Source organism: Cupressus sempervirens, chromosome 2, assembly GCF_028749045.1.
Source record: "Cupressus sempervirens isolate cs-2001-9-10 chromosome 2, ASM2874904v1, whole genome shotgun sequence".
Lineage (NCBI taxonomy): Eukaryota > Viridiplantae > Streptophyta > Pinopsida > Cupressales > Cupressaceae > Cupressus > Cupressus sempervirens.
Genome location: NC_143119.1, coordinates 51,669,045 through 51,741,133, shown reverse-complemented (window position 1 = coordinate 51,741,133; position 72,089 = coordinate 51,669,045). Strand labels below are relative to the sequence as shown.

At 34.7% G+C, this 72,089-nt stretch overlaps 1 protein-coding gene across 5 annotated transcripts; it reads left to right on the top strand.

The window, feature by feature from the left end:
* Positions 1–32,662: 32,662 nt before the first annotated feature.
* On the top strand, positions 32,663–66,737 carry LOC149571018 (RAN GTPase-activating protein 2-like). 5 transcript variants are annotated; one of them, XR_016359750.1, is made up of 4 exons: positions 32,663–32,846; positions 32,995–34,825; positions 61,934–62,066; positions 62,217–66,737. XR_016359750.1 is itself a non-coding variant. In XM_089812584.1 (2 exons), exon 2 carries the CDS (start codon positions 33,033–33,035, stop codon positions 34,737–34,739), a length of 1,707 nt encoding a protein of 568 aa, XP_089668710.1. In that variant the 5' UTR covers positions 32,663–32,846; positions 32,995–33,032; the 3' UTR covers positions 34,740–35,033. The 5 variants fall into 5 exon arrangements, 1 of the variants encoding a protein (XP_089668710.1); XR_016359751.1 differs by lacking the exon at positions 61,934–62,066 and having other exon boundaries at positions 66,123–66,737; XR_016359749.1 differs by having other exon boundaries at positions 61,934–66,737.
* Positions 66,738–72,089: the final 5,352 nt, after the last annotated feature.

Below are 72,089 nucleotides of genomic sequence, written 5' to 3'. Positions count from 1 at the left end.
GCAACGATGTTACAATTTCATCTCTATATCGTAGATGCATATTTTTCAAAGTTTCATATATTTCAAGTGGAGAAGATGCACATGGGGCCTACCTAGGCATTTCAACAAATCTGAAATTGACACTTGGCAAGGGTTGTGGATTGGGGAAATGGATATAATATAAAATCAAATTTCATAAAGTTTTCAACGCTCAGATTTTCAAATTGAAAGATTTGAATTATTTTTAAAAGTTTTATATAGTTTAACTATATAACTTTTTAAAATTTTCAATTTTATATGACTGTTCACAATTTGGGAGCCAAAATTTTGAAATGGTCTCAGGGGCATGGTTTTTATTCAAAATATATAGTGTAATATACCATCAGAACCGAAAAAGAGTGAATTTTCTATTTTTGCTATCAGATTTTGTGTAGGTGTTCACTAGAAGTGGCTACAAGAAGATTTGTAATTTTGGGGGCTTCTCAATGAAAAGTGCAAATTTTTGTTTCAAAAAAAAATTAGGATTAGAAATGGTTAGGTTTATATCTAATTTGACTTCTCTAGAAAATTAAAGAGTGATTTGATTGTTTTTAAAAGTAATTGGAGGCAATTGTGATTTTGGCAACAGTGCAATTGAATTGCCTGGCAAAAGAAAAAGTGACATGTTAACATCAGATTTCAAAGGCTTTAGTACAGTTTGTGATGATTTCTTGATATTTCTCCATGAGATATTTTGTAGATTATGTAGGGGATATATCAGATATTTTGGCATCATTGATGGTTTTAATTGTAGGGAGTTGAAGGAAGTACAGTTTCAGCAACTTTAGATTGAAGACATTTCAAGGGGACACATGTCAATTTCAGAGGTAAATTCCTAAAATATCTTCTATCCTATATATCTTCCTTTTTTGCCCTTTGAAGGGGTTCCAATTTTTGGATAGTTTTCATTATAGTGTAACTACTTTTTGGTTCCAATCTAGTTGAAATCCTTTCCTATTACTATGATACCATTTTTCCTAGTGTTCTTCTATTATGAATAGTAGTATTGTATTCCTTTGGAGGCATTTCATATTATACAATCATTCATTGTGTATTTTGATATGCAGAGGATGTATTGGTTTCAATGAGATTAATGCAAGAGTTTCATTTCTTTTAGTTTCATTCTGATTTTCATCTCCTGCTTCTGTCATTTGCAATCTTTTGTGTTTGAGAATGAAGAGCTTGAACTCAATTACAATCCCTTAAGGTTGTATGTCAGAATAAACTTGTTGTTCGAACAAAGAATCCAAGTAAATGCTTGTTTATATTGACAGGGTTGCAGGTTACACTAGAAGGATTTCACCATAAGTATGAGAGTTGTTATGAAGATTGATGTTTGTTTGCAAGTCAAATAGATAGATCAAATTTCTAGATATACAAGTATACTTTAGATTTCCATCTATATCTGAAGGTTCAATTGGTGCCCAATGGATAAGGGACTGGTCATCTTGAAGGATACAAGTTCTCTATTGTTGCATACTCGGATGATGTTGAGATATCAAAACTTTAATTGAATATATTTCCCTTTTTATGTATAGAAGAGATAAAAGTGTTGGTCATGGCTTGTTTGCTATTTCTTTCTTTGGTTGTAATTAGCTACTGCAATTAGTAAGTTTATTAGAACATCATAGAAGATATCGACCATTTCTACTATAGGGGATAGTCTTGCATAAAAGAATATCAAGTTATTGAGATAAACCCCATAGGTTTTCCCACCTTGGCTTAGCAGAGCCTAAAGTGTAGTGAGTCCTAATGACTCTATTAATTAGTCCCGAACTAAGATTTAGCCTTGCTAAACATAGGATTTAGCTCATCCTTAGGCTTGTCCTTGGTCTTTGTTTCTTGGTATCAGGTTTAAATCCTCCTAATATGTTCTTTACTAGAAAGAACTCTAACAAAATGTTGACTCTGGTAGGGATTGATGCAATGAAAATACTACAACAGTAAGGAATTGTAAGTTTTTTTAATCTTCCTACTGGATTTGTGTCTCTCAGTTGTGCCTTATTGTTGGCATCAGTATCTTTGAAGATGAGTAATAGATGAGTGAACACAAAGTCCTATTGTGCATTTAAGGGTCAAGAATAAGTTTTCTTTCACTTTTTTAAGGGTGTGAAATTCCAAGGTTGTGTGAGTTTTCAAATACCTATTATAAATTTAGGACTAGCTTGTTGTTTTGTGCAAGTTGGAAAAATCTTTTCTCATTTAGTGAGTGGTGACTTGAAGTTATATCTCTACACCAGTGCAATTGTGAAGTTGAGGGTATTGTGAAGGTTGCAACAGTTGGAATACAAATTTGAAGAAGTCATCTTAGGCCCTTGGCAATTGTTGTAAAGGAAACGGGTGATGTTATGCAAGAGTTACTAACTAGGACAAGATTTGAATCTACTGATTTCTCAAATCATTGAAGAGGTTTGCAAGCATCGCAGTTAAGGTATTTTCCTCATTCTTGAGATTTCTTTTCAAGAAAGTAAGTTTTAGAAAAAAAATTCTCCATCAAGTGATATTTTGGCACTAAGTACGAGAAATGTTTACTACATCTTGACATATTCTATGAAAGATTGTTTCAAAAAATGTATTTACATCTAGGAATATGTTAGAGATTTAAATTAATAGATGATTTTTCAGATCTACTGCAAGCTATAAATTTTGAAAGTTATTTTGGTGAGTTGTAATTTTGCAAGAGATGGCAGATTTCTTTTCACCTAGTATGCAGTCCATTGACCAAAATCATAGATCCTTTCTACCAAGAGATACATGTCATTACAATTTAATGGTATCTATGGTTTCCCAAATGTTATTCCTAATGATATTAAAAGAAAATTGCCTAATTTAGTGGCAACCATACTATTTCAGCTATTCAGCATGTTCAAGTTTTTAGTGATTTGAAGGGTGACTATGATATTGCTCCTGAAGATGTGCACATGAAATTATTTGTTCAAACTTTAGAAGGTGATGCTAAAGACTGGCTTTACTTCTTACCAACATGTTCTATTTCATCTTGGAGTGATTTGTACACAACCTTCATGGAGAAATATGGAGAAAGGGTAAGTATATCTTATTCATATGGTAAATTCTTAAGGATTCATATTGAGGATGGTGAACTTGTCCCTCAATTTAATATCAAATTTGTAAGGACCGTGAATGAGATCCCTGAGAAATATAGACCGAATGATCAAGTACATGTCTAATAGTTTACCTTGGTGCATTTGATAAGAAAATGAGTCATTGGTTAAGGGATAAAGAACCTCAGACATTATATCAAGCTTTTATGATTGCTATGGATATTGAGAATAACTTGAAGTATGGACTTACTAGGAGTCATTTCTCTAAGGCTGCTTGCTTGCATAATGAAGACAAAAATCAAGAACAATATCATGTTGAATATTCAAATATAGATTAGTGTATGCGTTCTCCTACTATTGTAGATAATCTTATAAAAAATTCAGAATAAAAACATGTGAAGTTGAAGTTGAAGTCTCTTTGTTTCAAGGGAGAGATGATCTTGTTCTTGACTAACAGGGTGCATATGTTTGTAGTACTTTAGCAATAGATGTTAAGGGTGATTCACTTGATAAATTATATGTAGAAGATTTAATTTTAGTTATTACTTCTTGAGTTAATGATTTTCTTTGTGTTGAGAATGTAACTAATCATGAATTTGCAAGGCATTCATCTTAGTTTTATGTGGGTGAAAAAGCTTAAAGTTGTATTTCAAGGGATCTAAACATTGTTTTTGATCTGGTATATGATGAAGAGGCATCATATGAAGAACATGATAAGAGTAGTTACTCTAATCAAGGTGAGGAAAATGATACTACATTTTCTTCTTCATACGAGTTTGATGTTGATTGGGAGGAAGAGAGCAATGAGGAATGTTAGTGTCCTTATCCAAGTGAAAGTGTAATTTCTTTTTCTAAATTTAAAAATGAAAGTGAAATTCCATCTTTGATTTGTATAAACCAGCATGTAGTTGAAAGTTTTGAAGATTAATTATTTACACAATGTGAAGACAAAGAGGTTATTTACAAAGATCAATTACCTAGTTGTGTAGATGAATGCCATGGGGTTATGTGCAATTGTAACCATCAACATATAATAATTCTATAGTTAGTGCAACAACACCTCATGATAAAATAAGAGATGATTGGTGGGTAAGTCATTTAAATCATCCTAGTGAAGATGATGTGAGTAATATTGATTTATATTCCACTTGCTTAGTTGATGAGGTGCATGTTATGTCTTCAAGTAATGATGATGATGATTCTAATTTTTCCTCTTCACATGTGAAAGTTCTCATGACAATGATGCCAAAAATGGTTTTAAGGTTTATACTAATTCTTTATATGATGGAGACTATGATGATGATCAGCTCATATTTTGTCAAAATGTTCAAAGAGGAACCTTGCATTGAGTGATCAATCCATTACTTGAAGAGGACATGGATGTTTCAGATTTAGTAGAGGATGAGCTTAATGGTGACACACTGTCATATTGCTATAACAAATCAGATTGTTCTTCTTCCATTTCTGAAAATGAATATCCTAGTGTTGCTACATTTTTTGAGCTCGAAGATGAGGTACTTGATGGGGTTATCTTTGAAAATAAGCTAGCACTTCATAGTAAGTTTTATGATTATTCATATGAGGTGAGAGCTAATCAGCATTTCAATTGTGATTATGCGAGGTGTTAGATGAAATGGTTATTGAAAATTTGCCTACACCTTACGGGGAGTTTTATGATGAATGCTTTAATGTGACTGATCCATTTGCTGATTGTGAAGAATTAGTGGAGATCCTTGGATTGGTTTCAGTCATTAACAAAGATAATATTGGTGAGTATAAACTTGTATACTCATTTGAATATCAATCGGCTATAATTGGAGATTCACATTTTCAAGGTGTGTCTAATATTTTTCCCAAATTTGAGAGCACGCATGATTCATCTATTAAAGAGAGTTATCAGTTTAATCCTGGTATATTTGAGCATGTTGACCCTTGTTTTCATAGTGAGCATTATATTAAAGAAGTCCCTAGTATGCACTATGAAAGTTTGAAAAGTTATTTTGTTTTACCAGCTAAGCTAATTGAGAATATTAATGTGTTTGGTAAAATTGATGGAAAATAATTTTCTAGCCTACCTCAGAGAGATATAAATGAAAATCAAGTGTTTGATAGAGGTAAGAATTTTGAAGGAGTTTCGGTGGCTTGGGGTTACCATCTTGTATAGTTAGAATAGTTCTCTTGTTTTCAAAATTTTGTTCAGAGAAAATTTTGAGTGGTCTTCTTCAACCAAAGATCTCAATTATTTCCATGCCCACAAGGGGCATGCATCCCCAGACAGAGCCACTAATGGCACTCAAAATTGCATTCCCATTTTGAGTGTCCATTCCAAATTTTGAGTTACTTTAAGCCCCTATAAATGTTTTTCATGCATATGTACTTGGCTGTCGTATTAAGGCCTAAGTGGTCTTTTATGTTTCTAAAACCCTTCATTAAGCTTGTCTGTGTATTCTATGAAGACCAACTAACATTCTGAGCCATTCTGTGAAGTATTCTGCATTTTCTGCCTAAGTGTCAAATAGCGACAGAAGGTCATGTTTGTATTTGAATATCTAGTACCCGATTAAGATTCATGACCCGGCACTTTGATGATGTTTATTATGCATATAAAAGAACCTATATTCCAATTATTAAGTCATTTTTAATATTTTTGGCTAGGTTTCAAACCCTCAAAGTCGGTGATTTATTGTTTTCATACATCTACATTTTGTTCATATTTCTAGGTAGCCCTATTTGATAAGTTATAACTTTTGATCAGCCAACTCAAATAAGAAATTTCATTTTGCATTATATTCTAGGGGTTAAACACTTGTTATTCTCTAGATTTGAGTTTATGAAAAATTCATTTGATCAGTTTTCAAACGTGATTTTGTTTGCAATTTTTAAAGTTTCACTGGTAATCAGAAGTGCGGATTGATCAGGAGCTCTGTTCACGATGTCATATCTATGAGTCCATGATTGCCTAGATCAAATGATTTGTTCCCTTGCATTCTACTCTAAAAACACTACAAGTGTGTCAGTTTTCATGTCTTGATGAATCTATCTGCATACTTTCCCAGGGCCTTTCTATTCGCAAAAAATACTGTTTTACTCGTGTTCACTATCCTGCAAATCTAGGTAGCCAACTTCAGATGCTCGTCAAACTCGCCCTATTATTTGTCATGAGCCCAAATCACATAATTACATTCTCCCAATGACAAGGAACTATTTCCCTAGTTTCTAGAACCTCAAGTGCCCATTTGTCCAATTTTCAAAGTCAAAACCAAACACATTTTCCAATTTTTTGACATGCTTATTTGCAAGTGAATTTAAGTAGGCATGTTCAGAGGTTGATATCTTTTGACCCCAATGTCATCATGTGATGATATTTTGTAGGCCTAGATTAAATGTGTTAGAGAGAATAGGTATCCAAAGTTTTGGAGCCCAACCAAGTGTTTATATAAGTTTTTAAAGCTAGGCAACATGCCTCCTGACACAAAGTTCACAGTGGTGCAAAAATTATTTAAAATGAGTTTTCAATGGTGGATTTGTAATAAAATTTGATTCTAGATAGTTTGAGGTGATTATTGGATCAGTTTTCATTATTAGTTGTTCATAAATGAAATTTTTTTAGTCGGACCCACTTTCGAGCCTGACTGTTTACATTAGATGGATTAAATTATGTGTGGATTGAAGTCACTCAGGTTGCAATTGCTAAACACAAGGGTTTCCTATTTTCATGATTATAAATATGGATGTTATTTTCATTTCTTCTCCATCATGCCAAATGTAGTGGTTTTTCCTTGAAAGAAAGGTCTTTCTTTCTTATTTCAAAACTGGCAATGTGTTGGGATTCCATTGGATAAAGGTGAACTTATCATAAGCATTTTAAATCAAGTAAAATGAAAAGTTTATTTTGGATTGTCATGAAATTATAAAAAGAAGACTTTCTTATTCACATACAAAGTAACTCACACCATGAGGAGAATGTAGCAGGGTTTCCATCTGCAGAGAAATGAAGGGGAGTAGCTTAAAGTGGAGAGATGCCATCTTTTGAGAGGAAATCCATGCTCAACAACCACAACAAATGAGGGAGCTATAGCTTGTAATGATACCAGCCCATGCAAGAAATGGACAGAGTCAACAACATTGGCAAAGGCATTTAAAACAAAAAGAGAGTAAAAAGGAAATGGAGCAACCGAGCCCAAGGTTTGGGAAAGCGGATGAATCCATAGGGGAGGCATCCCATGGTTAGAGTAAATAAGATGCATAATCTTAGTCCATGCTGAAGAAGGCTACCCACGGTTGGGAATACTCCATAAGCATACTGCCACTGCATAAAATACAGAGTTGCCCATGCAAAGAGGATGTTTTAGCAAGAAACAACTCGGCAAGAAGAAGAGGAGCCCCACATTTCCACATTGAAGCCACATCATAATAAGATGGAGGGTCGACATTTTAGGGAGGGGCTAGTGTGTTAACCAGTATGAAGCCCACGATTGGAGATACAAGGTCTCCATGACATTGCAAGTCACTACCCAATGGAGCTGCAGCATGTGTTGTGCAACCCATGTAAGAAGAGGACATAGCAAGTAAAGAAACATCCATGGCAGCATAGACAATAGACAAAGTAGACCTGTACGTAGGAGAAGAGACCATGTCATTGGAGACAGGCAGCCCATGGCTTCCAGAGCTCCAATATTCTTCAGGCAAAGCCACAACAATGGAGCTTAAGACAACAATTTTTGGTTTTTCCCAGATTCATGGGGTGCAGGGATTTTTTGGTGTATAAATCTATGATTGGATGAGATATAAGTGTCTTAAAGACATGTTGCATGTGGATGGGTACTACCCATGGCTAGTGTGGAGGAATGAGGGTCAAAATTTTGACCAAGCAAATGTAAAAGAATAAGTGCCATGCGGCACATCCAAGGGGCCTATCATGGGATCTCTAGGCATAATGAAGGAGGCCATGATCTTACAAAATTTTGTAAGATCATGGAAAGATAATGGATGACCTGTGATATTACGAGATGGAGCTTGTCACGAGATCGAGAAGTAAATCCTCAAGGCTTGAGATATTGCAATTGTGTGCCCATCAAAGGATAGGAGAGGGTTTATAATATAGTATTAATATGATATTGCCGTATGTGAGAAATAATTAATTAATTAAAGTGCTCATCAATGTTTCATCGCGTGATCAGGATTTCAAAGAATATGGGCAATGATGTTACAATTTCATCTCTATATCACGGACCCATATTTTTCAAAGTTTCATATATTTCAAGTGGGGAAGATGCATGTGGGGCTCGCCTAAGCATTTCAAAAAAATTTAAATTGACACTTGGTAGGGGTTGTGTCATGTTCCCTTTTCAAATAATTAAAAATAATAATCTTTCCTAAGGCAGGCAGGCCCAAAAAGGTGAGGTTTTAGAAAAAGGAGATAATCTTTCGAAGCTAATGGACTAATAAATGAAAATTATTATTAAAATATGTTTTATTAACCCCTCTTGGATGTGAGTTAGGTTTATGCCCTCTTTTAAGGAGTTTGGAGGCATTTTGGGCTGATTCCAGAACTTGATTTTGTTCATTTCTTTGTTGTTCTTCAGAGGCTGCCAAACCTGTGGAGAAGGAGAGAGTTGAATATATGTATTTGGTCATGATTATACTTCTGTGATAGATTATTAGTGTTTTTGTGGTGTTTCCGGGCTATTCTATGTTGTTTTCGGGAGCCCGATGAGCATTGTTTTTTTCCTCTGTTTGGGAGCTGTTGTGTAAATGTTATACAAATCTGAAAATATCATTTTGTAGGCTGTTATGCTGCTGAAATTTCTATAAAAATGTCCACTTTCAGATTTACTTATAATATGTGAAGCTGTGAAGTTTTTGACACTATTTTCGGCATACCCGATTTTGGGGTTTATTGAGAAATTGGTGGATCTTTGAAAGATTGGTTGTTTGATCTTAAAGATCTAATTAGAGGCTTGAATATCATATAAGATCAGAAAAGGGACATTTCAGTGGTATCAGAGCTATGATCTTGCCAGCCTGAGGGTTTGTAGAAGTTTGCATGTCGATTTTGACAACTACCCAAATCTTGTGCATGTCATAATTTATGGTTGCATGCTACTTCTAATCATTTGCATGTTAGTTCTTAGTGAATTTGGTGATTGCATGTTGTTTCTAATCAGTTGCATGTCAAAATCTATGGTTGCATGCTACTTCTAATCATTTGCATGTTAGTTCTTGGTGAATTTGGTGGTTGCATGATGCTTCTAATTAGCTGCATGTCAAAATCTATGGTTGCATGCTACTTCTAATCATTTGCATGTTAGTTCTTGGTGTTTGAAGAAGTTATAACCTATTGGGGTTACACTCTACTTTATCCAGAATGGACAAGTATAGTACAGAGTCTCAGAGGACATGATCTTGGACAATTGATATCTAGAGTTAGAATAGTAGAAAGGATGGTTATTTAGACATTCGAGATAAACTTAAGAAAATAAGCCATCACATGTCTGAATAGTTGGTTGAGCACCACCGTATGATGAATGACATGTTGTTTGACCCAGCTAAGGTGGATAAGTTGACTAGATTTTTATTTGGAAAATTTTCTCATAGGGTAGGTGACACGATTACCAAGAACTTGCATGAGGAGTTTGAGAAACTAGCTTATAGCCAGGCAGAGGTCTTAGATTCTACTCCGCCACAGGTGGTAGTGAGAAAGGATATTACGTAGATTGATAGTAATGGTCAACTTGATAGTCAAATTAAGACAATTGTATATAGGTCATTAAAGGGTGATATCACAAGTATTCAGGATGGTATAGTTACAACAGGTAGTGACTACAGCATAGTGGGTTCAGATGATGATTATGAGGATGTTGTTGTGCATGATGGTGAGATACCTGGTAGAGATGAGTAAACATTAAGCATTCATGACTTTGTTGAGAAAGAGTACCAGGCACAGTTAGATGCCTCGTCACATGAGGTTGAGGCTGGTAGTACTTCACACGATTTGTCCAGCCAGCTGAAAGTGAACAAAGATAGTATTGTGACTTCATTATCTCATCATGACAGGTATGTGGAGTTAGTTGGTATTGGTCATATTACTCAAGTGAGGATTTTTCTTGAGTTACCAGCTAATTCTAGTTTACAGATATGGACTCGAGATTGTTATATTGGCATTTGGGATTCAGTTGACTGGAGATCTTTAACACTTTTTGGTAGCAGTGTTTGTTTGGGTGCTATCATGGATTTGATTAGCAGATTGCACGGTGTTGTCTTTTCTTGTGCTAGCAGCTTGTCTGATGTTGGTATTAGTTTTTATACACCAGTGTTGGGCTTTGTTCATATATCTAGTCGACCATACTTGCTGGAATGTGTTGATGATTTTTCATATTTGGCAGTGTGTACAGATGAGTCCTAGGATCATATTGGCATTGATGACATCCAGGAGGATGCAGTGGGCAATTTTGAAGACTTAGTTTCCTTGGGTACAAAGGAGTTGGACAGTAATGCTATAGCTTTTGATACTCTGTATGTTGATATGAGCTTTAGAGTTGATTCACAGGATATGGATGGTAATACTCTAGAGACTAGTAACTTTGAGGATACTCCTTTAGACAGTGCATTAGAGGAGGTTTGTAGGAGACAGTCAAGCCAGTTCCATCATGTGTCTAGTCAGTTGAGAGTTAGTGAGCAAGACATTGCTATCGCTTGCCAACATTTCGATGTTGCTTGTCAATTGTTAGCAGTTTATGGATGGGGTTCTCCTACTAGTGATGAGTAGGGAGGCAGTTATCTTTCCTTGACAGAGTTCCACTCTTTATGGGAGGCTATCCAGATTCTGAGACAGGATTATATGCAGTTGGTAGCTGACAGAGATTATCTTATGGAGTGGGGCAGTACAGCATATGATGCATTTTTGGCCAAGGAAGATGAGGTGAGTGAGCTTACTGAGCAGCTTGAGGTGACTTCTGAGATTCTTGAGAGTACATAGTTGGATTTCAAGGAGTCACAGTTTCATTTGGCTAAGGTGACCATGGAGTTAGAACAACTACAGTCTTTACTAGATTCTGTATAGTCACAAGCTGTGGTGTCTGATGATCCGAGGATGTCCATGGTCGAGATTGTCAAAGATAGTGGAGATGGGGATGCATCCATCCTTGTTACTAACATTGGCATATCGAGTTCATCCCCACTAGAGTCAGGTTCAGTTGAGTTGGGTGCTGCAGCAGTTTGTTGTGGTATGCCTAACATGGTGGTGACCTCTAGCACTAACGGCACGAAGACTAGAGATGTTGTATCAAAGACCATGTGTGATGTTGGTGAGCCGATAGTTGGCATGGTTCCTGCTAGTAATACTACTCCCTTGGCGATGTCTTTAGAGGTAGTAGTCAGTTCTAACTTGGTTAGTGATCGATTGCAGTTAGTTACATCTAGATTGTAGTCTAAGCCACTGACTAAGATTGGCGCATTCTATCAGCATTACATTGTGAGGTATGCTCATCAATTTACCTTTGATGACCATGTTGATGAGATGATGATACAAAGATGTACTTTGGTTCCTAGTGCTTATCATCAGTTATGGGATAGTTTGATGCCTCGAGATGAGAGTTTTGATGGGCACGACATGGCGATAGGTTCTACAGTTGATAGCTTGATAATACGTGACTTAGAGCAGGAGTTTTAGAGTGATGCTTTAGCGGGTGTTGTTATTGATTCTACTCCTTTGGCTATGACATCTCCTAACTTAGCTGGTGATCAGTCACAGTGGGTTGTATCACTTGTTCATGGTGAGTTGTTGACTGAGGTTGGTTTTTGTTATCAACATTATATTGTAAGGTATGTACATTAGTTAGCATTTGATCCTTGTGTTGAGGAGTTGATGACAGGCAAATTTGGTTTGGGTTCGAATTCTTGCTATTTATCTTGTGATGGCTTTTCACCATCAGGGGTGCATCGGTGATCTACAGAGTTGTGTTGACTGCAGGAGTTGTACAGTGTGTGGATTCTCCATACTTGGTATAGTTTCATTCAGGAGCATTCACCATTGTTGCAGAGTTGGATTGTACATTCTGTATAGGCCAGTGGAATGCGTTGATGGTATTTACTGTGTTGGTAGTTTGATTTGTCCACTTTACTTGGGTTTTGATGTTCTAAGAGTTTGTTTTCTTATGGGTTTCTAACTGTGGAAGTTGTGACTTTGGAGTTTGGTTGAGCAGTAATTGTCAGTTTGATTATGGATTCCTCTTGGTTATATTGTAGAGGATATTGCAGGAGCCTATGTTAATTGACAATAGTATAGTTCATGACTACATTTGGGATCTAGGTGGATTGATTAGTTTATTGTTCATCCATTGCTTGAGGACAAGCAATATTTGGAAGGGGAGGACTTGTCATGTCCCCTTTTCAAATAATTAAAAATAATAATCTTTCCTAAGGCAGGCAGGCCCAAAAAGGTGAAGTTTTAGAAAAAGGGGATAATCTTTGGAAGCTAATGGACTAATAAATGAAATTTATTATTAAAATATGTTTTATTAAACCCTCTTGGATGTGAGTTATGGTTATGCCCTCTTTTAAGGAGTTTGGAGGCATTTTGGGCTGATTCCAAAAGTTGATTTTGCTCATTTATTTGTTGTTCTTCAGAGGCTGCCAAACCTGTGGAGAAGGAGACCCAAGAACAGGATTTTATAGGTTTCTAGGAAGGCTAAGGATGGGAGTTTGAAGCCATTCCATTTGCATGCTCATGCAAAGTTTTTCTTTGTGCTGAACAGTGCAGATTTGTGGTTTTTCGGGTGTGTTTTTTGTAAGAGTTTGGTGTTTCCGGTTGAGTATTTCATATCAGTTTGGGTTGCTACTGTATTTCAGACTTTTAGATGTTAAAATATAGTTGAATATATTTATTTGGTCATGATTATACTTCTGTGATAGATTATTAGTGTTTTTGTGGTGTTTCTGGGCTATTCTATGTTGTTTTCGGGAGCCCGATGAGCATTGTTTTTATCCTCCGTTTGGGAGCTATTGTGTAAATGTTATACAGATCTGAAAATATCATTTTTTAGGCTTTTATGGTGCTGAAATTTCTATAAAAATGTCTACTTTCAGATTTACTAATAATATGTGAAGCTGTGAAGTTTTTGACACTATTTCCGGCATACCCGATTTGGGGTTTATTGAGAAATTGGTGGATCTTTGAAAGATTGGTTGTTTGATCTTAAAGATCTGATTAGAGGCTTGAATATCATATAAAATCAGAAAAGGGACATTTCAGGTTGTGGATTGGGGAAATGGATATAATATAAAATCAAATTTCATAAAGTTTTCCATGCTTAGATTTTCAAATTGAAAAATTTGAATTATTTTAAAAAGTTTTATATATTTTAACTATATAACTTTTTAAATTTTTCAATTTTATATGACTATTCACAATCCGAAAGCCAAAATTTTGAAATGGTCTCAGGGGCATGGTTTTTATTCAAAATGTATAGTGTAATATACTGTCAAAACTGGCATAGAGAAAATTTTGCATTTTTTCTATTAGATTTTGTGCAGGTGTTCACTAGAAGTGGCTACAAGCAGATTTGTAATTTTGGGGGCTTCTTAGTGAAAATTGCATATTTTTGTTTCAGAATGAAAGTAGGACTCAAAATGGTTAGATTTATATCTAATTTGACTTCTCCAGCAAATTAAAGAGTGATTTGATTGTTTTTAAAAGCAATTGGAGGCAATTGTGTTTTTGGCAATAGTGCAATTGAATTGCCCATCAGATTTTGAAGGCTTCAGTACATTTTGTGATGATTTCTTGATATTTCTCCATGAGATATTTTGCAGATTATGTAGGGGATATATCAGATATTTTGGCATCATTGATGGTTTTAATTGCAAGCAGTTGAAGGAAGTTCAATTTCAACAACTTTAGATTGAAGACATTTCAAGGGCACACATGTCAATTTTAGAGGGAAATTCCTAAAATATCTTCTCTCCTATATATCTTCCTTGTTTGCTCTTTGTAGGGGTTATAGGTTTTGGATACTTTTCATTACAGTGTAACTAATTTTTGGTTCTAGTCTGGTTGAAATCCTTTCCCATTAATGTGATACCATTTTTCTCAGTGTTCTTCTATTATGAATAGAAGTATTGTATTCCTTTGGAGCCATTTCATACTATACAGTCATTCATTGTGTATTTCTGAGTTTTGATATGCAGATGATGTATTGGTTTCAATGAGATTAATGCAAGAGTTTCATTTATTTTAGTTTCATTCTGATTTTCATCTCTTGCTTCTATCATTTGCAATCTTTTCTATTTGAGAACAAAAAGCTTGAACTCAATTGCAATCCCTTAAGGTTGTATGTCAGAATAAACTTTCTATTGGAACAAAGAATCCAAGTAAATGCTTGTTTATATTGACAAGGTTGTAGGTTACACTAGAAGGATTTCACCATAAGTATGAGAGTTGTTATGAAGATTGATGTCTGTTTGTAAGTCAAATAGATAGATCAAATTTTTGGATATACGAGTATACTTCAAATTTCCATCTGTATGTGAAGGTTTAATTGATGCCCAATGGATAAGGGACTAGTAAACTTGAAGGATACATGTTCTCTATTGTTGCATACCCAGATGATGCCGAGATATCAAAACTTTAATTGAATATATTCCACTTTTTATGTATTAAAGAGATAAATGTGTTGGTCATGGCTTGTTTTCTATTCCTTTCTTTGGTTATAATTAGCTACTACAATCAGGAAGTTTATCAACAAATCATAGAAGATATCGACCATTTCTACTATAGGGGACAATCTTGCATAGAAGAATATCAAGTTATTGAGATAAACCCCATAAGTTTGCCCACCTTGGCTTAACAGAGCCTAAAGTGTAGTGAGTCCTGATGACTCTGTTAATTGGTCCAAAACTAAGATTTAGCCTTGTTGAACATGGCATTTAGCTCATCCTTAGACTTTTCTTTGGTCTTTGTCTCTTGGTATCAGGTTTAAATCCAACTAATATGTTCTTTACTAGCAAGAACTCCAACACAACGTTGGTCCCTACAACAATAATTATGACCAAAAATATAATAGGAACTTCAATGGAAACAACAAAAATAGTGGGAACAACAATATAGGATACAATAATGGGAGGAACAACTTCAATCCTCTTGACCATAATAATGGATTCCAAAGACAAAACTAACTGTGGAACACTCATCTGAATAATGGAAGTATTCTTGTTGACAATAACAACAATAACACTCGATATGCAAATATTAATTAGTATGATGATGCTCAGAATGCACCTAACAATGATGGTTAATACTATGATAGAAATCAAGACATGGCTTAGAGTTCACAAATGAACAACAATACTCCTCTTATGCAATTTAATGCTATGTTAATAAAATCTTATGATTCTACATAGAATGCACAGGTAGAACAACCAATTAATGAAGAATTCTCATAGCATGGACTCTCTCTTAGATGGTGACATGATCTTGACATCTGCCAATTCTCACATCAAGCCATACTTGTTCTCATTCTCCTCTTGTTCAAATTATTAGATGGTTGCAATTTTATTTTAGGCAATTTTCAAATTGGTGACTTCATGGATTTTACTAGTCTAATAGCCAACGACTAATCTACCAAGATCCTTTTGTGACTAGGGAAAGAATTACTCATTATGTATATGAAGATATATTGTTGGATTTCCATCACTTGATCAAGTATGTTGGTGCAAAGATTCTCTCTAATTAATTGGACTAGTTCTGGGGATACATGATCTATTTCTCATCCCATGCACGAAGATGACAAATCTTTGTTAGTTGTTTCATTGGATCAAAATACTCTAGATGTTGGTTCAAGTGTTTCAATAACTAATTCTCCCTAGGTCATCAAAGTTTGTTGGCCATTTTTCATATTGATAGTTATAATGATATCCAATATTGTATCTTTGCTAATAATTCCTTTTAGCCAATGAAGAAAGTGAGAAACTGCTCATAGTACTCTTAGCATTTCTAAGATTGACTCTTCAAATTATTAATAAAAATTTCAAGAGACTCTTCCACTTCCATTTAAACAAATTATATTATAAAATATAATGTATATAAGACAAATTATAATTATTATTATTTGGGACCATAAGATTAAATGCTTGAAATTTATTGATAATAAGAAGCTTAGAAAAGACAAAGAGGCTCTATAATTATATTATTTTAAAATTGCATTTAATACTATATACTCTATAAATATAAATTTTATATAATATTTTTAAACATAATAATTTAGTAGTATAGATATCTTAAATAAATCTCTCTAAAGGAATGTCGGCATATATCCACTACAAAACCTATATCTCTATTTACTTTACACTAACTAAAGCTTTTTATTGAATTTCTAAAAAAAATTGATGATTTATATCCAAAGATTATAATTTTAACAAATATTTTATGGGGCATTTAAAAGTATATTGTGTTTATAATAAAATTTAAAGTTTTGACATGTAAATATTATAAAAAATAAATATTTAATATTTTTATTTATCTAAAATATGTGAAATATATTTATTAAGAATATAATTATTTATAATTATAATTTGTTAAAACTATATTCTAATTATTAATAATTCAAAATCTGTCTAGGTCTACAAATAATTGATCTTCTAGTTTTTGGGTGCCTTCCCATATGTTACACAAGCTTGGAATTCACTCATCTTGCCCATGGTGAAAAGATTGGAAGTGGTATCTTGCCACCTCTATGACCAATTACAAGCTCAGGTTGGGCTATCGGTTGCTAGTTCCCCACATTTCAATGATTGATACTCTCAATTAGCATTGGCATTTGCAATCCTCTCACAAGACTTGGAGTCTTAGATTTGCCATAGTTTGGAACAGCATCATGGAGCCAAAAATAGCTCACTTTTCCCAATGCCTACTTTTCCAGAGGTTGCCTTTAGGCCCTCGGCTCTGACATCTGGGAGTCCTGAACCCTAGATATTCTTTTTATGGTTAGCTAGAAAGCTTCCTCCATTTTTGTTGGTTCTATAAGCGAGTCTAGAACTATTGGCTTTGGATCCATGTTTTTTCTAAGCCTTTCTACCCATAGGCTTTTACATGCCATATGATTGTGTTAGGAGATTCGATCAAGCTTCCTTTCAAGTACTTCATGATATGGCATGCTTTAAGAATGGAGATATTATATACTCTTTGGAAGAACCGCAATGCTGATTTATTCTCTCACAACTTTCTTGGTATACATGTTGCTATGTACTTTGAAGCACATATTTTTAATGAGGGCATGATGTAGATTCAAGTACAAACACATAAGGTCACACTAGAGGTTGCTCACCTATAGGAGCTTTTAGTACATTGGGGAAATACCCCTTGTACTATAGCTCAAGTGCCACCAAATGTCTTATAGGGTGATCATACTCCTCCTCATGACCACCAGAGAGGCCATGTAAAGTTTCTGCAAGTTCTATTGTAAATCAAACTTAAATAATACCTTCTTTTATGATGCTTGCTACAAATGATCTTCAATAACCAGACTTGAGTGAAGTGATAAATATAATTCTAGAAATGTTTTATCTTAGCAAGTATTCATCGAGGGCAGTATTGTTCAAACATATTTATAATAAGGGCATGATGCAGATTCAATTACAAATAGATAAGGTCATGCTGGAGGTTGCTCACTTACAGGAACTTTTAGTACATTGGGGAAATACCCCTTGTACAATTGCTCAAGTGCCACTAGATGCCTTATCTGGTGATCGTACTCCTCCTTGCGACCACTAGAGAGGCCATGTAAAGTTTTTGCAAGTTTTTCTATAAATCAAACTTTAATAATATCTTCTTCTATAATGCTTGCTGTAAGTGATCTTCAATAACCAGAATTGAGTGAAGTGATAAATATAATTCTAGAAATGTTTTATCTTAGCAAGTATTCATCGAGGGTAGTATTGTTCAAGGAGCAGATTGTTGTTATTTGTGTGTCCTTTAACTACAACCGCACCCTATATAAATATGTTAACCAAAGGGCAAGTCCCTTGAAGGGACCTGAACATATCTAGGTCGGTTCGCAATTGCATTCTCATAATTGACGCTCAAAGGAGGTATTGGTTTGTAATCAAGCTTAACTAAGATTATATAAGTTAATACTTAAATACAATCATCTCAAAGGAGATGCTATCATGCCTATACAAGGTGCAATTTATATATAGGCCTTCATAATGTATTTTATGCAAGATAAGATCTGTACAATTTGCATAATCAGATCAGTATTGTAATCAAAGTTACAGATTTAACACTTTCTCTTAACTTGATAAATATACTAAGAGATAACATATCTAACATCATCAATTATGATGAATAAGCATAGACTAATACTATATTTCTATCTAAATCTTCTAAGCATGTGGTATCTTTGAACACGTGATACTATGTCATATTACTATACCCGTGAAATGACTTATCACTAATACTAATGATAACAATATTTCAAAGCATAAAATATACAAGATAAAATCCAAAGAATGATTAAATTATTCATTTATCCAAGCTGTGACTCATAGGCACTGGCAGTCCTATATCACAACATGATCCTAACTTTAAGATCTACCAGAACACAGGATAAAATCTAGAGAATAATTAAATTCTTCATTTATCAAAATTGCAACTCATAGACATAGAAATATCTACATCATAATAATGATCTTAAACTCATATAGATCTAGCAATAGTTCTCTACTGTTCAACATATTATCTAAGAGATTGTTATCTCTCATAATATCTTTTATACAAGTGTTTATTATCTTAGAGATCGTCACCTCTTAAACAATGAATACAAATGGTGAAGCCCATAATGCTCAATAGCCTGACAATAAAAACTATTTTATTAATAATTTAAAGAATACAAATGTTTTATAATTCAACCATACAAAGTCTTTTCTTGAAGTGATCTATCTTCACTCGAGAGAGAGGTTTGGTAAGAATATCTATTGTTTGACCTGCAGTACAAATGTATTCTAATTTCATAGTATTCCTGTCTACCATATCTCTTACATAATGGTAAGGAATTTAAATATTCTTGGACATATCATGGGAAACTAGATTCATAGAAAGCTTGATGGAACTCTGATTATCACAATGAATAATAGTAGGATTCATGGGTTGACCAAATAATCCCATTAGTACCTGCCTAAGCCAAACTGCTTCCCAAGAGGCCATTGTTGTTGTAATGTATTCACCTTCTATAGAACTTTGTGCTACTGATGATTTCTTTCTACATATCCATGATATCATTGCTGATCCTAAACTGAAACAACATCCTAATGTGCTTTTTCTATCATTAATACTTCCACCCAAATCTAAGTTTGTGAATCTATGTATGTCCAAGTCAACTTTCTCATATTTGAGCCCAAGGCTAAGAGTGCCTTGTAAGTATCTCATAATGTATTTAACTACAACTAGGTGAATCTCCTTTGGTTCACACATAATTTGACTTAAGGCATTGACAACATAGCAAATATTAGGTCTTGTATTTACCAAGTACATAAGAGACCCAATCATTTGTCTATAAAGAGTAGAATCTATGGAAGGTGATTATGTTGCTACTTCCTTAAGTTTGTGTAGATTAGTCTTCATTGGAGAAGACATAGGCCTGCGGTTCCACATTCGAAATCTCTTCAAGATGGCTAATGTATACCTTCCTTGATTAAGTATGATGCTGTCAGAATTTTGCCATACTTCCAGTCCTAGGAAGTAATGAAGGAGTCCAAATCATTCATCTCAAATTCTCTGATTAGATCTTTCTTGCATTGATCTATAAGATGATCATCACCTATTATTTGTAAATCATCAACATACAATATAAAAATTACCATATCATCTTTATCCCTTTTATAATATAGATTTGGATCAGATTCATTCTTGGAGAATTCTAAGCTGGTAAGATACTTTTCAATTCTTTCATACCAGGGCCTTGGAGCCTATTTAAACCCATAGAGAGCTTTCTTGAGCCTGCAAACAAAAACTTTAGGGTTATGAGTTTTCTATGAATTTTGAGTTTTCTCAAGATTAAGATTTTGAATTTCATCTTCAATTTCTTCAATGTTCTCCCTTTGAAACTTAGATTCATTATTTTTTTTAGAAGTAGGTAAGGGAGAGGGTTCTCCTGAACTTAGGGCTCTTTTGAATGCTAAATCTTCTTCAAATATTACATCCCTACTAAGTTCAATATTTTTCTGACCAAGTATGAAAATTGTATGTGCTTTAGATGTTTCACTATACCTGACAAAAATACCTTTTCTTCGGGAGGGTTCTAACTTAGTACTCTTTACCTTTGGAACATGTATATAGATTGGACATCCAAATATCCTAAGATGACTTATATTAGGTTTAACCTTAGTAAAAACTTCTTCAAGAGTTTTATCTCTAAGGTAAGAGTGAGGACTTCTATTTCGAATATATACAATAGTAGAAGAGGCTTCTTCCCAAAGATAATATTCTAAATTTTGATCAAATATCATAGCTCTTACTGCTTCTATAATTGTTCTATTCTTCCTTTCTGCTACCTTGTTTTGTTGCAAGTTATAAGGAACACTATATTCCCTTTTGATTCCTACTTCTTTACAAAACTCTTTAAATAAATCTCAAGTATATACCCCTCCATTATCAGTCCTAAGAGTTTTAATTTTGTGTCCTAATAAATTTTTAGTTAAGGTTTGGAATTCTTTAAATCTCTTAAAGTATTTCTTCTGATTCTTTACACTTTAAGAAGTAAATCCAAGTTTTCCTAGAGAAGTCATCTATTAAAAGTATATAGTACCAGAACCCTCCAAGAGAAGGAATAGACATAGGTCCTCATAAATATGAGTGGATTAATTCCAAAATATTATTAGTTTTTCTAGTGCTTTAGTGAAATGAACTTTTTGTGTTCTTACCCAGAGCACACCCTTTCCATATGGTTGAATGATCTTTATTCAACTAAGGTAAACCTGTAATCATCTTCTTCGTAGTCGATAAGGTTTTGAAATTTAGATGTCCTAATCTTCTGTGCCATATTTTGTTTATATCAATAGCTTCATGAATTAACGGTTGAATAGTTTGACTAGGTTTTGTATTTAATTCATACAAGTACCCCTTTCTTTGACTAATCACCTTTGATTTCTTGAATGAAGAGTTCTTAGACCAGGTCATTACTTTACCATCCATGAATGCAACATTATGCCAATCATCTTCAAGTGCTATAATAGAGATAAGATCCCTTTTTATTCCTGGTACATAGAGTACTGCTGCTTTGAGATGTAAAGAACTACCTGATTTCAGTTTCAAGGTGCAATTTCAAATTCCTTTAACCGAATGAGCTGAATTATCACTGATGATAACTTTGCCATCAACTTCTTCTAATATAGAGTCTAGTGCTTCTTTGTATCATGTAATGTGTTGAGATGATCCACTCTTAATCACCCATGCTTTGTTTGATATGTCATTTGATAGTGCAAAATACAATGCATGATTCATAGGATCATAGTTATCTTCTTTCCTAGTAATGTTCGTATAGTTTACTTGCTGCTTTGTATTCTTAGGGCAATTAGATCTAAAGTGTCCAAAATTTTCACATTTGAAGCATTTTATTTTGGATAGATATTTCTTAGTTTTTTCATTCTTTTGATTACCCTTCTTCTTCTTACCTTTATAGGAATTTGTGTTGAGAACATGAAGTTATTCACCTTCAGTTTTCAACTTTCCCCCTTTCGTAAGTTTTCTAGATTCTTCTTGGAGGCAATCTCCCTCGAGTCTATTGAAGTTAGGAAGATAGCCTCTAGCACTTAATCCTTGTGTGAATGTTTCCCATGAATCTGGTAGCCCATCTATAACCATAAGTGTTAGTTCCTTGTCTTAAATTATGGTCCCTATACTTGCAAGTTCATCTCTTGGACTAGTAACCCTTAGAAAGTAAAAATTCATAGATTCTTCCTTCTTTATCTGTATATGATTTAGTTTCCCTTTTAGTACAAGGGTTCTAGTCAAATTTTTTAATTCATATAAATTTACTAATGCATTCATCATATTAAATGTAATTTTATGTTTCATTAGCATATGTACTATTTCATTTTTCACTCCAGCTAATATGATTTGCATGGCTTTGCTATTTCCTTTACTCCAAATTGTTTTATTAGGTTCAACACTAGGTTGCTTGGATGCTAAATCAACAAACTATTTCACATCATTGTCTTCAAGAATCATCATAATTCTAAATTTTGAAGTAACAAAGTGTTCTTTTCCATCAAATCTATCCTCGGGTTTGATTGTGCTCACCATTAAAGATAGAAGGATGTTGCTAGATATTAAGGTTTGATCATTTAATTTGCAGAGCTTAGGTTCAACTACTAGAGCTCTAATACCAAGTAAAGTTTCTACAAGTTCTGCTATAAATCAAACTTTAATAATACCTTCTTTTATGATGCTTGCTGCAGATGATCTTCAATAACCAGACTTGAGTGAAGTGATAAATATAATTCTGGAAATGTTTTATCTCAGCAAGTATTCGTCTAGGAAAGTATTGTTTAAGGGGCAAACTATTTTTATTTGTGTGTCCTTTAACTACAACCACACCCTATATAAATACATCAACCAAAGGGCAAGTCCCTTGAAGGGATATGACCCTATCTAGGTCGGCCCATAATTGCATTCTCATAATGGATGGTCAAAGGAGATATTGGTTTGTAATTAAACTTAACTAAGATTGGTTAAGTTAATACATAAACACAATCATCTCAAAGGAGACATCGATATGCCTAGGCAAGGACCAATGTATATATAGGCCTTCATAAGGCATTTTATGCAAGATAAGATATGTGGAATCTGCATAATCAAATCAGTATGGTAATCAAAGTTACAGATTTAATAGGTCAGAGTAGTTTTGCACGCTGCTCACATACTCCACGTTTGCAACCTCCTCTCCTCTCTCCCAATGGAAATTTCAATGGTCGTCGCCACTCAGCCTCGCCTTCGTGGATGTTGGGTTCAGGTTGGTCCCTTGTGGCTCCTGCTACTGCCCTTGATGCAAGCTGGCCTTCTACTCATAGAGACCCTAAGTGGGCTTTCCCTTGGCTGGACTTATCTATTTCTCTGCCTAGGCCGAGGGAGAAAAAGAACTTGATGATGCTTCTCCCGTCCCTGCTAATGGTTGGGCTCCCCTTGAGCCAACTGCCAACCCAATGGACTGCTAGGGCTTTGATGATAAAGACCCTCCCTCGGTTGGCACTGCTCTTGCAACTTGAGGGCTTTATTTATTTTGTTAATAATAGTTTTTTAGTTATGAATAGTTGTCTTATCCAACTTCATACATAGTGAACTACCCCCGACCCCTTTTCTTCGCAGATATGTATCTTTAATATTTAATTAGTAGGAAAGGTCTATTCATCAATATTTTTTTTTATATAAATAAAATATATGAAATATATTTATTAAGAACATAATTATTTATAACTATAATGTGTAGAAACTATATTCTAATTAATAAATATTCAAAATATGTATAAAATAAATTAAAACTATCATTATTTAATATATAGAAAATTAAATTAATAGTATATATATTTTAATTATTATAATTTAATTTTTTATATATGCAAACTAAAATTCAATTTAATTTTCTATTAGAAATTAAATTATAAAAACTTAATCTAAAATATAATTAAAAATATAATTCATATTAGCTATTTATTGAAATCATTAATAAAACAAAAAAATGGAAACCTTGTTACTAAATTTTGGATAGCTATTTTGAATTTGACACCCATTTATATGTCAAAATCTTAATATTAATTATAAATCAAATATTTAAAAAAACTAATATAGACTACATAAAATATTTTCTAAAAAAAATATAAAATTTAATTTGAGTAAAAAATAAATAGAAATAACAAGAGCTCTTTGCGAGCTAGTGTCCCAGCCTTCTTTTGGAGTCAGATTGGGGTTGTAGTTGTCAACATGTGTTCAAAAAGGAAATACAATTGTATATTTGTAGCTTCCCAGATAGAATTTTAATATCCTTTAGATGATCATTCTTGTCAAGGGTGAGAGTTTCAAGGTGGGGACAACTTGTGTTAGATAATGATATCATTGATATTGCTCTAGAAGCTATAAATACCTAAGAGATCAATTAAATAGTAAAAGTCATTCCCCAATAATTTCAAAAGGAATGAATGAATGTTCATAAATACAATAGCTTAATAGTCAAGTTACAATTGCCATACACTACAAAACTAAACCAATATATATATAAAATAACTTTACCAACAAATGGCTTTCTATATGAAATATTTATAACAAGTGCCACATAGTGGCTTAGTACTTGCCTTTAATAGTATTTGTTTTAATTTTGATATAAATTTAGTTGTAATTTTATTATATATTTATTATATGTATCAAATATACTAATGTGTGCTTCCATAATTTTTAATAATCATATTCAATTTTTTTCAAATATATTTTATACATAATTGATTTTCTACAATCATGTAGTTGTGGCAAATTGTTCAAATTAAGAAGCATCAATTTTTTTAACCAACAAATTTATTCACATAAGATTCACACATTATAATACATAAGAAATAAGTTGAATAATAATTTTAATACTTTGACAATATATTATTAAATATAATAATAGAAACAATACTTTTTGTGTACTATGCTATATAATTTGATAAAAAATGTATCCAATTTTTTTTATAATATATTGTTTTTAAAATTTTATAATATAATATTAAAATTTAAATAATGATAATTGAAAGAACTATTTAATAAATATTAGTAGTGGATGAATGAAATAAATACAATATAATTTTTTTCGATATAATAAAATATTATAAATCTTTCAAACTAAGATTCATCTAAGAGTTGCAATAAATAATTAAAATAGGTGATTAAAATATTAAATTTTTTTATTTCAATGCATAATTCAGTCATAATTTTTTAAAAAATATTACTTCACTTACTAAATTTTTAGAGTAGGAGTCCCTGCCTATTGTGAAATAATTAAGTTCATAAATTTTAAGAAAACTATTACTTATATTTTGAAAATTAGTGGACCAAGTAATTCAAATTAAAATATAAGTAAGAATATTTTAAATTTATTCATGTATAGGAGTGATTAAAGTTTATAATTTATAATTTGTTAAATATATTTTTTAGAACTCAAAAAACATAATAAAAATAAATTTAATTTGAAATAAATTATTTAAAATTTTATTATTTGTAATTTAGTATCTTGAAAAATAATTAAGTGAAGATTTTGAAAAAAAATAAATTTTTGATTTTTTAAATTATTAATCTTTAAAAAATAATAAGAACTATTATTTGTGTGTTACTATTTTAGAACTTTTTAAAATTTTAAAATACGCTTATGAAAACACTTTGCAATCTCCAAATTTTTAATAATTTGTGAATTAATGAACAAAAATAAATTTATTATTATATTTTATTGAAATATTTGATTTTTAACTAAATTTTAATTTAAAATAAAAATCTTATGGTATCTATTAAAATTAAAAGTATTTCTTTTTACAATAGTAGAACCTAAATGCATCTCAATATCTAAACATTTTATTGAAACTTTCTAATCACAATTTTCCAATTTCAATTTCATTAACTCAAGATCAATAAAGAAACTTTCTATTTAATTTCACACTCAATGTTTCATTAAATCAAGATTTATTATAAAAGGTATGTTTTTAAAGGAAGTTTCCAAATAGTTGAAAATTAACTCAAGATCAATAAAGAAACTTTCTATTTAATTTCCCACCCAATGTTTTATCAAATTAAGATTTGATTTGATTTATTTATAATAAGAAAAGGTTATGTCTGTAAAGAAAGTTTCTAAATAGTTGAAGAAAAGAAGAAGAGATTCCTTAAATGAAAAAACAACACTTCTCATATATAAAGACTTGTATTATCATTTGTCAAAGCTTCATAACTTCGTTAATCCTATAAAAAAGTTCATATGATGGCACGAATATGACTTCAAAGAGAAGAAAAGATATCATGAATTCCTACGACAATGTCGGTGTGGTGTTAAGAAAGCAGTCCAATCGTCGAAGGCACAACAATTAACTAAAGATTTGAAGGGGCGACTAATGTCGTGGGATTCCATAATATCGTCCATTGACATAGACAGTTAAACTTTATTATAATCTTCATTGGTTGTAGGAAGCGAGTTAATGCTTGAGTCGGTGGCAGTGAAACTTGGCAGAATGGGCCAATGAGAAGAGCTATGCGACAAGTGTCTACGTATACAGAGATATACATGGAGTTTCAGCTGGGCTCTGTAAATTTGTACGATTTAGACTTATACGTCCGCATGTGTTGAGCGTTGGCGAGCTCATGTGATAGGACATCAACATTTATTACATTCTTATCATTAGATTTTATGAATATTTTTCAATTATATATATATATATAAAATGTCGAGAGTCATCCTTCTCGAGGCACCTATTTTAATTTAAATCGTAATGGTTTTTTTATGTTGGATACGATTTGAATTAAAATAGGTGCCTCGAGAAGGATGACTCTTGGCATTTTATATATATATGATGGGGACACAACCCAAGAACAAAATGGACACAACAGAAAGGGAAAATTATATTAATTGAGAAAATAAGCTTTTACAAATAGTACAGAGAAAATAAACTTCAGAACATGCCCTAAGGGCTTACAATAGCATAAATCTGGATATAATTTCTCCTTTCAGTACCTCCTCTCAAACTCCACTCTGAACTGCCTTTTACAATGCCAGAAATCTCCTTAAATAGACCCTGAAGGGTTAAGGACTAGGAGTACATTCTAGAAAGTGCTAGTAGGCATCCACCAACAAAATAGAAGGTTCCAGAAGTTGCGTTAGAAGTCGGTGCAAATCTAGAAGAATCCAGAAATGGTAACCAAACTTTCAGGAGGCATAACTTTTGAACCGTAGCTCCGATTGACGAACCGTTTACATTTTCAGAAAGCTCTCGAAGTGCTCTATAGCCTTATGGACAAGCTTTGTTCATCCCCCATTTTTTGACCCCTTTCGAGGTCATTTAATGCCCCAAACCTGATTTTGAAGCATTCTTAGGAGGTCTCCAAAACTCGAAAAACTGCAATAACTTTCAAACCGTGGGGCCTATTGACCTGATTCTTTTTCTGGAATGCTCTAAATCATGATTACATTCATCTGGCGAATTCACACCTTCTAGTTTATCAAAATGATGGCCCAAATACATGCTCCTATTTTTTTGAGATTTTCAAACGCACTAATAGTGGAACTGTGAGAGTTGGAACCTTTATTTGACCCAAATGGGTATCCAAAAATGAAAACACATCAAATAGAAACTAAGTCTAAGTATTTTTTTTTTTGGGTGACACAGGATTGCCCTTATACCTCTGGATGCTCCTGCATATATATATATATATATATATATGTGTGTGTGTGTGTGTGTGTGTGTGTGTGTGTGTGTGTGTGTGTGTGTGAAAGCTAGTTTACCCTAACACTAACACTAAAAATTACACTAATTATAACCCTAACCCTAATGCTAACCCTAACTCTAACCATAACCCTTATGCTAACCATAATCCTAGCCCTAATTCTAACCCTACCTCTAACTCCAACTCTTGTTCTAATTCTAAATCTATCTCTAAATCTAGCTCAAATCCTACCTCTAAATCTAACCCTAACCCTAACCCTAACTTTACTTCTAACACCAATTCTAGCCCTAAACCTAATTATTACCCTTACCCTAACTCTAGCTCCAACTCAATCTATAACCCTAATTATATTTGTAACCCTAATTCTAACCTTAACCCTAATTGTAACTCTAACTCTAATTGTAACTCTAATTATACCCCTAATCTTAACCTGAACCTATATAACCCTAACTCTAACCCTAATTCTAACCCTAACCCCAATTCTAGCTCTAACCCTAACTATAACCCTAACACTAACCATAACCCTAACTCTAACACTAATTCTAATCCTAACCTTAATTCTAACCCTAAATATAACCCTAACTCTAACTCTAACTCTAACTCCAACCCTTATTCTAACTCTAATTCTAACTCTATCTCTAACCCTAATTATATTTGTAACCCTAATTCTAACTCTAATCGTAACTCTAATTCTACCCCTAATCTTAACCTGAACCTATATAACCCTAACTCTAACCCTAACTCTAACTCTAACTCTAATTCTTACCCTAACCCTAACCCTAACCCTAACCCTAATTCTAACCCTAGCTCTAACTCTAATGCTAATTCTAATCCTAACCCTGATTCTTACCCTAAATCTAACTCTAACTCGAACTCTAATCCTAACTCCAACTCTAACTTTATCCATGATTCTAACCCTACCCCTAATTCTAACCCTAACTCTAACTTTGACACTTTTTGTAATCCTAACCCGAATATTAACCCTCACCCTAACTTTGACTATAAACCTACCCCTAATCTTAACCCTAACATTATATATAACTCAAACTCTAACACTAATCCTAATTCTAATCCTAATCCTAGCCCTAACTCTTAACCTAACCCTAAATCTAATAAGGTAACTTTAACCCTAACCCTAATCTAACCCTGAACACAGTTCTATCTCTAACTTTAACTCTAACTCTAACTTGAACCCTAACTCTAACTCTAAGTCTAACTTTAACTCTTATACTAACACTAACACTATAACTGACTCTAATTTTAACTCTTACTCTAATTGTAACCCTAACCCTAATGCTAATCCTAACCATAACTCTAACACTAACCCTAACCCTAACTCTAATGCTAACCCTAACCATAACCCTAACACTAACCATAACCCTAACTCTACCACTAATTCTAATCATAACCTTAATTATAACCCTTAATATAACCCTAACTCTAGCTCTAATTCTAACTCCACCCCTTATTCTAATTCTAATTCTAACTCTATCTCTAACCCTAACCTTAACTCTTATTCTAACCCTAACACTAACCCTAACTATATTTGTAACCCTAATTCTAACCCTCACCCTAATTCTTCCCCTTACCATAACCCTAACTCTATCTCTAATCCTAACTATATTTCTAACCCTAATTCTAACCCTAACCCTAATCCCAACTCTAACTCTAATTTTAAACCTAACCCTAACCCTAACTCTCTTTGTGCCTACTGTCTAGATACACCTCATAATCTCTCTCTCTCTCTCTCTCTCTCTCTCTCTCTCTCTCTCTCTACATAAAACATGCCTCTATAAGAAACATAATATGAGCTCCTTCTTGTCTACATATATGCTCTCTCTCTCTCTCTCTCTCTCTCTCTCTCTCTCTCTCTCTCTCTCTACATAAAACATGCCTCTATAAGAAACATAATATGAGCTCCTTCTTGTCTACATATATGCTCTCTCTCTCTCTCTCTCTCTCTCTCTCTCTCTCTCTGGGTGTGTGTATATACATAATATCACTTATAAAAAAAAAATTTATTTCTAGATACTTGTACATATAGGGTTAGGCTAAGGTATATAATTTACTAAATGATTAGTACAACTTCTTGTCTACATATATGCTCTCTCTCTCTCTCTCTCTCTCTCTCTCTCTCTCTCTCTCTCTCTCGGTGTGTGTATATACATAATATCACTTATAAAAAAAAAAATTATTTCTAGATACTTGTACATATAGGGTTAGGCTAAGGTATACAATTTACTAAATGATTAGTACAACTTCTTGTCTACATATATGCTCTCTCTCTCTCTCTCTCTCTCTCTCTCTCTCTCTCTCTCTCTCTCTGTGGGTGTGTGTGTATATATAATATCACTTATAAAAAAAAAAATTTATTTCTAGATACTTGTACATATAGGGTTAGGCTAAGGTATATAATTTACTAAATGATTAGTACAATCATATATAGAGTAAGAGTTATAGTTAAGATCCAAGGTTTACAATTTCATTTATATGACACTCAGTGTTATGGTTAGGGTTAATAAGTGGTTAAATGTTACACTAAAATAAGGGACAGGGTTAAGGGAAGTATGAGATTTAGGTGTAGTGTTGGAGTATTTGGAGTACATCTATAGTCAAATTTGGGATATATGTTATACAAATGACTCAAATAGTGGAAAAATTAATTCATGAAAGGGAAGTTATAAGTCCCAACACAACAATTCAGATGATGTTAAAAGTGTGAAAGAATATATGAGTCAATTTTATGAAAATTATTTCTCCATGATCATGTAAGAACATTATATATTGTTGAATTTTTAATAATGCTAATGCAATTTTTATTACAATGATTAAGAATTGTAATCAATAAATCTCCCTATCATTAAGGAATCTATTTAGACTTATGATTTTCTTTCTTAATTAATATATTTAGTAGCCACATATATAATCTAATTAAATAATGACAATATAAACTAAATATATGATTCGTTTATTTTAAACGAATCACTAACTTTAATAAAATACAAATTTTATCGATAAGGTGACCTTCTTGTCCACATCAATGATTAAATTTAATTATGAAACATGCAAATATAAAACTATTATGAAACATACAAATCTAAACATGGAAACCAAAAGTATTTTGAAATATGCAAATCTAAAACTAATGTAAAACTAAATTGAAACATGCACATTAAAAATCTACAAAAGAAATGTATTATCAAATATCTAAATCAAAAAGTTTTTGAATCCTAAATCTAAATCAAACATACAAGGCTAAACTATATGAAACTTTAATCTACTCCTATTAAAAACCTCTAATTGCTCCAATAATCTCCATCTCTTCCTCCCTGCAAAAACACAAAATGAAAATGAAATGAGGAGCATTTGTTTTATAATTTATGAGAGAACCCTCATATCTCCCAATAGATGTCTTTTGACATTCCATGAATTTGTTTCAAATTCTCCCACTCCTCACAAAAAATAAGCATGAATGTGCATGCAAAAATATATTTAACAAAAAGAAAATGTTTTATATTAAAATTTTTAATTAAGTTATTTCAGCCCTATTTTCTTGCGTTCTATTTTTTTGGCCTTATTTTTTTAGGTTCTATTATTTCAACATCCATTTGGCTTAATATTATTTTGGCTAGCTATTATTTTGAATATTTTATTTTATTTTATAATTCAATAATGTTAAAATATATACTAAATATATGATTTACCTACTTTAAATAAATCATTAACTTTAATAAACTATAAATTGTATTGATATGGTGGCATTCTCATCTAGATTAATGATAAAATTATGCTTTAAAACATGAAAATATAAATACTTAGAAACATGCAAATGTAAAACTATTGTGAAACATTCAAATCTAAAACATGCAAACCAAAACTATTTTGAAATATGAAAATCTAAAACTAATATGAAACATACAAATATAAAACTAATTTGAAACATGCACTTTTAAAATATGTAAATAAAAAGAATTATAAAATATATAAATCAAATAGATTTTGAATACAAATCTAAATCTAAATCAAACATGCAATACTAAACTATTAAATGCAAGCCTAAATAGTTACGAACATAATTCTAAATCTAAATCAAATTAATTAAAATTGAAATCTAAATCAAAGTAGAATATTATAACTAATTCTGAATTTCAATTTACATCTACATCTAAATCTAAATGAAAATGTAAATAAAAAATAGAAATTTCAACTGCAAAAATGTTACTCCAAAACTTCAATCTACTCCTATTCAAAAACTCCAATCTAATCCTCCAATAACCTCCACCTCTTCCTCCCTGCAAAAACATAAAATGAAAATGAAATGGTGAGCCTTGGTTTTATAACTTCTGAGAGGCTCCTCATATCCCCCAACAGACGTCTCTTCACATTCCACGAATTTGTTTCAAATTCCCCCACTCCCCACAAAAAAGAAGTATGAATGTGCATGCAAAATTATATTTAACAAAAAAAAAATCATATTGAAATTATTTTGCCCCTATTTTTTCAGGCCCTAGTTTTTCGTGCCCTATTTTTTTGGGTCCTACTTTTTTCGGGCCCTACTTTCTCGAGGCCTATTATTTCGTTTCTAACTCTCACCAAATCTTTTTGATTGCCAAATGACATTCCATATTTTAATTTCGTTTGTAACTCTCACCAAATCTTTTTGATTGCCAAATGGCATTCCATATTTTAATTTCATTTGTAACTCTCACCAAATCTTTTTTTCCTTACACGGATTATTCCTTGGAATATTCTTTGTGCTGGGAAGTGTTTGTCCCATTGTATATGCCTCTCGGCATAAAAATCTTTTTTCCTTACATGGATTGTTCCTTGGAATATTCTTCGTGCTGGGAAGTGTTTCTCCCATTGTATATGCCTCTCGGTATAAATATTGGATTCGAAACCTTAGCTTGAAACAATATTTTATGTGACGAAAAATTAATGCCATATGCTGGGGATCTACACTAACTAAAAAAATATAAATATTTTTAAGTATAGTAAATTAAAAATTTAATTAATTTAATTAATTGAGCTTTGTTTTTAACGTAAAACAGGGCAGATACTAGAAGATGGATAGATACTAGAAGATGGATAGGCAAAAAAAACGTCACCATAAAAGGCGTGCAAAGCTGCAAAGCTAATGGTTGTGGGCGACAGATAGCGACGAGATTATTTTAATCGTCTTGCGCTCTCTCATATTTTTGAACCATCGATTGCAGAACATACTTCTGCCTAACAAGTTTTCTGAGTTTGCATTGCATAAATCTATTGAATTTTCACCTTGCCAGACAAATTTGGAAATATATTGTAACGACTCCAGGAGTTTTCAGGTACATGATCCTGTATTGCTTTCTTTTTCTCGCAAAATTATTTTATCGAAATGTTTACCTGCAACTCCTCATTTTTTGAAATTAACACTATAATGATTGTATTCAGTCTATATATATTCAAAATCTCGTTTTGGGTGTTTTGGTACAGATCACAGAAACAGAGCTCTTTTTCTTTTGGTAAAGGTCATGGACACCATCCAGAGTCATGCAGATAGAATATCATTCACGAACCTCTCACCTCCAACAGAAAGGGCAGGAGAACATGCAGAAGAAATAGAAGATATAACAGATGCCTTTGAGCTAGGACCCCCTGCGGAGACAGAAAACCCTAATTTCATGGAAGCGTTCCCTGAAACAGATGAAAAAATAGTTGAAGAAGTCGATGAAGAAACGTTTCCTGAAACAGATGAAGAAACAGTTGAAGAAGGAGATGAAGAAGCAGATGACGAAATCGTTGAAGTGAGAGAAACTGAATTTGATATATCAAGAGGGAAATGGGGAGGACTTGTTGACGAACCTTTAGCCATAGAGCTCTTCAGGCCATTGGAAGAGCTCAAGAACTCTTGTACCAAGATATGCATTGGCAACCGCAGTTATGGAGTGGAGGCAGCCCTTGTTGCAAAAAGAGTCCTGATGGATATTCACAAAACTTTAAAAGATGTGGATCTTACAAATTTTTTGTGCGGAAGATCTGAGGAAGAGGCACTTGAGGTTATGAAAATATTTTCATCTGCTTTAGAAGGGTGCATGCTGAGATCCTTGACTCTTGATTTGGGGGAATTGGGAGAGAATGCCGTCGAAGCTTTTGCACCACTCTTGAAATCTCAGAAAAAGGTGGAAAATTTGGGATTCATTATTGGCAACATTTCCCTAGAAGCTTTCGGAGCCATTTTTGAACTTCTTCCATCTATTGAAAGGATTAATAGTTTCTTTGTCATTTACTCGGAAGAAGGAGACGATGTAGCAGAGACCTTTCTGGAACTTATTAAGAAATGCATTGCTCTGGACGATTTCGATTTCTCAGAAAACAACAATGGCATCTATGACGCTACGGCTTCAAGAGGAGCTTTGGGAAAAGGCAGTATGTTACAAATGAGCAATTTTACCAAAAACGTGCGCATGCTTCAGCTGAGCCAAGTCATCTCTGGACATCTAGGTCTCACAGACGTTGACTTAGGCTATATGAATCTTCAGGATGAAGGGATGATTGCTATTGCCCGCAGCCTGAAAGATACAGCTCCATCTTTAAGAGTTCTTGTGGTTGCAGGAAATCATATCACGCCAAAAGCAGCTCCAGCTTTAGCAGAATGTCTTGCTGTAAAGAACTTGCTAACCGCGTTTTATGCAGGAAACAATCAACTTAAGGATGAAGGGGTGATTGCTATTGCCCGCAGCCTCAAGGATAAAGCTCCATCCTTGAGAGTTCTTATCATTTCAGGAAATGAGATCACGCCAAAAGCAGCTCCAGCTTTAGCAGAATGCCTTGCTGATAAGAATTTGCTGACCGCATTTTATGCAGGAAACAATAAACTCGAGGATGATGGATCAGTTGTAATTTGCAAAGCCATTTCAGAAGGCCATGAGCAGCTCGAAGTACTTGATTTGAGTGCAAATGCTATGACTGGAATTGGGGCTAAGGCTGCTGCGGAAGCTATTGCAAACAAGCCCAATTTCACTTGGCTTCGTATTTCTGAGAATTTCATTACCAAAAAAGGAATTGAGACCGTCAAAGATGTGCTCAGAAAAGGTACCAAGGGCGAATATGTACTTGGACGTTATCATCAATTTAAAGATGTGCTCAGAAAAGGTACCAAGGGCGAATATCAATTTAAATATGCTGGCATGCAATATGAATATAGAGCAGAGGGTATCACTGACAGCGATAGTGAGTGAGAGGAGAAAATGCAAAAACCGAAAGTGAGGTATGGCAGTGATAGTGACACTGAGTTGGATTAAAAAGTCCATAAACCAAAAATGAGGTATGGCATTAAGATCTCGAATGCAGACATTTAGATTTGGGTGATTTTGGTTACTCCTAATCCCATGAAGCTGTTCTGTTTTAGTAACCACATCTTTATATTCGCAGTTTTCACTTCGTCAGTTTGTCACAATGAAAAAATTTGTGAGTTGTGTACAGAGGTAAATAAATATTAAATTGAATCTCTAATTTTTGTTTTGGTGTTTGAAGCTGCACAGAGTTCCGAAATTCGCTTTCTATTTTAATAAGTCAGATACAAATGTGAAAGTTAATTCATTTTCATATGTAATATAACATCATTTGTATGGTAAAATGAGATCATCAACACATGTTTCCTAGCTGTTGTGAACCTTCATGCATGCCCCAATTTAATTTTATATTTCAAATTGCATTCAACTTAGGTAGTACATGAATACGACCATCTGGGGTTATTGTTTGTTAGTCTATTTAAATGCAAATATTAAAATATATGATACCTAGCTAGGAAAACTAATCTAAAAGATTTGCTGAGAAGCCTCACTTTTGAAAATAATTAAAATGGTTTGAATTACCCCCAAAATCTTTCGCCTTGGTGGTCTTGTGAATAAATTAGAACTAATTTCTACCTCGACACCCCTATTAACTCCCAATTTGTTTGAATATTTGCCTTTTTCTATACTGCAACTTGAGCTGGATCATTCACACATTGAACTGGCCAAAAAAGTGATTTTAAAATTCTAAATACAGAAAGACTATCATAGGTGAAGTCCTTTTCAGCTCTTGGTAAACTAGAGTACACTTCAGCTAGATTTTGGCCCTTTCATATACATGCCTTTTCTTCTCTAAATGTATTTACATTTTTTTCAATGTTTAATTGATATACAAGATCTATTTTCTGTGGAATTTTCCTATGTATTTAGATGAGCGAGAATCAAAATTATATCGGATATCTATTGTTTAATAAATTGCACTTGTTATCTATTAACTCCAGAGTTATAGGTAGTTTTTTTCAATTTTAAGAAAACTGACAAATTGTCTCCAATTCAGGATGGACTAATCCAAAGATTTGACAAATTGTCTCCAATTCAGGATGGACTAATCCATTCTTCATTCATTTGGTGAATATCCCTGGCATTAGGTTTGATGTTCTGAAAATATATTAATCTTAGTCTTCCACTTTCATGTACATTGCAATATCGATGTGTTTTGGCTGTCATGACCTTAATATCAGACCTCTGTTGTTTTTATTTCGTTGAACAAAATGATCACTCTCATGATAGTGTTCTCTTTCTCACTGACCTTTTTCCATGGACATCACTGCTATATGTGACAAAATCTTGCACCACTGTCATGCCTTTTCATTCTTGAACACTGCTTTGTATCTTGTAAATCACCGTTTTTAATCTTTAAACACTCTCACGGCAGCCTTGAATGTCATTCATCATCATCATTGAGACTACTTTCAATGTAGCTATTCCTTCATGGTATTAATGCATTTCCTTATGATACTATATATTTCCACTTGGTTTCTTTACTAGATCCCTGCACTTATTTGTTGAAATTGTTGTTTCTCTGTGATGAACTGTTTTCCTCATAAATAAACTATTTATTTTCAACTCCTTACTACTTTTCTTAATGAGATCTTTGCTGTCCTCTTTTATTCTCCATCTTACATTCATGCATTGAAGACTGCTTTTTACATTAAAATTAAATGCTCTTTTATAAAAAAAACCACTGCTCTTGCACAGTGCTCCTCTTCTTCATTAAAATCTGCTCTTTTCCTTATGAAATCCTTTTTTCTTCATGTTGGACTCTTTGTTCTATGCATTGTGTGAAGTTCTTAAAATAGCGAATAATCTCTTGGAAGAAGGGTATCTTAAGGTTGTGAAAGATCTCTCAAAATAGTTTATGAAAGAAGTAAATGATTCATATGGAACAGTAACTCTCAAAGAACAGTGAATGCTCTATAAAGCAGTGTATGCAACTCTTGAAAAAATAAATGAAACTCTTGAAACAGCATATGATCTCATCGAAGACTGTAAAAGGTTCTCTTATGGAGGAAAATTATCCCAAAGACGCTGAAAACTACATCTAATATTATATGAATGAGGAAGTGAATGCATATGCGTTAAGGAACTCTACTTCTTATCATAGATAACAACTCGAAATTTGCAGTTTAGTTCATGATATACTGTTAAAATCATACTTAGCCACTCTTCCTTTAAAGGCATTTATTATTCATGCATTGAATACTAGTATCTAATGTTTTGACATCTTTAGTTGTTGTTGCTCTTTGATGAAATGTGACCTTCCTTTCACACTAACTGCTGTTTTCCTGATACCTTCTCATGAAACCTGCTGCTCTTGCATATTTATGTTTTTCCATCCACTGTACCCTGGCATCCTTTAATCATATATCGCTGCTCCTTATGAGTTTATGCTGTTCTTCATTGTTGTTCTATATAGTGCAAAATTCTTGTCTTCTTGAAAACATGCTACTTTCTCTAATGGAAATTTCTGCTGTTTCATGGAAAAAACAGGTATCTGCAAGCAACCTCATTCTGTACGCACACTATGGGTCACTGCTCTCTCATCCTTTCTATGTTGTTGATTCCTTCTTGTTGCCATGGATGGTTTTCTCAATCCTAATACCTTGATATCTCTGTTCTACAACAGCCATCTCCTCACCCTTTGCTCTTAACACAACATATTCAGTAATTGTTGTATCAATTGTGTTATCATTCACTTTGCTGCTCTAACAGTGGCGTCTCTGTCAAACATATACAACTGCCCCTTCTGTCATATGCATTCTCTTGTCAAAGGTTTATGTTGTTGTCCCAACTTATAACTGCTGCTCTTTACTTTCTGTGCTGCTGTCATTATGTTCTTCATGATCTCGATTCTTTGTCAATGTCTTATCATTTCAGATATGTAATCCTTTTCTTTTATAACAGTGGCTTTCATTGTGCATATCTATTCAAAATCATTGCCTCTTACTATTGTGGGTTCATCCCTTCATCCACTTCTTCATAAAGACCTCTTATTATATTTACCATCTCATCAACATGAAGCAAATACAAAACTATCTTTTTTTATTCGTTCATCTTGAGACTTTCAAATTAAGTCTATCAGATTTCCACAATCCATATCAATGTATGCTTTACCTGGGATCGATTGTGGGAATGTTTTTTAGCAACAATGTTTTGGATCATACTACATGATCTATCATCAGGATGCAGGAGAGCAAAGAAACATGAAAATGCAGGTTCAGGGCATCTTTTGAACTCTAGCAAGCATGATATCACTACAAAAGTTATTTTTCAACAAGCAAATCAATCATAGAACAATTCATTGAGAGTGGATTGCTCAAAGCATGTGTAGATAATAGGTAAAAATATGTTTCAATGTTTGCCTACATGATGTAGATTTGTAGTGTTTTGACAAATGCAAACTTCTTTGTATATTTTACAAGTTCAATTCACAATTGTTGCATCCCCACAATTGGGAATGCTAAACCAGCATTCTCTAACCATTGGCTGCTTTGAGTGGCCAGGCCTTGTGAGTCCTTAACTCAACCTTTCCTGTCCACTTGTCTTTTCCATTTCAGTTTGTTATTTTGACCATTTTGAAAGATTCCATTTTTTGGTTTTGTCATTCCCATATCCAGTTCGGTTCCTTTCCCTTTTCCCCACCATTTTCACCATTTCAGAGGAACACAGTGCTGTGAGAAGAGATGGAAATCCTCACCTACTTGTGAAATGTGGATATTTTCAAGCAAATGCAATTGGCAAGTGTAAAACCAAATTTCACAGACTTTGCCATCCTCCTTGCCTTTGCTGAAATGGGAGGTTTGGCACATAGTGTGGACATTCATCAAAGCATGAAGGATAAAGAAATTTTGTTAGATGTTGTAGTTGCAACTTCCTTGATAGACATGTATGCAAAGTGTGGTATAAAAGACAATACACTTTGACTCTTTTAAAACATACCTTTAGGATATGCAATCTCATTGACTGCAATGGTTGCAGGATATTCACAAAATGGATTTGTTGAAAAGGCTTAAGAGACTTTCAAGAAAATGCTATTGTGGGTGTCAAGCCAGCTTGTATGACCTTTGTTAGTATCCTCCCTTGCCTAGGCCAGAATAGAAGCTTTTGAACAAGGCATTGACATCCATTAAAGCATAATGAAAAGAGATCTTTTGTTATATAGTTGGAAATGCTCTGGTAGATACGTATGTGAAATGGGGAAGAATAGACTATACATGTTAACTTGTTGACAGATTGCCTCCAAGAGATACCATCTCATGCAATTCCATGCTTCTACGATACACTGTAAATTGATTTATTATATAGGCTTCTGATTTTTTTAAAGATGCAATTGGCAGCTGTAAAGCCACATTTCATGACTTTGTCGGTATGCTTCCTACTTGTGCCACCATGGGAGATTTGGAATAGGGAATGCACATCCAAGAAAGCATAGTGGAAAGGAGTTTTCTGTCATATTTTGTTAGTAAAGGATAGAATAATTTTGTTAACTATTGTGGCTGTAGCTGCCCAGTCGACATGCTTCCAAAATTTGGAAGGGTACATGATGCATGTGTAATTGTGATGCATGCAAAATGTGGAAGCATAGGCAAAGCATGTGTTACTGTCTTGGCAGACATGTATGTAAAATCTCGAAGCATGGAAAATGCATTTATAACTGCAACGAATGAAAGCTGTGGGAAGAAATGTATAAAGAATCTTGAATAAAATAACATACATTTGTAACTACCCATATATGCATAAAAATATGGCCAGACATGTATGCAAAATCTTGAGGCATATGTATTGCATTTGTAACTGCCCATGTATGCAAAATCTGTAAGTATAGACAAGGCACGTGTAATTGCCTGGATGGACATGGAAATATAGACAAAGCAAATGGACTATTTAACTTATGTCTTAGAGATGTCATTTCATGGTTGACAGTTATGATTTATGTCAAAAACAATTGGCAGGTGTATAGCCAAATTCCATAACCTTTGCCAACATCCTCCACAATTGTGAGAAAATGGGAGCTTTGGAATAGGGCATGAACATCCATCAAAACATAATGGGAAGAGATAAGATGTTAAAGCTGGCAGATATACATGCAAAATACGGAAGAGTAGACAAGGCGCATGGATGTTTTATAGAATGTTGTAAAGGGATTTCATCTTATGAAATTTCATGCTTGCAGGATATCTACAAAATTTAATTATTAAAGGTTGTGGAAACTTTCAAGCAAATTCAATTAGCATGTGTAATTTAACATCTCACAGCCTTTGCCAATATCCTTTCCACCTGGCTTAAAAATGGGATTTTTGGAGGAATGTATGGACACCTATTAAATCATAGTGGAAAGGGGATTTGTTATATATTACAGGTAAAAGATACAAGAGTTTTTTCAAATGTTGTGGCTATAACTGCCTAGGTAGACATGTATGCATAATGTGAAAGAAGAGAGAAGGCACGTCTAACTTCCATGTATAGAAAATGTGTAAGTATAGACAGGTCATGTGTAGTTGTCCAGGTAGACATGAAAGCGTAAACAAGGTATGCAAACTATTAAATATTTAAAATAATAACTTAGAGATGTCATCTCATGGATTGAGATTATGAAAAATGAAATAAGTCAATGTAAAGCCAAATTCTACAACCTTTGCTAGGATCCTTCCTATATCATAGGTAAAGCTAGAAGAATTTTGTATCAAATCAAGCAAAGCATAGTGGGGGGGGGGGGGGGGTTGTTGTCGTATATTACAGGTAAAGCTAGCAGAATTTTGTCAAATGTGGTGGCTGTAATTGTCCAGATAGGCATGCTTTCAAAATGTGGAAGGATATACAATGCACATGTAACTACCTTTTATTTGTTGATTCGTAAAACAAATCCGTTTCAGGCACATCAATCGGATCCGTGGATTCAGGATTTTTTCCCCCAATTCTGATTCATGGAGGATTCGTGTGTATATAAATATATCTATATACTAAAAAATGAGAGAAATATACATAATTCTAAAACTAAATCATTTCATAGTATGAATCTATGATTCTAGTATGGATCTATGAACCTAGTATACTTGATAATTGGTCTATTTTGACGATTAAAAAGAAAATCAACACATTCACATTGAATTACTGAATTACAAAATGAAATCATGATCCTTGAAGATCTTGGCAGAATCCTTGATTGATTCTGCTTGTGGGTCCATCAAGATCCATGGCCTGCGGTCCTCAGGCTGTGGCTTGGATCCTTGAGGATCCATAGGCCATGGATCTTGATGGACCCACAGGTAGAATCAAGGATCCTGCTCAGATCCTCAAGGATTCAAGCACAAATCCGGATCGGGATCGGATCCAAATCTGGATCCGCCCTGTCTAGGATGAATCTGGCAACTAAGGCAACTACCAATGCATTGGTTAATGTCTGCTATAATTTATTAAATGTTACCATCATTGAACTGTAAATGGGACTGGACTCCACTATGGCTTCTCAAAATCTGTTAGTAGCTGAACATTTCAATCTGATCTACCACTACTTGAACCTTACTGTCTAGCTGCTCATTAACTTGACTGTCCTTTGTGACAAGGTTATTGGTTTGGATGTCCAATTTTTGTATATTAGTATCACATTGAGAGGATACCAACTATACTTCACTGTTCCTAACAGGATGGGTCCATTTTTAAAAATATTTAACTATCCTTCGAATGCGAATGCTCCTCTGATCTAATTATTGTACTCCTCACTGTTACATTTTATCAACATTGTCAAAGTGACCGATCTTTGTTTTATCCTGCACACATTCCAGATAGATGCTAGTAGCTCCTCACATTTATCATATAAGGAACCTTTGCATCCCAAAGATCAATAATAACTCCAGCTGTCTCATTTTAAGCAACTGTTCTTTAACCATTGTGATGAGACCACGAGAAATAATAAAATAGAAAAGCAATGTATGTGTATGATTGCTGCCCATTTGATGTTTCTCTTTGGAGTCTTGACTTCTTTCTTGAGTGTCTATTGTAAGGATCTGCCCTTGAGGATTGGTTTGCTATTACTCATGGTACTCATAGTGGTGTTTCCTGATTGATGTCAAATAGCTGTCCCCAAAACTTGAATCTGAAAGATTTACTTGGGGTTTTTTGTCTGCAAGCTCATGCCTCAAACAATGGATTGCTAGACACCAAAACTAAAATTTCATAGCTAAAAGGGAAGACTCCGATACTATCTCAACCTGACTTACAAGTTGATTTAGTTGCTCTGTTAGGCTCCATATATTATCCCCTTTTTCCTTGAGGAATGATAGGCAGTTCGCTTTAGAAAAAAATGCCAAGTTTCAAAGATGAGAAAAATTGTACCTTTTATGTGTATATATCTGCGTGAAAATGGGGATGATGACACACAAGGCTTTCAAACTTCTTCCACCTGTTTATACTTAGGTCCAGTTGTTTCTTCATTATGGAATACGCTGTCACAACTCTAGTATTAAAATGATCAAATCCATCACATGCTTTCCTCCTTGTTAATGCAGGAAGTAAAATCATTGAAGGAAACACCAAAACATAACTCAGAAGCCGTGCATTAAACATATTGGTGTCCCTAGATGTCATGTTGCACTGGAGACTTGCCAAAGTGGCCCAAATCTATCCGAAACACTAGCAGCCCTATTAGTTCCAGGAATCAAAATCTCTACAATGTCCTTTTCGTCATGCAATGTGTAGTTGAAACAATTGGCTAAAGCTCCCTCCTTTCACATGCTTGTGGATTTGGTGAAAAAATAAGGCATCCTTTGGGTACATATCAAACGTTAAATATTTTCAAGCTTCATGGACAAATTTTCACCAAAAATCAGCAAACACCTTTGACAACCTTTGCTACAGTTTTGCTGCTAAAGCATCTAGACCATTTACTTAGGACATCCTATTAAATCTGTAACTTATTAACATACTGATCTGATAACAGATCAATCAGATCTAATATAGCATGATAAGTAAGGAATTAAGTGTTTGCCTTATTACCTTTGCAAGATCGGCATCTATCCTTAGGAGTTTGGTTTAAATACTAATCTAACAACATTGTTTGTGTTTGTAATTAATATTTAATTATCCTTAGAAAGTCGCTGACTTCTAGAGGTTAGGAAAATGATTTTTGGAAGAGACATGTCCTTTCTAAGGACATGTTCCTTGACTCCTATACTTATAGAGGGTAAGGATGAAGTCTAAGGACACACAAGATCAAATACAAGTCTGCTCCTTAGTCATTATGCCCTCATACGAATTGCAGAAGCAAAAGACAGAATTCTGAATTACATCTCTAATCCAATTAAAGGCTATAATCTGGAGTTATTCACAGCAAGTCATAAGGAGATAAAGAAAGAAGATTCTAGTCCATATTCAGTCCAAAGAATTTGCAAAAACTTTACATGGTATCAGAGCTCTGGTAGTCGAACCTAGGCTCTACAAAATTCAGTAATTAGATTTTATATATCTAACAACTATCTCCTATTTTCAATGGCATATACAATCAGACCCAAGGACAGGTTTGATGGGAAAGAACACTTTGATTCTTGGAAATTCAGAATCATGATGATTCTTGAAGAGAATGATGTAAAACAATTTGTTGATAAAGCATCCAAGCAACCGCCAGTTGAACCTCATAAATGCATCTGGAGCAAAGGAAATAGGAAAGCAATTCAAATCATATTAGATGGAGCAAAAAATGATATCGTACCCATGCTTACAAAACATCAAACTGCATTTGATGTCAACAATGTAACAAGAGTTCTTGCACTGAAAAGGCAACTAAATCACATTCAGATAAAGAAAGGAGAATCAATGAATTCTTACTTCTTAAGGGTTGCCGGCATTAGAGATGAATTGTCAAGTATAGGAACCATTATTAGTGACACATAATTAACACTAATGGCTATAGATGGATTACCAAATTCATGGGAGACTTTTGCACAACGAGTAAGTGCCAGAGATAATCTTCCCGACTTCAACAGACTTAAGAATGATTGTCTTCAAGAAAAATCTAGAAAACTAAAGAAAGGAGGGACACTAAAAATAGAAGATGAAGAACTTCATGTTCTGAATACAAACTCCTATAAGGGCAAGAAGAAACATTTCAAGAAAAAAAAGGAAAATCAAAAGAATGGGAAACCCAAGAAAGATCTACCCAAGATAAAATGTTTCAGATGTGAAAAGTTTGGACATTATAGATCTAATTGTCCTGAGAATTCTAAACAGCAAGCAAACTGTACAAATGTTACTAGGGAAGAAGATAACTAAGATCTCAAGAATCGTGTATTGTATTAACTAAGATCTCAAGAATTGTGTATTGTATTCATCACTATCAAATGAAATCTCAAGCAAAGCATGGGTAATTGATAGTGGATCTTCTAGACATATAACAGGATACAAAGAAGCATTGGATTCTTTATCAGAAAAGGTTAATGGCGCAGTTACCATTGGTGATAATTCAACACATTCCGTCGAAGGAATTGGAAATTACACCTTGAAGCTAAAATCTAGAAATTCTATTCTTCTTAAAGGTGTACTCTACGTACTAGGAATTAAAAGAGATCTAATCTCAATTACAACACTTGAAGATGTTGGGCATAATGTTGCATTTGTGGACGACAAAGTAATAACTTGGGCTAAGAACTCCTCAATCAAGAAAACAAAGTTGATTGGTTAGACAAAAGGATATTTGTATGAATTGAATTCAAAATCTAGTCAATCTATTCAAGCCTTAATTCATCAAGCTGAAGACATAAATGAAATTTGGCACAGAAGATTAGCGCATCTAAACTTCAAAACTTTATCAGCTATGAAGAAGATGGTTATTGGTTTACTTAAACTCAACAAAGACCACTCACGCATATGCAAAGGGTGTGCACTGGGTAAGAACACCAGAATTCCATTTCATAACACTAGAAGTCCATTTCATGATAGCACTGGAAAAACAAATAATGTTTTGGAATTAATTCATTTAGATCTATGTGGACCTATGTCTGCTCTTTCACTTGGAGGATTTTGGTATTATATTTTGTTTATAGATGACTTCTCTAGGAAAACATGGATTTACTTCTTAAACTGTAAAGAATCAGAAGAAATCCTAAAGAGATTTAAAGAACTCAAAACATTAACCGAGAACTTATCAGGACATAAAATTAAAACTCTTTGAATTAATAATGGAGGGGAATAGATCTCAGATTTGTTTATAAGGTTTTTGTAAAGAATCAAGGATTAAGAGGGAGTACACTATTCCTTATAATCCAGAACAAAATGGAGTAGTAGAAAGAAAGAATAGAACAATTATAGAAACTGCTAGAGCTATGATATTTGATCAAAATCTAGAATATTATCTTTGGGCAGAAGCCTCTTATACTGCCGTTTATATTCAAAACAAAAGCCTGCATTCTTACCTTAGAGATAAAACTTCTAAAGAAGTATTTACTAAGGTCAAACCTAATATAAGCCATCTTAGGATTTTTGGGTGTCCCATATATATTATGTTCCAAAAGAAAAGAGAACTAAACTAGAACCCTCTGGGAAGAAAGGTATTTTTGTAGGGTATAGTGAAACATCTAATGCATATAGGATTTCATACCTGGACTAATAAGTATTGAACTTAGTAGGGATGTAATTTTTGAAGAAAATCTAGCATTCAGAAAAGCACCTAGTTTTGAAGAACCTTCTCCTTTGCTTAGTTTTGAAAGAAATAGTGAGTTTGAGTCTCAAAGGGAGAACTTAGAAGAAATTGAAGACGGAATTCAAAATCTAAATCTTGAAGAAACTCAAAATTTAAAGAAAAGACCACTTTGGGCCATTAAAATAGTAGAGGAAGCACAAGACTTTGTTGCACCTTCTGGAACAATAAGAGAAAGCAAAAGACCTAAAAGGTTTTCTAGTTATAAAGAAAACATGAATGATTTGTCCAAAATAAAACCAACCAATCCTTCCGATGCTACTAAACATAAAGCCTGGAATGAAGCTATGATAGAAGAATACCAATCCATTATGAAGAATGATGTTTGAGAAATTGTTCTAAGACTTAAAGGAAAATCTGTTGTTTCTTCCAAGTGGATATTTAAATTAAAGCATGTTGTTGATGGTAGTACTAAGAAGTATAAAGCTAGATTTGTAGCCAGAGGATTTTCTCAGAAAGAAGGGATTGATTATGAAGAAACTTTTGCTTCTATTGCCAGATATACCTCCATAAGAGTAGTCCTAGCAATTGCAGCATTGAAGGGATGGAAAGTACATTGGATGGATGTAAAAAAAACATTCCTAAATGGAAAGATTATAGAAGAAGTATATCTAGAGCAACTTGAAGGATTTGAAACTCATGCTCCTAACGTTTTTTTTGTAGGCTCAAGAACGCGCTCTATGGGCTTAAACAAGCTCCAAGGGCCAAGTATGAAAGAATTGATAAATATCTCACTGATTTAGGATTCTTCAAGAATGAAGCCGATCCAAATTTATATTATAAAAGAGATAAAGATGATATGGTAATTCTGATACTATATTTTGATGATTTACTAATAACAGGTGATGATCATCTTATAGATCAATGCAAGAAAGATCTAATTAGAGAATTCAAGATGAAAGACTTGGGATTCCTTCATTACTTTCTAGGACTGGAAGTACGACAAAAATTTGATAGTATCATACTTAATCAAGGGAAGTATACATTAGACATTTTGAAGAGATTTGGAATGTGGAATTGCAAGTCTATGTCTTCTCCAATGGAGACTAATCTACATAAACTTAAAGAAGCAGCTACAAAATCACTTTCCATAGATTCTACTCTCTACAGATAGATGATTGGGTCCCTTATGTACTTAGTAAATACAAGACTTGATATTTGCTATGTTGTTAATTCTTTAAGCTTGTTTATGTGTGAGCCAAAGGAGATTCACCTAGTTGTAGTTAAACACATTATGAGATAGTTACAAGACACTTTTTTTTGGGGACTCAAATACAAGAAGGTTGGCTTAGATTTACATGGATTCATTGACTTAGATTGGGGTGGAAGTGTTAAAGATAGGAAAAGTATTTTAGGATGTTGTTTCAGTTTAGGATCAACAATGATATCTTGGATATGCAAAAAGCAGTCTTTGGTAGTTCAAAGCTCTATAGAAGCCAAATACATTGCAGCAGCAATGACCTCTCGAGAAGCAGTTTGGCTAAGGAAGTTACTTGTGGGATTATTTGGGCAAGCCATGAATCTTATGATTATTCATTGTGATAATCAGAGTTCCATCAAGCTTTTAGTGAATCCAAATTTTTCATGACAGGTCTAAGCATATTGAAATTCCTTACCATTATGTAAGAGATATGGTAGACAGGAATTATATAAAATTAGAATACATTTGCACTGCAGATCAGACAATATAAATACTCACCAAACCTCTATCTAGAGTGAAGATAGACCACTTCAGGAGAAGACTTGGTATGGTTGAGTTGTAATCCATTTGTATTCTTTTAATTATTAATAAAATAATTTTATTTGTCAGGCTATTGACTGTTATGGGCTCCACCATTTATATTCATTATTTAAGAGGTGACGATCTCTGAGATAATGAACACTTGTAAATAAGACGTTATGAGAGATGAAAATCTCTTGGATAATGTGCTAAACAATAGAGTTCTACTGTAAGATCTAGATGAGTTCAAGATTATATTGTGATGTTGACATTGCTATGTCAATGAGTCACAATTTGGATAAAGGAAGAATTTTATTGTTCTCTAGGTTTATCCTGTATTATGGTAGGTCTTAAACTCAGGATCATGTTGTGATATAGAAATACCACCTATGAGTCACAACTTAGATAAATGAAGAAATTAAAATACTCTTTAGATTTATCATGTACATTGTATTCTTTGCAATACTGTTATCACTAGTATCAGGGATTTGTCATACTACAGGCTTAGTAATATGACATTGTATCATGTGTTCGATGATACCACATGCTAAGGAGATTTTGATAGATATAGAGTATCAATTCTTGCTTGTTCATCTTTATTGATGTTACTAGATATGATATCTCTCAGTATGATTATCAAGTTAAGAGGGAGTGTTAAATTTGTAACTTATTAATCATACTAATCTGATAATAGATCGATCAGATCTGATATAGCATGATAAGTAAGGGATTAAGTCTTTGCCTTATTACCTTTGCGAGATCAGCGTCTATCCTCAGTAGTTTGGTTTAAATACTAATCTAACAACATTGTTTGTGTTTGTAATTAATATTTAATTATCCTTAGAAAGTCGCTGACTTCTAGAGGTTAGGTAAATGATTTTTGGAAGAGACATGTCCTTTCTAAGGACAAAGGACATGTCCCTTGACTCCTATACTTATAGAGGGTAAGGATGAAGTCTAAGGACACACAAGATCAAATACATGTAGACCTGCATCTTAATCATTACTGCCCTCATACAAACTGCAGAAGCAAAAGACAGAATTATGAATTACATCTCTAATCCAATTAAAGGCTATAATGTGAAGTTATTCACAACAAGCCATAAGGAGATAAAGAATGTAGATTCCAGTCCATATTCAGTCCAAAGAATTTGCAGAAACTTGTTGTGAGGTTTTCACACATCGCCCCAAATCTTGGGGGACCCCCCCTTTTGATCGCCTTTAGGGCTAGTAGAGAGGGCTAGATGTATTTTCACCCGGTTTCAACTTGATTTTCTAGAGCTATCAATTCTATCCCTAGGCCAAATAATTTTCAAAGTTAATTTCAACTTGGCAGGATAAAATTGTGAATTTTGTACTTAGACGATTTCTTTTGAAAATTTGGTTTTAATTGTGTAAATTTGGATATTTTCAAAAGGGAAATTTTAATTAGACTTAAGTTTTTGGAAAATCTTTTTTTTTTGGTGAAAAAGGGGATTTAATCTTATAGGATGAAGTTAAATTGCAAAATCAATTTTTGACTCTAGGGGGCAATTTTATTGTCATAAAATTTTAAATAGCTTGGCAAAATCGATTTGGTAGAAAGTTGCAAAAAATTGGCTTTAATTGGATTAATTTTCCTTGAAAACTTTTTTAGTTTTTAATGAATTTGGTAATTTAATATTGAAAAAATGGCTTTTGGTTAGCCAAAATCCAAATTTAATGATGTATTAATTACTAAACCCTCATTAAATGGAAATATTTAACACCCTCAAGGCATTATTTAATTTCTTTTTGCAATTTGGACTTAATTTGCAAATTTAAAATGCAATTTTCTTTTTGGCAAGATTAAATTTTGAGCTAAGTATTTAATTATGGGCCTTAACTTGGATTTAATTTTTGTTTTTTCTCTCCTGCAGGACCAAGTCGACCAGCTTAGAGGGTAAAGAAATTGGGTATAAAGGAGACCTCTCTCCCATTTCTTTTTCACAATTCATTTCTTCCTCTCCTTTGTTGGAGAATTTCCTTGAGGAGCAGATTTTTCCATGCTTGGAGATTTTGTGGAAGGCAGTTTTCTTGAATTTGTTGGGCAATTTTGCTTGCATTTGGCCATTTTCAGGCCTTAGCGATTTCCTTTGAGGGTAGATTTTTGCAGAGTTTAATGATTTGTTCTCCTTTTGTGGGCTGCGATTTGTGCCCTAGGTGACATTTTTGAGAAAATTGAGGACTTCCATGCTTGGGCGAATTAAGACAAGGGCAGAACTTTCCACTCTTGGCATTTTCTTGAGGCAGATCTAATTTTGTGACATGGACAATTCATGGTGAAGGTCTGATATTTCCCTATTTAGGACTGCATTTTTTATATCAGACTTGGCGATTTTGTTGGGAGAAGGTATGTATATGAAAGTTTGATTTTTGTTTGATTGAGCAAGTGTTGGATAGTTTTAGAGGTTTAAATTTCTAATTTGAAAAGGGATTTGGAGTTCTTGAGGTCTTGTCCTAGGTTCTGAAAAGTCGCTGTAAGATTATTGTTTAAGGTGAATTTTCATCATCTAGAGTTGCAAGGGGTCCTTAAGCTGACATCCTTCTTTCATTCTAGTCTAAGAATTGCTCCTCTTGGTTCTTCTTGCCTTCTGGTCCACCACTCTACCATCCTGTAATAGGGCGACGAGCATGTTAGTGCAAGTAAGAATCCTAAGCAGGCAAACACTAAGAAAGACAAAGAGGATATGATGCTCAAAACTCCCTTTTCAAAAATGAAGAGAATAACCAACACCAATATCAGTATAGTGGACATGATATAGACGAGGGACAGACTAAAGGAAGGACAATCCCCCTTGGCAAAAAGGATATACAAGAGCGGAATTGTACATGCGGCAGTTTTTCCTCCCACATTGCCTTGTCCATAATTGATTGTGGAATGTGCATCTAGATTTGATCTAAACAGTAAGTCCATCATTTTTGATAAAGGGAAGAGAGTGTTGGCCAAGATTGGCGAGCAAGCAATTGAGGAAACATTCAACATTCCCAAGTACAAGGGCATGATGGTTGTGATGATGGACTAAGCAACTAAATCATTTCAAGATAACCAAGAGGCCTATTACATGCATCTAAAGTAGAATTGGATACGCGAGGGAAAGAAAGGAGTTAACAGATCATCGAGGCTTACAATGGCAGATTTCAAACTAGAATATGGTGATCTCATTGTTCTGCTCAGTCGGATCATGGGCCTAGCTCAAGGGATGCAATTTGAAAACTGGATGTACTTCTTCATTGATGAGATCGAGAAAGGGAAAAGAAGGTTTGATTGGGCCAAGATCATAAGCGAGAACTTAGAATTGCAACTTAGAACCGTGCAAAACCAAAGGCAATTCTACATGGGCTCCTAACTATTCTACTTAATTGCTAGATTGTACAAGATTTCGGAACTTAAGGCCTTAGGAGAAGTTGGTAGCAGACCGGGACAATATTTGGTACATGAATGCTATCCGTAGCTCTATTTGCACAACAACAAGGATTACAAGATATTTTGTGATGCCTTTGCAATGAAGACACTAAGGGTACTACAAGGGACACCTGCTAAGAGACTTTCACCGAAAGAAGAAGCAAAAATTAAGAAGTATGGGAGTTGGTTCATCCAATTTTGCAGTTTACATACATTAGAGTGGCAGGAAGTAGAATTCGTCCTAAGAGGCTTCCAAGGTACCCACCCAACAAGGTAGTTTTGTTAGAATTGGCCAGGCAACTTGAGCACTATGATAGAATAATGAGAAACAAAGGGAAAACAAACATTTCATTCTCAATCGTAATTGGCAATGATAGTTGCCCAAATCGGGCTTCCTTTGAAGCCACAGAGAAGGAATTGGAATGGTATCATCTAGAATGGTACAAAGCAAGGCAAGGATTCGATCCTAATGGTCTTATCAAGGTACTTCATGGAAATGAATTCAAGCATGTTCTCACCATAGAAGACTTTTGGGCCAATGCCAAAGATGACTTTCATGTGAGAAAGCTAGCTTTCTCAAGGCTGTCAGTGAACATGATGAGGGCTATTAGATGGAGAGGCTTTGATATTCTGGATCAACTGGAGGATGATGGAAATGTGTTGAGAGAAGAGTATAATACAGTAGAAGGAACATAATTGAATCTAGTGGATTGGGATGACCATCAGGATCCTTCCTTGGAGGCAGTCACAAGGGCAGTGGATTTACATACTGAGTCATGGTATAATGAAAGATTAAGGAAGCTACAAAGACAAAGGATTCCCCTTACCTACGAGATGATGAGGCCAAAAGAGAGACAAGCAGAATCAGTCGGACAAAGGAATGAAGGAAATAGCCAGCAATAGGAAATGATTAGAAATAGCAAGAAGAAAGTTTTGGAGGTAGAGAAGGGCAAAGAACATCCAGAGCCTCCAGCCAAGAGAGAGCATGCAATGCCATCAAGAGAGAGTATAATTGAGGCTAGAAGCCAGGAGGTCAATTCAAATGATAAAGGGATTGCGGTGGAGGTTAGCTCTGATTTGGAATCAAGTGGTTATAGTGAAAGCACCGAGTACTCCCCTCTCTCGGAGAACCAACAAGGAAATGATATGGAAGAAACTAGTAGAGAAGAAGATGGACCAATTGACATCGAGGCAATAAGTTAGGAACTCGAGGCCATTGGTGATGCTTTGTTAGTGGAACCAAATCCAGATTTGGGGAGATGCACTGCACCACTATGGTTAAGACAAATGCTTATGCCAAGAGGCGAGGTGGTAATGACCCATACAGCTGAGGACATCCAAGGGTTAATGGAAAAGGGTGATAGTTAGAACCAAAAACAAATGGCAAGAACGGTGGCAAGGGTAATCAGGAGAGACAATGATGGTCACCGAAAGGTTCAAATTTCTATTCCAACAGTGAACAAGGTAGTGAATGAGATTGTGGCCCAAGAATATGAGATAGTGGAACATAACTTGGGAAGGAATATAGATGATATGGAGTGTGAGGAGGTCCAGGAAGGTATAGCATTAATCAGAGAAAGGTTAAGGAAGGAAAATGAAAGGATAGTAAAGTTGGAGGTCGAGAACAAATATTGAAGAGATAGCCAGCCCATCCAATAGCTGCACCAGGCAGCCCTTCATCAAGACAATAGGAGCAATTCAGGAGAGATATTAGCGTAGCTACATGAAGTTAGGGATTGGATCCATAATACAATCCAAGATGGGCAAAATTTCTTTTCTTCCTTCATCTCGAAATTCTAGTCATTAGTGGCTGTTAGAGACAAGTTCAGATTATTCGAAGAAGAGTGGAAAGGTTTCCTTCCCATCAAAGATTTGGCTATGCCTAGGCTATAGGCATTCATTGGGCTACCAGAGGCATATTTGCAAAGGGCCAAGTTGGTTGATGAGAGAGGATTGCGTATAGTTGAATCTTTGTTTGTGGCATTAACTACCAGATTTAGAACACTTGAGGAAATACATAATGAGATTGCACGACACAGTCCAAGTGTCGACACTTCTATTTCAACCATGATGATTAACGTTGGGGTGACAGTTGATTTTGAGGATATTAGAGTAGAGGATATCAATGAGACAAATTTTGGATCAAGGTTGGATGAGTTGGGAAAGGTTGCCATCAGGAAAAATCATTTGGGCACCCTTTCCTCTTTTAGTGCTTTTATTGGATTTGTGAAGGAATATGAGAAGGATCACGAAAAGATACTACAAGCAACAAGCAGCGTGGTGAAGTTAGTGGAACTCAGGGCAAAGCACACACCTTGTCCTCCTAAAGTTAACAAAAGGCTAGCTAAGTTCATTGCCTTAGCTAAAAAAATGAAAGAAAAAGGAAGATTTATATTAGAAGATCATTTGATGTAAGCCCAAGTGGAAAATTTCCCCGTTCTTCTAGAAGAGGACAAGTGTCTATTTCTGATTGGCCACCATTTTGGTGCCTTCTCATTGGTTGCCACTTTTTGCACTTCTTTTCATTGGTCCATTGATGAGGTGGTAGCTTCTCATTGGCCGATGGGGTGGCAACCCTAATTAGGGTTTTGAGGATCTAATCTGGATCGTTGATTTTGTTTTGATCTCCACCGTCCGTTGTATTTTTGGCTCCTATAAAAGGTCATTTGCTCTCATTTGTAAAGTGTTGGAGAAATTGTTGCGAAGATAATACCAAAATTGCTCTCTTTTTCATTGTTGCGATTTGCATGTTGATTAAGAACATTGGGTATTATTGCATGTTTTCTACTTCCACATAGTTAGATTTTCTTTCAAGTTGTTTTAGGTTGGTTGCACTTGAAGTTGTTTAAGTGAAGTTAAAGTAGATGGATAGTTGTATGGTAGCATTGGTAAATGTTTGATAGGGATCAATACTAGGCCACTAGCATCCTAGCGGCTAGTTGGGAAGCTTTGTGTGGTAAACTAGTTTATTGTTCCTTTGAATCATTGCACCTATGGAAGTGAGGCCACTGGTCAGCTCTCATTAGGTTCGATCCCCGTTTGTTTGCTAACCTTCCATTCATAGGAGTAGGAGTCGAATAGTGAGTAGCTGGGTAGTCAAAGCTTAGAGAGGGAAGTTAGAAGGAGTAGGTCAAGCATTAGAACACATCCATTCACCTTCCACGGCCATCACTTTCCCATCAACATCACCATTGGCAGACACATCCTCCATCATCACTACCATCAACATTATCTGCCTCCGCACATTTCACAAACCGAGCCACCATCACCTTCATCCCACCAAAGTCCAAGTCATCCTCAACAATTTGTGTAAGGCCACCTACGTGATTACCAGCATATCACATTGATAAAACTGAGCGAGTATCCAATGATGTAAGGAACATTGGAGCTATTGCTTATGTCTTCATAGGTAATAACTTTTCAAGAGAGGAGTTACATGTTTGATATCCCATATTGAATATTCAAATCCTAATATGTTATGTAAGTGATACAAAACTCGCATCAACATTATCTGGCGCTAGGAGGGCCAAATTTATTTATTTTGAGGATTTGTTGGCATTTAATTATGAAGAAGAATGGTACTCCCTAGATCAAATCAGCCTAGAGAAACTTGGAGAACACTTCAAGATCACATTGTAGCAAGTTTGTGCTCAACTGCTTGGGAGGAAAGTGAGAAAACTAGAGAGTACCTGGACACCATTGACGTGCTAAATCAAGAGGAAAGAAAAGTAAGAGCTATTGAAATGAGAATTCAAAGGAGGTTAGAACGTCAAAGAGAATTGGAAAGGGAGCTTGAGAGAGAAAAGAAAGCACAAAGACAAGCTCAGGCTATTGTTGAAGAGAACTCGAATTAGAGACAATCAGGTTGGGATCATTTTCAAGCTGGATAGAAAGATTGGGTCTTTTTCCCCTGAAATATTTGAGAGACTGATATCTGATAAGAGGTAGAGGATATTGAGAAATACACCACACCAAGAGGAGGACTTGTGTTAGAATCTCCCAAGAAACCATGGAATCTTCAGGTGGCTGATACCTCAAACTTAGCTGGCCCCTCAAGTAGTCTACCAATTCAAGCTCCAAGCAGTCCACCGGTTCAAGCTCAAGTTAATCTACCAATTCAGACCCTAGTCAATCAGCCAATTCAAGCTCAGATCAATCAACCTACAATGGCTCAACCACCATGGATCCAAAACAATGCCTCACCACTCTTACTCCAACAATACCATGATCTACCAAAGAATCCGGCGATATTCTGCTTCAAGTTTTTTGTCAATGACCCTGATCGTATAGTAGACGAGCATATCAAGGTATTCCAAGAGGCATTGTGCAATAGAAGAATTCAAGAGGAAGATGTCGCATGTAGGCTTTTTCCTTATTCACTAAGTGAAGAACCTTATTACTGGTTTGTCAATTTACCAGCATCATCAATAATAGGATGGGTTCAACTCAAGGAAGCCTTTCTTGCAAATTTTGGTATGCCCATCACACCACTGGAGTTGCATACAAGGTTTGCAGATATAAGGAGGCATGATAGGGAGATGATAAGTTCCTTCAATGATCATTTCCACAAGGCTTACACAAGATTGCAAGCCCCTTACACAATGATAGAAGCTGGTGCATTGGAAGCATACTACAATGCCTTAGACAACCAGACGGCTATGTTCACGAGAATGGAAAATCCTGCTCCCACAATGTTAACTGAGGCCTACACTAAATAAATTGAGATAGGAGGACAATTAGGTCAACAAGGAATGGAACCCCAAGGTGCAAGATGTCCAAACAATCTAATTCCACAACTTGCATACCAGGCGCCTGCAAATAAGTTAGTAGTACACTCGGGGCCTCCATTATCTCAAGTACCGCCATCAGTACTAGTTTATCTACAAGGTGCAAGTTCCTCCACAAGGACACAAGAAGAAAAAGATGAGATGAAAGAGTTGATTGACCAAGTCAAGAAGTTGTCTATGGAAGTCACCTATTTGAGAAGCCAGAACAACTAACTCCAAAGTTCCCAAAGAAATAATCAAGGGAATAATTACTAGAATCAAGGTGGAGGTTATCAAGGAGGCTATCAAAGAAATTATCAAGACAGAGACTACCAAAGGAATAACTAAGGTGGTAGCTATCAAAGGAACTACCAAAACAATAACTATCAAGGTAACAATCAGTCACAAGACCAAGGGTACAACAATTAGTCCAACCAAAGGAGAACTTGGAATATAGGTCCAAACAATGAAAATGTGGTGTCGCCACTTGATAATCAGGCTTCAATAGATAATAGACCAGTGGACCGAATATTCTTGGTTGAGTCCGCCATGTCCAAGTATTGCAGATTCCATGAGACAGATCAACATTTGGAGTTAGGGCGTCCAGAATTCAAGAGAGCATCTAACCTATTCCAAAACATAATAGATGAATCAAATAACCAGCAAGATGTTAAGGTTACAGGGTATGAGATTTTCCTTTCCCTAGGATATGATCAATGTCTGACCTTCGAGGAGTTTTCATTCCCACTAGAATTTGAGGCTTATGAAGAACCCCAAGGGAGATTTCCTCCTGAGTCAAAAAATGGGCCAGTTGATGAGGTAGTAGATCAGAAAGGGTATGACAATGGGCAGATTTTTCTTTCCCACCTTTGGAAGATACTGTTCTAGTTCAAGGAACAGGAGGGAACCAGGCATTTCAACAACCGGCTAGCAATGCTAGGTTTTATTAGAGGAACAACAGGAGGAATGACAGACCCTTTACATCTTCCATACCCCCAAAAAATTTCAATACGCCTCCACACCCTGATGCGAGTAATATACCGAATCCTTCGAGGGATGCACCTGAATACAGACAAGGCAACCTTGGCAATGGGAATGGACAACCGAGCTTTCAACAAAACATACATCAAAACAATCAAAGTACTCAAAGAACACAGAATGTCCAGTCGACACAAGAAGTAAGTAAAGGAAGAACTGGAAACAATTCCGTGAACAATGAACAGTTGAAGAGATTAGGACAAAGCGTGACAGAGGAGATGAAGAAGGTTAAAATAAGTCTCCCTTTGTTTGAATTATTGAAGGTAGCGGAGATTAGAGACATGTTCCTTGATAATTTGAAAGATAATAAATCACAAGGATTCCACACTCAAGTTGCAACAAAACAGACTCAAGGGAGGCCACTTCCTAATTCGGTACATGTAATCCAGGATGCTCCAGGGGTGAATATGACAAACTCATCTCAAGACATTCCATCCAGAGAAACAGGAAGTTCTACACAAGAAATTGCATATGATGATATCAGTGAATTCAATAGACAACCGAGACCTCAACTAGTTTACGTGGCTCAAGGATCAACACCTATAGAACAACAAACTCAAGGGAATCAAGAATTGATAAACAATAAAGAAAAGGTGAAGAAAGAAGAGGTTGCTCAACCAACAAATTTTAGAGTGAAGCCAAAGCAAGTACATAAGACACCCGTAGTGTATTATCAAGGAAAAGATGAGCCAACACCATTTTTGCAATCAGTAAGGATGTTCAGGAAATTGCTTCACAATTGCTTAATAGATTCAGGAGCATCAAGTAATGTTATGCCTTTGAACATTTGTAGAAGACTGGGAATCACACCTTTGGGATCAAATAGAAGAGTTACTCAATTGGATAAAATAGAAGTACCAGTAGTAGGTGAACTACACAACATACACATGCAGTTGGCATTTGATCCAAGGATGGAACACATGGTAGACATTTTCGTGGTAGATGTGGCCGATACCTATGGATTGATCCTAGGTGGAGATTGGGTTAGAAGATTGAATGGATATATGGCAACAGACTTCTCTCACATGTGGCTCCCATGGAAGGGACTAGCCAATCAAATCAGAATTGACAGTACCTCGAGGTTGAGATTGACGATCACAAAAAAGGATGAACCAAATGAAATATCATTCGTGGAAACAAATATGTGCACCTACAGACCAAAGAAAGTAGAAGTATTGACTATGAACATCATGAGCGAAGGAAAGAATTTCACTGAGATCCTGATTGAGTCGGATCCAGATGCTTCGTCCGATGAGGGTGAAGGAATGTTTGAAAACTTCAAGAATTTCATGACTAGAACTGTGCAACAAGGGATGGAATTGGGTAACCAAACACCAGTAAGAAACTTATTATTATCCAACTAGTGTAGAATTCAAATTGCATTCCACTCGGAATTATCTTGCTCTTTGTGTACAGTGGCCTTAGAACAAGTGGAAAAGAGGATCCCAGGGGGCCCTAAAACATGAGAATCAACATGGCAAACAGAAAGTTGAGATTCAACAAGTTGAGGAAGCTGAAAGTAGCATGATGGGGGAAATGAAGAACCAAATTACACCACCCAATGAAGAAATGAAAGAAGATGATGAATCAAATAAGTAGAAGAATTTACAAATGGAGTATTTAGAAAGAAATGGGGTATGGACTCTAAGGTTTGATGGCTTCAAAACCAAGCAAGGAGCCAGAGCCGAGTTCGAGTTAGTCAGCCCAACAGGGGCAACATATTTGGAGGCACATAGATTGCAGTTCCCATGCACCAACAACATGGCAGAATATGAAGCATTGATTCTAGGCTTGTTGTGTGCTATTAAGAAAGGTGCCAAAATACTTCATGTACTAGGGGACTCATGTCTAATAATTGAACAAATAAAGCAAAAGTTCGCTTGCCATGAAAAGAGGTTGAAGAATTATAGAAACTGAGTCTGGGATTTGATAGAAAGCTTTGATGCCTTCAATGTCAAGTTCAGCTATAGAGCAAACAATCAAGTGGCCAATGCCCTTGCAAAGATTGCAAGCTCGCTAGCACTAATAAAGTTGGATGGCTTGAAGAAGTTTAGAGTGGAATTGGCATCGGTTCCATCAGTACTAGACAACGTCAACAATTTCCAAGTGTTTGAAGATGATAGGCATATTCTTAAATTCTTGACCAATTCAGATATCTTTATAGCACAGATCATAGATGGGGAAGTGGATGAAGAATCAGAGATTGACACAGAAGGAATTATGAGCCTAAAGACCAACACTATTCCAAAAGGAATGATCGAATTAGAAAGAATATTTGACATGGACCAAGTCCAAAAAACACAATATCAACCTACAAGAGGTGATGAGTGTGAAAAGGTTAATTTGGGAACAGAGGATTGTCCCAAGATTGTCCACATTGGAAAAGTTTGTACACCTAAGGAGAAAGCATACATATTGAATTTGATGAGGGAATTTCCTAAAGTGATTGCTTGGGGATATGAGGATTTGAAGACATATGACCCCACCATCATTACACACACGATTCCACTGAAGGAAGGGAGTAAGCCATTCAGGCAGCGACAAAGGCCAGTCAAACCTTTGTTAGAACTACTGATATATCAAGAAGTAAAGAAGTTGCTCGATGTACGAATCATCTTCCCAGTGAGACACTCAACGTGGGTCCCCAATCTTGTCCCAGTCAGGAAGAAGAACGAAGAGATAAGGTTGTGTGTGGATTTCAGAAACCTGAATAGAGCATCAAAAAAGGACAATTACCCATTGGCATCATTGGACGAGGTTTTGCGAATTGTGAACGGAGCTAAAATGATGTCATTTATGGATGGATACCAGGATACAATCAAGTGATAGTTGAAGAAGAAGACAGATTGAAAATGGCCTTCACCACGAAATGGGGAACATTTGCATATAGAAGGATGCCTTTTGGCTTGATCAATGCTGGTGCAACATTTCAAAGAGCTATGGACTATGCCTTCAAGGACTTAAAAGATAAATGCATAATCATCTACATGGATGACATAACATTATTTTCAAAGAACAAAGAGGATCACATAATGGACTTAAGGAAAGTTTTCACAAGATGTAAAAGGTTTGGGATCTCTTTGAATCCGAAGAAATGTATGTTTGGAGTTACCGAAGGGAAGCTTCTGGGACATGTGATTTTAGATAAGGGTATAATGATAGATCCAGAGAGGGTGGAAGCAATTTCCAAACTTGGCGTGCCAGGTAGCAAGAAAGAGCTCAAATCTTTCTTTGGAAAGATCAACTTCGTGAGGAAGTTCATATCTACATTTGTTGAGATCGTGAAACCAATGAATGACATGTTGAAAAAGGATGCAAAAGTAGATTGGACTCCAGCAACGAAAAGGGCATTTGAGGAAATAAAACATGCTATTATCAATGCACTAGCCCTGGTAAGCTCGGATTATGAGAGGCCATTCAACATATATTATTTTTCCTCTGATCACGCATGTGCGGCCATTCTAACTCAGAAGAATAAGGAAGGTGAATAGCATCCAATTGCGTTCATGAGTGCACCTTTTAGGGAGGCCAAATTGAACTACCCAAATGTGGAGAAACAGGCCTATGCCTTGGTGAAAGCCGCAAAGAAATTTAGGCATTACATCTTGAGAAGAAAAGTACACGCAATCGTGCTAGACATAGCAATAAAGACTTTGTTAATGCGAAGCGAGCTTGTAGAAAGAAGAGGTAAGTGGGTCGCCACTATTCAAGAATATGATATAGAGATCCAACCAATGAAACTAGTTAGAGGACAACAATTAGCGCAAACCATGGCATCAGAAGGACTTGGACTTGTACAACAAGTTTATGAGTTGGAGGAGGTACATCCCGATGAATGGTACCAGGACATAATCAACTATCTTTTAAATCACCGATGTCCTTCACATTTGAAGCCAATGCAGAAATGGGTGCTAAGATTTAAGAGCAAAAAATATATGCTACAAGGAGCAATGTTGTATAAGAATAATCATGAAGGGGTATATTTGAGATGCGTTGGAAAGGAAGGAGCAAGGAACATTTTAGAACATTTTCATGACAAATGGGGAACAGGACATGGATCAGATTTGGCTACAACACATTGGATACTAAGAGCCAGATACTATTGGACAACTTTGTTCAAGGACACTCACGAGCATGTGAATACTTGTCATGTTTTCAAACTACAACGAAGAGACAAAGGAACCCAACAATGCCTTTGCAGCCAATCATTGAGGTGAGACCTTTCGCGATGTGGGGACTTGACTTCATTGGTCCCATCAATCCACCTTCCTCAGCACAACATAGGTATATTCTAACCTTTCAAGATAAAGCCTTGCAATGGTATTGTTCCTTGCCTCTTTACCCAATTCCTTCTATAAGCTTGCTAATTTCTTTCATTCAACAATTTCAAAGCAGCATTGGTCCTAAAATCTCTCTAACCAATTTAGTGCATTGTACACAAGGTGTTAAAGAGAAAGTGATTTCATTGGTCGATTTAAGCATTTGTATGCTCAGATTTTTTAATCCTGTGCCTGATATTGATGTGCAATTTATTTCATTGCTAATTTACAAAGTAACATTAGAGATAATATATTTCTTTCTGAGTTTTCTTCTTTCCATCAATTTTGTTCAGCATCATTTTTATTAACTTCAAGTGAATCAATTTGCAGTGCACCACAATGGCTCTTGTTCTCGTTGATAAGAGTGATCTCGCATCCAATTTCAAGAAGTTTAAAAAATCAAATAAATAAATCAAAATCAACAAATCATGCAACATTGTTGATGATCAAGTGACAACAACATCCAAAAGTGTGGCAAATTTGTCATCTGCCAATAAGCTTTTTGAATCTTTGCATAATGTGATGTTGAAATTATTTAAATTTAATGTGTTAACATTTCCTCCCATTAAGCCCATTGACACATCTAAATCTCAATCTAAATACTTTTATACCAATGCTTTTTGCCAATATCATCGTTAGCCTGATCTTGATGCCAAAAAATGTTTTTGCTTGAAAACTGTTATTCAAGACCTTTTGATTTTAAGGCTATATTTGTTGGTAGTGCTAATAATAACAGTTATAATAATGAAAATAAATATATCAGGTGATAAACTTGACTAAATCCTCTTGTGTGGTGGATTTTATGTGTTTGCTTGTTGTAACGTGTTTCCTCTGTGATGTGATGCATGTTATATGTTTTTTTAATATTTCTTCAAATGTCCCTTGTCGCTCCATTGTCACAAGGTGATAAAGAAATCACAAATGTTGTAAACATCCTTTTATTTGTATCTCAACTTCTATAAATTGTTACTGTTATGTTGTGCATGTGCCACTATTCAAAAATGTGACTTTTGTCTGCTTGGGATGTTACAAGACAATAGCAACATTTTCTTTTTGGTCTCCATGATGCCAACCTAAAAAGATTCTTCTTCATTACTCATTTGATTTTCTACTATTGTGTTTGTAGTTCTATTACCTTTGGGGGATGGTGATATTTGATTTTGATATAATGTTTCACATAATTATGCTGAAGGCATACCTATTCTGAGGTGAACGAGCTCACTTTTCAAATTGAGGGTTGATAACTCATAATCAGCAGTGTAAGATGATTCAAACATTTTGAAACATTTCATTTTTTCTTTTTATGTATATTCATGAATGATGCAGCAAGTGCTGAAAATGGAAGATGGAAAGCAAAGGAAGTGCCGACTAAACAACCAAAGTTGTATGTGCATTGATTGTGTGTGTAGTCAGGTGAGAGGGATAAAGGTGATGGGTGAGGATGACGCTTTGACTTGCGATATCGTGGAGACACATCTGCTATGCAAATTAATCACTTCAATTAATGATAACAGTCATCATAATAGTATTTTCCTCTTGCATTCATGAGATAAGAAGCCAAGCCACTGCAGTTAAACTATATGTTCCATGTACACGGATCTATCTCCCAATGAAATTTTCTTTATGTTCCGTTGATCACTTTTGATCGTTTTCATGACACAAGATATTGTGGTTGGTTTCTGTTCCTCTTTTCATGTTTGCAACCGAGTGGTGCCATTGTGCAATTTGCCTTCCCAAGGAAATTCACTATTTTTTATTCTGGATATCCCACACTTCCCTGTATATGGGGAACCTTGGTTAGCTTCCATTATTTTTCACGCAGACTCTTCAAAGCCATCTTTCTTATTTCCATTTGTTCACTATAGCATATGCAAGTTTGACATTTTCATTTACCTTGCATAGACATTTTTATGATGAGTTAGATGAATATTATTTCTTTCAGATGGAAAACAGAGTGGTCAAAAACTCCTCTGTCCCTCCTTGGGTGCATGTATCCCTATATCCAATCTGGAAACGTATCTGATATTGCCCGAATACATGTTGAATATTGTACCCATGTCTGCCTAAAGAAACTTGATTTTCCAACCATGCCAAATACTATGGGATTTGATTTTTTAAAAGATTTGATGTAAATCTTCCCAAATTTGATTTAAAAAAAACTCTATTAAAGTTTATTAAAAAAAAAAAGGTTTAAACAAAACCTGCATCAAATGAGAAAAACAAATAAAATGTTTTTCTATCTCAGCAACCTATATTTTGGGTTATCTTCTAGTTCAACTCTACTATGTTTACATATTGTGAAGTGATAAATTAACTTGTAAATATTTATGTGTCAATATTACTTTTGAAGTAATGCAAACCTCCTATAATAACTTAAAAACTATGTTAAATATATGTGTATGTGTTATTAAAGTTGTGTCCAGCCGTATCCATATTGGTGGTCTTAAAAAGTAGTTGTATCCGTACCCAATACTGTATCTGTATTTGTATCCGCATCCGTATCCATGCAACTTTGATGGAAAATATTTTCCAGCTCGACAAGATAAAAAAGTTGTGACAAATTTGCAAGTTTCAATGATATTTCTGAATACGGGCAGTGACAGGTATGTTCTCCATCTCCATTCACGAGTTATTTTGTTGAGGGAAACTATAGATGCTTAGTAATTTTACTTAGTTTCAGTAAATGCACAATGTATCTGACTGAATATCTTAAAATTTTCACTTGCCATGGGAAAAAGCATCATTTGGGCATTAAAAGGGATAATGTGGAATATCTTGTTGTTGCTATTTGGGGTTGTCTTGATTTAAGCTTTAGCTTGTGAAAATTTACAGACACTAGTTCAAACTGGGTGATTGTAACATATGAAATATGGTTATGGTTGTACATCAAATACTTAGAATTCCTATGATTATACTGTCGTTTTGGTCTTTTGTAAATCGTGGATTATGTTTTGCAAACACTGGATTATATGTTACACCTCAACCAAGATTAAACTTGGGTCACCCTGAAGGTTGGAGGAGCTGGAAAATTCAGATATGCCCATGGGTTTGCTATTGTTGAAGTTGCAACATCTGATGGAATCAATCTTAGTTTTAAGTTCACCATTACCATTAGATTACATCTGCCATATTTTAGGCAACTATTTGGTGGTCTTTGAATAGAGTGCAATCGGTTTGTTGCTTAATGGAGTCAAGTTGCTGAGGGTTTTAAATGATGTTGGAGAAGCTCGTTTATGAGGGTTTGAGATATCTTTGTTCAAAACACTTAATTTATTTTCTTGCCTCAACTAGGAAGCTCTTTAGTAGAATTGTTTTTTTAAAAGATAATTCAGATTACCCGTCTTCAAGCTAATGAAACAAAATCTCAGGGTAGCTTAGCTTTTGTTTCTATAAAGTTGTCAGAGTAGTTTTCTTGTGTTTTGTTCTAATTTCTGCTATTGGTATAAAAAAATATTGGGCAAAATGTTCTTGTCTGTTAAAGATATCTTTATACAAGACTTCTAAAGTTAACTCTGTATGTTTTGTATGTAACCATAAAGTTATCTGTGCATGTTAATTGTGTATGTTTTGAGAGCTTCTAGATTTAACTGTGTATGTTTAATCTATCTAGAAGCTCTCAGATTCAATTCCTATAAAGTCTTATTAGAAGATGCTTCTTGGACTGGTTGTTGTCTACTGCAGAGTATTTAATAGCCGATAAACAATTTCTGTTTGAAATGTTTTGGTTTTCCTTTTGTAACTTAATATGGCATCACTTGTTCTTACTCTTGCTTTATAAAAATGATACCAAATGGAAATTCTCGTTGATAAGGTAGGCAAACTAATTCAGACTAACTAATTTTGATAGAAATTTTGTTTAAAGAGGTATTTTGTTGAAATTAGTTAATTTTGGATGAATTCTGTGTTTTGATGCATTACTATTGTGTTTAATTGAGATTAGGAATGATTTTTTTTTTAATTTTTTAAATTAATAATTGATTTTAGTTTTTGGCAAAATTTTATATGCTTCTAATAAAGTTTAAGTCTAGGATTTATGATAATGAAGCATAATTATCTTGCACAAACATCATTGGCTAATGGCCTTATTAGTTGCACAAATATAATTTAAAAAAACTACCTACAATATCACTTCGACATACCCGTTGCACCTTAAGGTGCGATTGCTAGTTATATGATCATACTGACCCCAGAGTTGGTAGATCGCGTTCATGCATTCTTTTGTCATGTGCTCATGTACCTCTATTTGTCCTTTCATGGGGTAAAATGATAGGGAAAACATTTCATGTAGATGCATGTATGCCATAATAAAGTGCTCTCGTTAAGGCATTTGCAATAACTTTAATATGGGGGCATATGGTCCATTCACATTTGTATGCATGCGTGCACACATACAAATTCGATGCTATTTTTTAACGGATCCTTTGGTTGATCCCCATTTTTGTTTGGTCCTTAGACTAACCATGCATGCTTGGTCATTTGATTGACCATATGTCTGTTTTTGTTTCCTCCTTTTTTGATTCTTAAGGAACCTTACCTTTCCTTAGGATTGATTGTTCTGTTGCTGGATGCAATATCGGAAGTACTTTCCTTTAAGGATTGTTCCTTGTTGATAGATTGAACAAGCATGATATAATTTGCTAGACTATTCAATTTCATCTTTTGTTGCGCTTCCCTTGTGTGGTTCATGATAACAAATACACTTGTTGGGAAGGCTATCCCCCACCCCATTCTTCCAAGCAGTGTCCCTTGTATTTAAGTTTTGGATTTGATGAGGAGTTAAGTTACTTCATCTTATGCATTCAGTCTACTTTGTCATGAGCATGAGCTTGTCTCCTACTCCTGCTAAAGTGTGGTCTAAATTTATCGTCCTAGAAAGTTAGCACCTATCTAAATTGGTGGTTTTAGGACCTATTAGACTCCATTTTAGTGATTCATTGATCAGAATGTATTTATGCTTGACTTCCCACACCTTTCATTTTATTTCCTAGACCTTTCATGCTTCCCTAGATATAGATCCACCTTGAAACTATCAATGTCAGGACTAGATGACCTAAGGATGCTTTGTCTTCGACAAGCACGAATTTCAAGTGAGTTGTGGGCTCAATGTGGGGTTATTTTATTCTTGACCTTATTTGTCGTTGACCCACAATATTAATCTTCAAGATGAAGGGGTGATTGCTATTGCCCGCAGCCTCAAGGATAAAGCTCCATCCTCGAGAGTTTTTATGGTTTCAGGAAATGATATCATGCCAAAAGTAACCCATCTTTAGTAGAATGCCTTACTGATAAGAATTTTCTAATTGCATTTCACGCAGGAGAAAATAAACTCGAGGATGATGGATTAGTTGTAATATGCAAAGCCATTTCGAAAGGTCATGAGCAGCTCAAAGTACTTGATTTGAGTACAAATGCTATGACTTGAATTGGGGCTAAAGGCTACTATGGAAGCTATTGAAAACAAGCCCAATTTCAGTTGGCTTCATATTTATGAGAATTTCATTACCAAAAAGGAATTGAGGCTATCAAAGATGTGCTCAGAAAAGATACCAAGGGCGAGTATGTACTTGGACGTTATTATCAATTCAAATATGCTGGCATGCAATATGAATTTAGAGAACAGGGTATCTCTGACAACGACATTAGTGAGAGGAGAAAATGCAAAAATTGAAAGTAAGGAATGGCAGTGATAGTGACATGGAGCTGGATTAACAAGTCTGTAACCAAAAATGAGGTATGGCATTAAGATCTCCAGTGCAGGCATTTAGATTTGGGTGATTTTGGATACTCTTAATCCCATGAAGCTGTTCTGTTTTAGTAACCACATCTTTATATTTGCACTTTTCACTCTTGTCAGTTTGTCAGACAATGAAAATAATTGTGACTTGTGTAGAGAGGTAATTAAATATTAAATTGAATTTATAATTTTTGTATTGGTGTTTGAAGCTGCATAGAGTTCTAGAATTTTCTAATTTTTTTTAAAAATCAAATACAAATTTGAATGTTAATTCATTTTCATATGTAATATAACATTGTTTGTATGGTAAAATGAGATCATCAACACATGTTCTATAGCTATTGCGAACCTTCATGCATGTCCCAATTTAATTTTATAGTTGAAATTGCATTCAACTTAGGTAGTACATGCACAATCTATAAATAAGCTAACAAGAACTCTGCATATGGAGGCAGACACAGCATGGCAATGAGTTTCAAGATCGATATGATGTTCATTTCCTTCCACTACAAGCAATACTGGCAAATCAGAAAATAGTGGGAAAATCAGAATTTAAAAAAATATCTGATATGGGGATATTACATGCAATTTATAAGTAGGCTAACAAGAACTCTGCATATGGAGGCACACACACAGCATGACGATGAATTTCAAGATTGATATGTCTTTCATTTTATTTTACTATGCCTGTGAACTGTTATGAAACTGGAGCATCACCTGCCAACACAATACATATCTTGTCCCCATGGAAGAGATAAAAAACTGAGAAGAGGCATCAATTTTTAAAAATATGTTTGTGTTTAATACAGATATTCAATCATTTTATGCAATGCCAGGGTTACAGGATGTCCATGAAATGCATTTGTTTGAAAGAGCTTTAGAAACTTTCAGACAAGCAATTGCCAAGAAAATAATCTTGAAAAGATTGGAAGACATTATTGAAAAATGAGGGAAAAAGTTTACAATAAATAACATAAAAATGGTTTAGACCAATCTTTACAACTGAAGAATATAGATGGGTTAACCTTATGAATTTGATCATTAAGAACTATAACTGTACTGCCAACATCCTCTCTACACAGAAACCTGTTATATGTGACAAATGCAACCATCCTGGTGCACATCAAAAAACAAAAATGCAAGCACTGACATGGTAATTGAACTGTTTGTGTGCTAAAATGCCTCTGATACAGAATATTCAGAATTATAGAAATTGCAGTGAGGGCATAGAATAAATGTTTATACTACTGAGAAATGAATATTGGAGTAGCTGTAGCAGTTAGAAGAATTATTTTAAAATTTCATAAAACATTGTGTATATCAAACCTGCTGTTAATATTTCAAAGAAAGATGCCTTAATTTATTTTGCAAAATCATTAAAAGCATCTTCTTGGAAGCAAGGAGACCTAATAATAATCTTGAAAACTTCAAAAAAAAAATCTGGAAAGTTATTCTGGAAGTACTCCAATACTCCATCAGGTCTGCTATCAAAGAAGGCCTGTCATACATTTAGATATTAGAATTTATTTTATGGTAAATATATTTAAACTATAAAATAACTAAATTCATAACTATTCTAATAAATATTATTATCTTTTAAAAATGTCATCTACATATATTTAATAAATTTTCAATTTTTTTTTTCAGATTATTACAAACCTGTATATCTTGAGGATGATCTATATAATGACAATGTAGATTTCGGAAAGCTCTAAGCAGTTCGCATAAGTCATTAACGTCATAGGATGTCCTCGTTGCAAATTTATGTGAGATATTATCATTTGATCTATCATACTGTCCCAGTTGCCTGCTGGAACAACTTGCCATCTAGCATTAGTAAATCCTTTTATTATCGCAGAATGTTTTGTATTCGTGGTACGCTTTTCCAATTCTACGCGATCACTTGCAATGTGAAGAAAATGTATACGTTTCTTTGAGATCCAAAAAAATGGATGTACCTCTATATCACGTACTCCAGGCCTGGAATGAGTACAAAGTGCACAATAGAACTCTTATATCTATCTATCCATATATATTAAAACAGGTTTAATAATAAATCTTATAAAAAAATTCATACCTTTGAGAAGCTCGTATTAGTGAATTCACAAGGTCAAAGGCCTCAGGAATATGACTAATGGCTGAGATATCATGTCGACCAATTTTCATTCCATTTTGACGCGTTGAAAAATGACCAAAGGGATGGTCTCCCCCTGTAAGGCAGAAGAAAATGATGCATCCAAAGTTAAATGTGTCTACTTCTTTTCCCTTGATTTGATTAGGAGCTTTCCATCCACGAGTTTCATCACCTATAATAAAATCAACATATAAAAATTGTCATATTAAATAATTATAGAATATTAACATATATCAATAATAATTAATTGCACAAAAATTATAACAATACATCATCTGATCTATTAGAAATTTCATTTGTTACAATAATTTCTTGTATTCAATTTTTTTGATATTTAGAAATTATTGAAAATATTTTTAACTAACATCTAAAAAAGAATTGAACTTAAAATAGGCTACCCTTAAACATCACAGTAAGAAATTAAGATTGGAAAAATAAGTCAACTCTGATCATATAACACTTTTAATCTAGGAATCAAGCCTTAGTGTGTGATGTTTAAAGTGCCGCTCAAAATATGATAATTTGCTAAGTTGACATAACCTTATATAATTATACAATAAACATGATAATTTTTACAAATTTAGAGATAAAATAATTAATCTAGACCGCTGCCACTACTACGTTTTGTTAGAATAGATAGCATAAGATCAAATTAATTTCTCATCCCTGATTTAAGGCAATTGATAGAAAAAAAAATTAGAATATAATTTATTTTATATAAGTATTGGCATCACAATTTTTTATCTAAATTGTTAGTTCCTGCCTAAGACTTATGTTTCACCATGTTGTTTTGCAATTAGTTCACTCCTCAGGAATCATGTGTGGTGTTTTATCTTATGGTTTCTAAAGATTTCATTACATTGTTTGTTTGTTTTTGCTTTGTTCTATTTTCTGATTGGTTTGTGTTATTTACCTAACAATCTTTCACCTTTTCTGGTTCCAAATTTAGGAGAAATTATATTGTGAGATAAAAAATGGTGGGAATTTATTTCTTCTCCTACAGTGAGCATGCGTCCTTCCTGGATCGGTGGGCGGTATTTTGGAAGCTCACTTGCCTTGTTTACAGTGTGACATTTTTCATTTTTACAATTCTGCAAACCCTTTTTTGCAAACCCTTGTTTATTGTAAGCTGAATGAAGCAATTTAGCTCGACATTTGTAGAAGAAGCAACTAAGTTCAATTCTAATGAAGAAGATGAAGAAAAGAGACTAGACCTCGCAACGAATTCATCTACCTCAAAAACTTTTATTATCTAGAATCATATCTAATGATGATATTGCTCAGAAGACATTGAGTCTTCCATGAAGCTTGCTGTGTGTCACACGTGTTTAATGTATTTCATTGTGACAAGTCAAGAATCAAGTCTCCAAAATACAAAGCTTCTTTACTTAGTGTCACTTCTATGACAACCTTTTCTAAAAGGTATTATAATGGTACTGCTACTCTTTATTTTTAGTGAGCTGTCTTATAGCCTTGCATCGTATCATGATACTAACTCAACAAAGAATTATAAAAGGTTTCCTATTCAAAATAAGGAGAAATAATAAAAATAATTATTAAAAAATATTTAAAACAACTTACCAATGTTGTTGTAGTTGAAGTTGCGATCATATATTATTGGCTTACTTATATTGAAATCGCAAATTCTTACGCATACATGATTTTTGTCAAATTTTAATAGGATATTCTCAGGTGTCAAATCTCTATGGTAGATGTTTTGTTCATGTAGAGCAGAAATACCATGCAAAAAGGCCCTGCACTAAAGAAAAAAATTCTATTAGTACCTTTTATTTTAAAATAATACTAAAGATTACTAAAAATAACTTAATAAAAAATAATAACTTTAGAGAAATCGTATAAGAATCATAAAAATAATAACGTTGTTCCAACCAACCTCAACAATTTCAATGTGTGATCTGTAGGGATCCTTACTGGTAACTTCTTTTTGTTCCACATTTCTATACCATTATGCTGACAAAAATCTTTAATATGCTGAAATTTTTTTCTTTCAATCTCATTTTTTGTTTCACTCTGTAAACTTTTTTGTTGAAACATGAATTTTGTTTGAACAAAAACAAAATCTCGTAAAGTACAATCACATTTTTTCAATGCGATATAAAAACAATTTTTGTATTTTCCATAGCCATAATGACTAATAATATAAGTATGAGCATCTACATTGGATAATATTTTTACTTCTCATATGAATGCCTCATAATTCTTCATTTGGATAAGCTTTATAGCAACATTTTTTCTAAAACAATATCTTCCAATCTGTACTACAGCTCCATGTTTTCCTCTTTCAATCTCCTCCCCATCAAGAGTGATAGTAGGTTCATCCAATTCAGACCGCTTCGATATGCAATCAGTCATGGTCCAAAAGCTATGTAAAAGGTATCTGTTACCTCTGGTTTTGCCACCAAAAGGTTCAAATTCAAATCCGCGGCCTGTTCAACGGTTAGCCAAAAAATTGCTATTTTAATGCCCCGACTCGCCAAGGTTCTGTGACCGTCAGATTTTAGATAGATCAACGGTCGGCGCGATCTCGTCATCGAAAGTTGCACGGGAGGTAGTGTTGGCGACATCACGCCCGAACGACACGTGTTGGTGGGCCCGACAGGAGGCTACAACGGAGGGCGGGTCGGGAAAGTTTTTCGACGCCGCAGGCGCTATGGCGCTATCACACGCCAATCGAAAAATCTCCATGGCGACATAGCGCCCGGCGGAGATACGATGGCGGGCCCAACGAATCAATAGGAACGGAGGGTTACGAAAGGTCAGGTTCTCCATCGTCAGATTTGAAGAGATCAACGGTAGGCGCCATGTCGCCTTAGTGAAGCTGCGAGATTTTTACCATGGCGACATCGCGCCCGACTGACACGTATCGGTGGGGTCAGGTCTCACCGGATGCATCATTGAGGTGGCGCCGATTTGGATGGGGCCCAGTCACAGGAAAGAGATTCCGCGGCGAATCAGAAACAACCAAGTGTGCCAAGTCAGAACACAGATGCGTCGTGGGGCCAAGTTTCTTAATGCGATCAGCGCATTGAGGGGTCGATTCTCCACCATCAGTTCTGCGAGAATCTAGGGTCGGCGCTATCTCGCCATGGAGGAATTGCGCAGATTTTATAATAGCGAGTTAGCGCTCGGAAGACACGTGTCCTCGCATTTCGGTTTTCAACGTGGCAATTAGCTGATGGCCAGCGGTTATGTGATAAGGTGGCGCGGTTAGTTCGATGAAGGCGGTCAACCGCGGAAGGACTCTCCAGGTGGCAAGACAAAGGATTACAATTGGCCCACGTGGCCTAGTCGGCTTATAGGGAGTCGTGTCGACTGATAGGCTTGGATGATTCATGAACCAAAATGCAGAGGCGATCGACGTATCTTGCGATCTGATCTTCGCGATCATTTTCG

Bases quoted from the DNA above. Each gene is read 5' to 3' on its own strand.
- LOC149571018 (XM_089812584.1), top strand. From the start codon at position 33,033: ATGGACACCATCCAGAGTCATGCAGATAGAATATCATTCACGAACCTC.